This window comes from Equus asinus, chromosome 21, assembly GCF_041296235.1.
Source record: "Equus asinus isolate D_3611 breed Donkey chromosome 21, EquAss-T2T_v2, whole genome shotgun sequence".
In the NCBI taxonomy this organism is placed as follows: domain Eukaryota; kingdom Metazoa; phylum Chordata; class Mammalia; order Perissodactyla; family Equidae; genus Equus; species Equus asinus.
Genome location: NC_091810.1, coordinates 47416738 through 47488826, shown reverse-complemented (window position 1 = coordinate 47488826; position 72089 = coordinate 47416738). Strand labels below are relative to the sequence as shown.

The 72089-nt window shown below is 40.6% G+C and overlaps 4 protein-coding genes and 1 pseudogene across 4 annotated transcripts; all 5 read left to right on the top strand.

Annotated features, from left to right (window-relative positions):
- Positions 1 to 5685: 5685 nt before the first annotated feature.
- Positions 5686 to 6694, top strand: LOC123279523 (IQ domain-containing protein F5-like). The gene is made up of 2 exons (XM_070493586.1): positions 5686 to 5721; positions 6242 to 6694. The coding sequence occupies exons 1-2, from the start codon at positions 5686 to 5688 to the stop codon at positions 6692 to 6694; spliced, it is 489 nt and encodes a 162-aa protein (XP_070349687.1).
- Positions 6695 to 18051: 11357 nt separating this feature from the next.
- Positions 18052 to 19473, top strand: LOC106830750 (IQ domain-containing protein F2-like; annotated as a pseudogene).
- Positions 19474 to 38577: 19104 nt separating this feature from the next.
- Positions 38578 to 40774, top strand: IQCF3 (IQ motif containing F3). Its single transcript, XM_044754928.2, has 3 exons — positions 38578 to 38643; positions 39586 to 39630; positions 40376 to 40774. Exons 1-3 carry the CDS (start codon positions 38578 to 38580, stop codon positions 40772 to 40774), a joined length of 510 nt encoding a protein of 169 aa, XP_044610863.2.
- A 1472-nt stretch (positions 40775 to 42246) lies between these two features.
- Positions 42247 to 46648, top strand: LOC139039750 (IQ domain-containing protein F5-like). Its single transcript, XM_070493585.1, has 3 exons — positions 42247 to 42258; positions 45008 to 45121; positions 46196 to 46648. Exons 1-3 carry the CDS (start codon positions 42247 to 42249, stop codon positions 46646 to 46648), a joined length of 579 nt encoding a protein of 192 aa, XP_070349686.1.
- A 22349-nt stretch (positions 46649 to 68997) lies between these two features.
- On the top strand, positions 68998 to 70425 carry IQCF2 (IQ motif containing F2). Its single transcript, XM_070492294.1, has 3 exons — positions 68998 to 69015; positions 69191 to 69274; positions 70045 to 70425. Exons 1-3 carry the CDS (start codon positions 68998 to 69000, stop codon positions 70423 to 70425), a joined length of 483 nt encoding a protein of 160 aa, XP_070348395.1.
- Positions 70426 to 72089: the final 1664 nt, after the last annotated feature.

Below are 72089 nucleotides of genomic sequence, written 5' to 3'. Positions count from 1 at the left end.
TAAAAAGAAAACCACACAAAGGCACATAATTGTAAAACTGGTGAAAACCAAAGACAACAAAGAGAAAACTCTCAAAAATATAAAGAACAAGATTACGTCAAAGAAGCAACAATTAGACTAATAGCTGACTCCTTAGCAGAAGGAATGGAAGCAAGAAAACAGCGAAATTACGTTGTTAAAGTATTGCCACCACAGTAGCCTGGATAAAATTTCCACTGCTCTGCTGCCTCCACCTGTGTTCCTTCTCACAAGAGTGTCTGCATCATCACACCAGCACAGCTCATCGACCCCTTTTCTCTACTCTTATTTATTTATTTTTTTTTTGAGGAAGATTAGCCCTGAGCTAACATCTGCTGCCAATCCTCCTCTTTTTGCTGAGGAAGACTGGCCCTGAGCTAACATCGTGCCCATCTTCCTCTACTTTATATGTGGGACGCCTACCACAGCATGGTGTGCCAAGCGGTTCCATGTCCGCACCCTGGATGCGAACCGGCAAACCCCAGGCCGCTGAGAAGTGGAACCTGCACACTTAACTGCTGCACCACCTGCCGGCCCCCTCTCTACTCTTAAAGTTCCCATCTTCTCTCCTCCATTGATGCCCATAGAACACTCCATTTTTCTGCTCCTCTATCTTCTCTTTAACTACTAAATCAGGACTCTTTGAGTTCCAAATGACAGAAAACTGACCGAGCTTTAAAAAAGAGAGAATTTACTGGTTTACCTAAAAGTTAAGAGATGTAATAGTTTATGTACCTGCTGTAACAAATTACCACAAACTTGGTAGGTTAAAACAACAGAAATTTGTTCTCTCATAGTTCTGTAGGCTAGAGTCTGAAAACAAGGTGTCAGGAGAGCCACACTCCCTCCAGAAGTTCTAGAGGAGATTTCCTCCCTTGCCCCTTCCAGCTTCTGGTGGCTGCCAGCATTCCTTGGCTTGAGGTTGAATCACTCCAATCTCTGCCTCCATCTTCACATTGCCTTCTCTTCTGTGTCTCTCTCAAAACTCCCTCTGCCTCACTCTTACAAGGACACACATGGGTCGCATTTAGGTCTTACACAGATAACCCAGGATAAGCTCCCTGTCACAACATCTTTCACTTAATTATATCTTTTGTCATATGAGGTAACATTCACAGGTTCCAGGGATCTGGTGTGGATATCTTTTGGAAGCCCATTTTTCAAAGGGGTAAATGTCTCTTTAGATGTAGCTAGATTCAGGACCTCAGACAATGCTACCAGGTCCCTCCATACTTCCTATCATATCTGTATGGTCTGCAAAGCCAGATGGAACTTGAAATAGGAGGTCTTGAAAAGCCAGAGATGGTCTGGACCTCTGGGTGTTGGGCATCAGAGAGCCCCAGGCAGAGGAAGTGAATGAGGCATAGGATGTGATTCAGGAAAGAGGCTCCCCTTTAATAGTGAGGTCTGTGGCTTGCCTAGTATTGCCTAAATCAGTAGAGCCACCTTCCCCTCCTCAGCGGAGGTGAGGCTATAGGTGGGGCTTTCAGAGGTAGACATCTCAGACCCTTGCAGAACCTCACAGACCCTGGAAGACCCTGGAAGAAGCAGAAGAACTTACAATTATACACAACTATGCACCAGGGCTTTGGGGGGTGGGAAAGGAAGGAAAAAGGAGGAAGATTGACAACAGATGTTAGCTTAGGGTGAATCTTCTCCTGCAAAAAAAGCCCCGCAAAAAACTCTACAACTGTAAAACATATATATATATATATATATATATATATATATATATATATATATATATATGGCTACCAGAGTGCCAGCCATCATGTGTACATTTCAGGAAAGAAGAAGGGTAAAGGCAAAGGACAAGAAGGCCATCCTAGTTTGAGGCAGCCTCTTTACAAGCTTTCCCAGAAGACCCACCCAGTGACTTCTGCTTACATATCATTGGCCCGTGAGTGCCACATGACCATCCTTAGCTGCAAGGGAGCCCGATGAAGGTCGTCTTTTTTGTTCCCCCTCTCTAATCTGGACATATTGCTACTCCAAATTATCATGGTTCTATTAGTTAAGAAAATGAATAATAGCTAGGCAACTAGCAGTCTCTTGTTTCAACTTCTAAAATAGTAAAAGGAATAAAATTCCAAAGAAAACTCAATCAATCCAACAAAGATAGGGAAAAATGAAAAAAAAAATGGTGATAGATGGAAACTATGAAACAATATGGCAATAAGTCCAGTCATATTAGAAATCACAATAAATGTGAACTTGCAGTATCCATCTATTAAAAGTACAGAGACATTCTTGCTGGATCAAAACAGACACACCTGTATTTTATTAACAAAAGGAGAACTTAAAGCAATGGATAAAAATATAACAGGATAGAGACTCCCACTTCTGATAATGGTGTGCTAAGCAATTAAGATTAATTCTTTTGCTGAGTATAACTGGAAAAGCTGATCAAAATATTTTTAAAATTTCTAATTGAATGAACTGAAAAGTAATATAGTAACATATAGTAAAAAATTTCTGGGCTGTGATCTAAACTAATCCAGAGATGCAAGCCTGGCATTTGGGGATGGCTAACACCTTCATCTTCAAACAGATGCTTCCTGTCCCATGTATTGCACTTACCACTTCCCCCATCTTCCAACTTGCTCCTGTCTTCCCCCGCCCTCATCGCATTAACTTCACACTGATGCCTCCCAGCCTTAAATGACCTCTTCTTCTTCTCTACATCTCCCCCATAGCCCCAACTGGTCTCCCCAACACTCACCCTCCACACTCTAAATGTGCTCCTCCGTGACCCCTGGGGCTGTGAATCTGAGGGGGAACCAGGTCCTCACAATAACCCCAAGGCTTTAGCCAGGAGCCCTTCTGCTCGGCATTGACCTTGTGGCTCCAGGGGTGTCTTCAGACGCCAGGAGCAGGCAGCGATGGGGGCCTGCTTGTGCAGAGGCTGACCCTCACCCATCTCCTGACTGTGCCCTTGAGGCTCTCAGGAAAAGAGGAAGACAGGAGAGTGCTTGTGGCCACTTGAGCCTGAGATAGGGACCCTGGCTGGTCCTGGGGGCTTCATGAGTTTTCTGGCCTGCGTGGGTCCTGATCTCCCAGGAGGCTGAAGACTGGGAACCTGACAGATGGACCAGACACAGGGTATGGTCCAGACAGAGCAGATTCAGCCACAGTGAGCTGACCCCACCAATTCCACTATCCTCATCAAAGATGATTATTGTTAAATTTTTATAGTTTATCTCCCTAATCACCTCCTTTTAAAAATAATGCCTGTATGACTCATACCTATAAATATATACCTAGATAGGAACCATAATGTTCTTCAATTAAATTTGTTTTACTTGTACCTTCCATGTCAGTACGTAGAGAACAAACTCATTCTTTGTGGTTTTATTAAGTACTTCTTGATAGATGAGTTAGATGAGTTTTCACAATTCCGTATCTCCCAGTAACCACCACCCAAAACAAGATATAGCACATTTCTTTTTGTTTCTTTGTGCTGTTTGCAGGCAGTACCTCTTATACCCCTACACTAGATATAACTCTGTTCAGAATTATTTTATCTACCGTTTAGTTTTGCCTGTTTTAGAATTTTGCATAAATGAAATCGTTCTCTAATTACTCTTGTATGTCTGTCTTCTTTCATTTAGCCTAATATTTTTGAGATTCATCTATATTATTGAGTGCATCAATATTATTACTGCATATTATTTCATCATATGAACATATCACAATTTCTTTGTCTAGTCACCTGTTGATGAACATTTGAGTTGTTTCCAATTTTGACCTATGTGAATAAAGGTGCTATGAGCATTCATGCACATGTTTTGTAGACGTGTTTTCATTTTTTTGTGTGTAAATGCCTAGGAGTAGAACTGCTGAGTTATAGTGTGGATATATGCTTAACTTTATTAGAAACTGCTAAACCATTTTCCAAAGTGCTTCTCCTGTTTCATACCTTCCCATGAGCAGTGTATAAGAGATCCACCTGCTGTAGATCTTTGCCACTATCTGGTGTTGGCAGTATTTTTTATTTTAGCAATTCTCTAGGGAGTCTTGGGGTATCTCATTGTGGTTCTAATTTTCATTTCCCCCATGACTAATGATGTTGGGCATCTTTTTTGTGATTATTAGCCATTCATAAATCTCTGTTTGTGAAACACTTATTCAATAATTTTTTTTAATTCTTTCTAATAATTATTTGGTTCCATTGTTTGATTGAACTGAAATCCATGTAATTGAATTCTCTATTGATGGTTTAAATTGTCTCAAATTTGTTTTTATCAACCATCCTGAAATGACTAAATCTATACACTTTTCTCCCAGTGAGCCAATATTTCCAGTATCCTGCTTTGTTAACCAAATTTGGGGCATTTATGGCAGGAAAGAATGGACAAGAGTTCCACATTTTCACCAAAAAGGGCTCAACTGTTGGGAACCATCCTGATGCCTGAGTCATAAGTGCCCTTATGACATCACAGCTCTCTCCCCTCTTCCTGTCAGAGCAGTGGCTGAAGGAGTATAGACCTGACAGCAATGGAACCATCATGCTCCTAACTATGGGAAATTTAGGGGATTGCAGACCTGAGGGGATTTGAACCATCTATTTCCAAGTCATGGGCATTCAATGCTGTGTAAGAGAGAGCCAGTCTACCTAAAGTGCAGGCAGGGGAAGGTGGATTTCCATATTAACTCAGGAAGAAAGTCCTATATCTAGGGTCTCTGGGCAAGCCAGGAGGTTGAGCATGTGGTGGACCTGGCATAGAGTAGTGCAGAGAACAACCTACCCATACATTTCCCCTCTAAACTCTAATTACAGAAGAATGGACAGTTTTGTGAAATCGTAGTAAAAGACGTTGATGAAACCACATTGCTGAAAGAGAGAGAGAAACAGAAGAGAAAGGAAAAGAAAAAAGAACCTCCACCATCTCCACCCCCTCCACCAAAGGTAGGTCAATGGAGGCCACAGGAGGTCAAAGCTGAGGGTGACCCCAACCTGCAACATCTCTGACGAAAGTCACCCCGGAGTGATGGATTTTCTTCTTTGTGGCTCATACCATGGGATGATCATGAAATTTGTCATCTAAAACAGAATATGTTTGTGAGTGAAAGATAGTGCTATGAATTATTACTCAGGAACAATAATCATAAACCAAGAATGTCCCAGCCCAACCAGAATGAACGGCTGCCCTAGCCAGAGCCGGAATGAATAGGGATTGACTCATCCCTGGCTCTCCTTTTCACCTTTCTTCTTGGTCTGAGAAAGGTGGATGACTGAGACATGAACACTTGGTTGTAGGGAGGAGAAACCTGACAAGTGGGAGTCAGACTATGCAGAATTAGGCGTGGGGGCTGTGTTTGGGGAGTGCATCACCAAGTACAGAGAAACCCAAGTCTAGAATTATGTGGGAGTGTGTGCACAACGTGTGCATTTTCGTGTACTAACTGAAGTTTAAGGTGTGAGAACCAAAGGAAATAAAATAAAATAAATGAGAAAGACTCCAAACTGTGTGGAGCAGAAAAACTTCTAATACTGTGACGACAGAGGGAGACAGCGGGTTGTGGATTGGAGCTGGAGCCAGGCGTGAAAGGCAAGCAAGGGATGTCACTTCTCCAGCCTGCGGGTGGGGTCTGAAAGGAAAGGATATGCATCCCAGGTAGGTGGTCAGGCCCAGTGGAACATGATAACCCTTGGATCCATAGACCATGGTGTTCTTGACCAAGCCTGGCAACCAGGCCCTTGTAACCAGGTGAAAGCTAGGTCAGTTGTGCTCCATGTGGCAGATGAGGCCCCTGAGACTGAGAGAGCAACATGATCCATGTCCATTAAGGAGAGAGTGGGGGTCAGCCTGGTAGCACAGCGGTTAAGTCCACAACCTTCCACTTTGGCGGCCTGGGGTTCACCGACCCGGATCCCGGGTGCGGACATGGCACCGCTTGGCAAGCCATGCTGTGGTAGGCGTCCCACATATAAAATAGAGGAAGATGAGCACGAATGTTAGCTCAGGGCCAGTCTTCCTCAGCAAAAAGAGGAGGATTGGCAGCAGTTAGCTCAGGGCTAATCTTCTTCTTCAAAAAAAAGGGAGAGAGTGGGAGATTCAGGATTCTTACCTGTTCTTCTGACTCCAGCCGGTGCCCTACCCTGTGCTCCTGATGGCTGAAGAAGGGGCCATTGTTGATAATGGATCAGGATGCCTACTTGACACACCCTAGGGCTGAGGTGGGTGGGGAACGTTTCCTGAGCGTCCCTTCTTTTTCCTAGAAACCCCGCCCCCCAGAGATAAAGAAGCCTCCTGACAATGAGCCAATAGCCATAAAGATCCAGGCCTGGTGGCGGGGCACCCTGGTGCGCCGGACCCTGCTGCACGCGGTGCTCAGAGCTTCGATCATTCAGCGGTGGTGGAGGCAGACGATAGCGAAAGTGCTGGAAAAGAGGCGGCGGGCGGCCCTACTGTGCCATGCGCTGCAAGCACAGGCAGCAGTCAAGTTGCAGTCCTGGGTCCGCATGTGGCGCATCCACCATCGTTACTGCCGTTTGCTTCACGCTGCCCGCATCATCCAGATTTACTGGCGTTGCCATAGTTGCCATACTCGTGGCTTTTTCCATGGTAGCTACGAACTCACTGCAAGCCAGCTGGAACTCGAGCTTGAGATCTTTCTAGGGTCACAGATTTGTCGCATTACAGACTGCATCCCCTTCCCAATAAAGAACTGATCAGGTCTGCTCCAGCCCTGTGTCAGCATGATCTCAGACAAGTTCCGTGAGGTCCTTGTCTCAGCGAAGGGTCAGGGAAAATGACAGATACTGAGCATCTCACAGGTCAGGTCTGAGGAAGCAGCAGGGGTAGTCTGGGGTCCGGTGTGGAGAAGCATTCTGAGATCCCCGGGCTGAATGAGCAGGGCCTGTGATTGATTAGCCATGTCTGCCCTGGGTAAGAGAGTTGGGGATGCCAACTCTCTCAACTCTTGGGGTTGCAAGGCCGCCAAGTCAGCCAACTTCAGGGAGAAGCCTTCAAGCATGGTCAATGTAAATGGTGCCCCCTGTAGTTGGGCAACATGGAGGCCTGTGTCATAGATGCTCTTAATGCTTCAGTGACTTCCCATTTAATTAGAAGATTTGAAAAGCCCTCCCCAGGTCTACATAAGTCTGGGTGGTCTGGCCCTGGCGATCTCATCCTCCCAGTCCTCCATGACTGCTCTGCTGTTATCAGACATCCCCAGCACGCTCCCTTCTCAGCACTTTGCACCTGCTGCCTCCTCGCCTTGGATTGTCTTCTTCCAGATGGAGCTCCCACTCCATTCAGGTTTGTCTCTGCTCCAGGCTCCCTTCTCAGGGAGGCCTTCTTTGACCGTCTCATTGAAATAGCTTTCCCTCCCCACTACTGCATGCTCTGGCTCCTGACTCTGCTGTTTTCAAAGTCTTCATCCCTGCCCGGTTGTCTGCCCTCAATTTCTATTTTCTGCTCCCCTTACTGGAGGGTGAGCTCCAGGAGAGCAGGGACTCTGGGTTCAGTGCTGTGTTCCCAGGACCCAGAACAGTAGATTCTCTCTTTCTCTTTTTCAACATGTTATTGTGTACAGTTTTTATTTTCTGTGTATTATGATGTTTTGACATCTTAAAAACAAAATCCCTTTCTGGCTTGGGAGAGGCTGTCCTTTCCCATAAAGACTAAGCCAATTCTTAGTCCTGAATCAAAGGACGCAGCCTGGTGCATGCCATGGATTTGAAGACTAACCGATCTGGAGCCACACCCCCTCTCTCGGGCCTGTACACCTCAGGAGGCAATACTCGGCTGCCCTAATCGTTCCAGGACCAGGTGCCTGGCATCTGGGGACCACCCCTCTAGCTTAGAGCTCACCGAAATTACTCAAACTAGCCAATCCTAAACTGTTCACCCTGCCCTGCCTTGCCTTTCCCACTCCAGTAATGGCCATGGCAAAAGCTCTTTTCTCACTCCTGTCTTCTGCCAACTGACCAAAACCTGATGCTTCCCCTGTGACCCTGCGTGACACGCGGTGACCTCCTCTCTAGGACCTATGAGTGTAATAAACTTTGTTTTCTTGTGTCTCTCCTATTCTCTTGTGGCCACACCTGACTGACCATCACATAAAAGAACACGAGACATATATATGGTAAGTGAAATTCACATAACCGTGTTTAGATTTACCACATACTGGTAAGCATTAACATAAGGGTATCAATTCAGTAGCATTTAGTACATTCACGGTGTTAAGCAACCACTATCATTTATATCAAGTTCTAAAACATTTTTATCATCCTAAAAGACAGCTCCATTCCCATTACCCAATCACTCTCAGTAACCACTCCTCCAGCCATTGGCTACCACCAATCTGCATTCTGTCTCCATGAATTTGCCTAGTGTGGACTTTTCTTATCAATGGAATCATACAGTATTTTGTGTCTGGTTTCTTTCACTTCTCATGATGGTTTCAAGGGTCATCCACATCGCAGCATGCATCAGTACTTCGTTGCTTTTTATACCTGAATAATATATCCTTGTACGGAAATGCCACTTTTTGTTTATCAATTCATATGTTGATAGACATTTGGATTGTTGGTACCTTTTTGGCTATTGTGAATAATGCTGTTTTGAATATTCAGCTGTTACACCATTTTACATTCCCATCAGCAATGTACAAGGGTTCCAAGTTTTCTACATCCTTGCCAACACTTGTTATGTTTCATTTTTTAAAAATTCTAGCCTTCCTTGTGGATGTTAAGTGGTATCTCACTGTGGTTTGATCTGCATTTCCCTCAAGACAGATGATGTTGGGTATCTTTTATGTACTTGTTAGTCATTTGTACATCTGCTTTGGACAAAAGTCTATTCAAAGTTTTTTGAGTTGTGGTTGTCTTCTTGTTGTTTCAATGGATATTTATGTAATGAATAAATACACGATTCCATCCCACCCTTGGATTTGTGGCTTCACTATGCTTCAAATCTTACTCCCTAGAATGACTGTCCCACTATCCCTGAATGAATCTCCCAGACAACCGACCCAGATCACTTATATCCAATAGACATGTTGTTCTCAGCCTCTTTGAATCATTATTTTTCCCTGACAATGCCTCTGTGCATGTGTGCCAGTGCGCATGTCTGTATGTTTGTGTGTATGTGTGTATCCTGGGCAGTAAAAGGAGGATCCATTTTTGTCTCTCCATTTCACCTGTGCAGACTGCTCCCTCTCTTTTTTGGTCTTTATCTCTGACTCTCTTTCTCTAATTTCTCGTAATTTTGCCTTTCACTATATCTATAATTATCTCTTTATGCTCCTCAGTGTCTTTCTCCCTCAGACTCTGCTTCCCTCTATCTACACAACTTACAATGTCATGTCTCCCTGTATCTATTTCTCTGACTCACTGGGTTTTCTGGATCTGTAAACTGCTGGCAGAGATCATTAATATTTAGCCTGCCAATCCTCAGATATAGCTCTGCTCTTCTAAGCCCTGATTACCCCTTATCCCTAATAGCTCTACGATGATGAGATGGAGAAGCCCCATGGAAGGCACCAACGTGGTTGCTCTTGAGTAATGAAGACACTTACTTAACCCAGGCTCAACCTAGGATGTACAAGTACTTAGAGGAATATCAGAATCTTTATACATATGGACAAAGTAATTGGTTCAGGGGTGAGCACATGACACAAGCTAGGTGAATGAGACCCAGTTCTGGTGCTGTGTGGAAACTACTGGGAAGGCTAACTATAAGGATTATGAAACCAGATTTTCTGGGAAACACCAAATGGAAATACCTTGCTGAGAATGGAGCCAAAACAATAAAGTAGAGCCAAAAGATGGAAAGAGAGAGACTAAGTTTTAAGAATTCCTTTGGGCCTCTGGATCCAGCCATGCCTTAAGCTACCACCAGATATACTATGGGAATTCATAGTTTTGAGAGCCAACAAACCCGTTTTCACTAAGTCAGTTTGCTAAGATAGATAGCAAAAGAGTAGGAGACTTCAATAAATTAATGAGCACTTAAAAAAGATTGAATTTAATGTGATTTCCTGGGGGTATTCCCCATCGTTGTTAGTAGCTGGCAAAGCCAGATATTGTGAGTCCAAAAGCTGCTTATAACAGTTAAGCCTTCCCCATTCAGATTCCCCACTCCTTCAGGCAAAGCTTTGTACGTTAGGATTGCTCCTGGCCAGTTGTGAATTGTCATGGCTCACCAAAGTGGGTTTTTTTTCTCTCCAGAATGGAATTTCTGCCTCTTCCACCTCAGTCAGCACTGTCCCTTGTTGTGGGGATTCTTTTTATCCAGTTTTCAGTGTTCTCTCTCTCTCTTTTTATCCAGTTTTCTAGTTGTTCCAAGAGTAGTTGTAAATTTGTTGTGTCCAAGGGAGGAGATGAGTTCAGAGTCTGCCTGCACCACCATCTTGACACTGTCCCCCACATTGTGTCATTTTAAATGCCCAGTTTTCAACAACAAAAAATCACATGATGTGCAAAGAAATAAGAAAGTACAGTCCATATTTAGGAATGAAAAAGCAAACAATAGAAATCATTCTTTCAGACGCCCAGATGGTGGACTTCCTAAACAAAAACTTTAAGTCAGATATTTTAATCATGTTCAAAGCAAAGGAAACCACGTCTAAGGAAAAATTAAACTATGAGAACCAAATTCTCACCAAACAGAGAGTATCAATAAAGAGGTAGAAATTACTAAAAAGGAACAAATATAGGTTCTGGAGTTGAAAAATACAATAAGTACAATGAAATACTGCAATGAAAAAAGAGACAAAAATATTTGAAGAAATAAAGACGTAAAACTCCTCAAATTCTCTGAAAAAGATCTACACAAGAAGTTCAACAAACTCCAAGTAGAATAAACTCAAAGATATTCAAACGTAGACATGTAATAAAACAGGCTAAAGACAAAGAGAGTTTCTTAAAAGCAGCAAGAGAGAAGCAACTCATTACATAAAAGAGATTCACAAAAAGATTATGAGCTCATTTCTTATGAGACACTATGAAGGCCAGATGGCAGTGGCATGACTCATTCAAAGTACTGAAAGAAAAACCTATCAGAGAGAGATGTCATCAAAATGGAAGAATAGGAATTTTCTATCATCTTTCCCCCAAAGAACACTGATTTTGACAATCATCTCTGGACAAGAGAGGTGGAAGCCCAGAAGTCAGCAGAGAAGTTCCCGCACACCACTGGAGCAAAAATAATCAAACTTGGTGCATTGAAGGGGATAAGAGGAATGGTTTAGCTTTCCCTGCATCACTCCCACCCCAAGGCAGCACAGCTCAGTGCTAACAGAGGTTTTCTCAACCCATGATTTCTCCTGTAGGAGAAAGTGAGAGCATATGAATGAGCATCTGGCTTTCCCAGCTGTGCAGGATGCTGCCAGAGAGGCCCATTTCATACTCACCCCATCCAGTGTACTGAGACATGAACTGCATGACTGGGGAGCCATGAGCAGCTGGGAAGATAGCAGCCAGGGCTTGGAATGGAGCATATCAAAGGGACATGGATCCTACTAACCACATCGTGAACTCCAATGGGAGGCCTGCACACAAGTCACTGGGGCCACCTCAGGTGTGGGTCCCCTGAACTGGCCAACAGGCACCCTCAGCATTCTGCGTACCCATGCACACCCTAACCCCATGGTCGGTTCCTTATGTGTGCTCCTGATAGCAGTGAGAGTGAGCTTTTGAAGAAAGCTACTGGACCACATGGATAAAGCCAGCCTGAATATTCAGGCCGGAGAGAAATCACAAATTTGAGCATTCAGCTTCACCCCAGGGAAAAGGAAAGGGAAGCTGTCATCACCTGGCCTGGTTTTGCAGAATCAAGAGAAGGCATACAAGCTTAAGAATTCTTCCACAAGAGGAAGCCAGAATTTTGGGGCAGGTGTAACCATAGAAAAGGTTTGAAAGTCTCAGAATGCCTAGCAGGGATAAAAGAAGTTTCTACCCCAAAACCAGAGAATAAAGACTGGAGGAGGTGACTCCTTCTTCAAATGTGAAAATACAAATGCAAGACTTCAAGGAACATGAAAAATTAAAGAAATATGACACCACTAAAGCAACACAAAAATTTTCCATTAACTGACCCCAAATAAAGGGAGATCTGAGATTTACCCAATAAAGAATTCAAAATAGCTATTTTAGAGACATTCAGAGAGCTAAGAAGTACAATGAACAATTGTACATCAACAAGCTGGATAACCTAGATGAAATGTATAAAGTGCTAGAACCACAAAAGCCATCAAGACTAAATCATGAAAAAAGAGAAATCTGAATAAATCTATAACTAGAGATGAGACTGAATCAGTAATCAAATTTCCCTCAAAAGAAAAGCCATGACCACATGGCTCTCCCGGTGAATTCTACCAAATGTTCAAAGAAAGTTAATACAAATCCTTTTCAAACTTCTCAAAAAACTTAAGGAAGATGGAACTCTTCCTAACTCATTCTATAAGGCCAGCATTACATTGATCTAAAGCCAGACAAGGACACTACAAGAAATCTACAGATCAATATCCCTTATGAACATTGATGCAAAAGCCCTCAACAAAATACTAGCAAACAAATTCTACAGCACATTAAAAGGATCACACACCATGACCAAGTGGGATTTATGCCTGGAATGCAAGGATGGTTCAGCATACTCAAATCAATCAATGTAATACATCACACTGACAAAATGTATTAAAATCATATGATCATCTTAATAAATGCACAAAAAGCATTTGACAATACTCAACATCCTTTCATGATAAAAACTCCCAAGAAATAGGGTATGGAAAAAACGTATCTCAAGATAACAAAGGTCAGGTATGACAAGCTCACAGCTGACATCCTACTCAGTGGTGGAAAGTTGAAGCTTTTCCTCAAAAATCAGGAATAAGTCTAGGGTGCCTACTCTTACTACTTCTATTCAACATACTACTGGAGCAATGAGTACTGGAGCTATTCAACACAGCCAGAGCATGAGACACTTATACTTGCACACGCAAAAATCAAAGGCATCCAAATCAGAAAGGAAGAAATAAAATTCTCTCTGTATGCATGACTTGATCTTATATATAGAAAACCCTCAAGACTCCACCAATAAACTATTAGAACTAATAAACAAATTCAGTAAAGTTGCAGGATACAAAATCAACATACAAAAGTCAGTTGCATTTCTATACACTAACTACAACCTACCTGAAAAGGAAATTAAGAAAACAATCCCATTTACAATAGCATCAAAAGCAATAAAACACTTAGGAATAAATTTAACCAAGGAGGTAAAAGATCTATATACTGAAAACTACAAGGCTTGGATGAAAGAAATTGGAGAAGACAAATAAATGGAAAGATATTTTGTGTTTTTAGATCAGAAGAGTTAATATTATTAAAATGTTCATACTAACCAAAGTCATCTACAGACACAACGCAATCTCTGTCATAATTTTAATGGCATTTTTCACAGAAATAGAAAAAACAATCCAAAAATTCATCTCAAACCACAAAAGTTCCCAAATAGCTAAAGCAATCTTGACCAAGTAGAGAAAGCTGGAGGCATCACACTTTCTGTTTCACATTATATTACAAAGCTATAATAATCAAAATAGTATAACACTGGCATAAAAATAGACACATAGACTATGGAACAGAACAGAAAACCCAAAAATAAACCTTCACATATATGGTCAACTAATCTATGACAACGGAATCAAGAATACACCATGGAGAAGGATAATCTCTTCAGTAAGTGGTGTTGGGAAAAGTGGATATCCACATTCAAAAGAATGAAACTGAATCTTTATCTTACACAATACACAGAAGTCAACTTAAAATGGATTATATACTTAAATGATGTAATACCTGAAACTGTAAAACTCCTAGGAGAAAACATATTTGCTCGACAGTGGTCTTGGCAATGATTTTTTGGATATGAACCAAAACTTGGTGACAAAAGCAAAAAATAAACAAGTGGGACTATAACAAGGTACGGATCCTCTGCACAGAAAAGGAAAAAGCTCAACAAAATTCAAAGGCAACCTATAGAATTGGAGAAAATAATTGCAAACCATACATCTGATAATGGATTAATATCGAAAATACATAAGGAAATCATACAACTCAACAGCAAAAAAAGAGAAACACACACATACAAAAATAATCCAATTTAAGAATGGTCAGTGACAGACATTTTTCCAAAGAAGACATACAAATGGCCAGTAGGTAGATGAAAATGTACTCAACATCACTAATCCTCAGGGAAATGCAAATAAAGCCGCAATGAGTTATCATTTCATACATGTTAGAATGGCTATGATCAAAAAGACAAGAGATAAATGTTGGCGAGGTTGTGGAGAAAAGGGAAGACTTGTGTACTGCTGATTTCAATGTAAATTGGCACAGACTCTACGGAAAACAGTATGAACGTTCCTCAACATATTCAGAATAGAACTACCATGTGATTCAGTGATCCAGCAATCTCACTTCTGGGTATATATCCAAAGGAAATAAAATCAATATCTTGAAATATCTGCATCCCCATGTTCATTGTAGCATTATTCACAATAGCCAAGATATGAAAACAACTTAAGTGTCCACCATCAGATGAAGGTATAAATAAAATGTGAGATTACACATATATATCACACTTCCCAATTTCAAAACTTACTTCAAAGCTACAGTAATCAAAACAGCGTGGTAGTGGCATAAAGACAGAAATATAGATCAATGAAACAGAGTTGAGAGTGCAGAAATAAATCCATGTATCTATAGTCAATTGATTTTTGACAAGGGTGCCAAACTCATTCAATGGGGAGAAGATAAACTTTTCAACAAATAGTGCTGGAACAACTGGATATCTACATGCAAACAATTAATTTGAACCCTAACTCACAACATATAAAAAACTTCAAATACATCAAAGACCTAAATGTAAGAGCTAAGACTATTCAACTCTTAGAAGTGTAAATCTTCATGTCCTTAAATTAGGTAACAGTTTCTTACCTATGACACTTAAAACACAAGCAACCAAAAGGGAAAAACAGATAAATCAGAATTCATCAAAATTAAAAATTTATGTTCTTTAAAGAACACTTCAAGGAAGTGAAAAGACAACCCACAGAATAGGTGAAAATATTTGCAAATCTTATATCTGATAAGGCACTTGCATCTAGAATACAAGAACTCTAGGTTATAAAGGACTGTTAACAACTCAGTAATAAAAGTACAAATGACCCAATTACAAGTAGGAAAAGGATCTGGAGACATTTTCCAAAAATGTACAAATGACCAATAGTCAGAAGAAAATATGCTCAACATCATTATTCATCAGAGAAATGAAAATAAAAACCACAGTGAGATATTTCTCCACACTCAGTAAGGTAACTGCAATTTTAAAAAGTTGGATAATAACAGATGTTGGCAAAGATGAGGAGAAATCAGAACCTACATACACAGCAGGTAGAAATGTAACATGGTATACTCACTTTGGAAAACAGTGCATCTGTTCCTCAAATGGTGAAATAGAAAATTGCCATATGGCAAAGCAATTCCACTCCTAGATATGTACCCAAGGAAAATGAAAACATATGTCCACCCAAAAACTTGTACACCAACATTTATGGCAGCATTATTCATAATAGTGAAAAAGTGGAAACAACCCAAATGTCCATCACTGGTTGGATGAATAAACAGAATGTGATATGTCCATACATTTATATTATTTGGCCATAAAAGGTATGAAGTACTGATTAAAATTACAACATGGTTGATCCTTGAAAGCCTTATGCCAAGTGAAGCAAGCCAGTCATAAAAGACTGCATTTATGTGAAAAGTCCAAATAGGCAAGTCTGCAGAGGCAGAAGAAGATTAGTGCTTCGGGCTGAGGGATAGAGGCAGGTAGGTGGTGAAAGCTAAAGGGTACATGATTTCTTTCTGAGGTGATAAAAATGTTCTAAAATTGTTCTAAAAGTGGTGATGGTTACACATATCTGTGAATATACTAAAATTCATTGAATTTTACACTTTAAATAGGTGAATTGTAAGTTAAGTGAATTATATCTCAATTTTTAAAAAGTAAAAGAACAACTCATAGAATGAAAGAAAATATTTGCAAGTCATATACCTGATGATAGTACAGTATCCAAAATATAAAAAGAACTCTCACAACTCAACAGTCAGAAAAACAACCTAGTTAATAAATGGGTAAAGAATTTGAATAAACATTTCTCCAAAGAAGATATACACATGGCCAATAAGCCCACAAAAAGTTGCTCAACATCATTAGTCATTACGGTAATGCAAATGGGAACCACAATGAGATACCACTTCCCATCCACTTTGATGGCTATAATTTTTTCAAAAAAGGAAAATAACAAGCGTTGGTAAGTATGTGGAAAAACGGCCCAACTGCCATGGAAGGCTGTTTGGCAGTTCCTCAAAAAGTTAAAATTAGATTTACCATATGACCTAGCAATTCCACTCCCAGGTATATACCCAAGAGAATTGAAAACATATGCCATACAAAAACTTGTACATAATATTCATAGTAGTATTATTCATGAGTCAAAAGTGGAACTAACTCAAATGTCTATTAACTAATGAGTCGATTAAAAGGTGTAGTACATACATGCAGTGGAATATTATTCAGTCATAGAAAAGTATGAAGCATTGACACATGCTACAGGCGTGAAGGTATCTTGAAAACACTCTGCTGAGCAAAAGAAGCCAGACACGAAAAGTTACTTTTTGTGTTATTTCAATCATATGAAATATCCAAAATAGGCAAATCTATAAGATTTAAAGCCAATCAGTGGTGGCCAGAGATTAGGGAAGGGGAGGAGAATGGAGGTTGACTGCTAATGGGTATGGGGTTTATTTTGGGGGTGATGAAAATGTTCTAGAATCAGGTAGTGGTGAGAGTTGCACAACTTTGTGAATACTCTAAAAAAACCTACGGAATTGCACAGCTTTAAATGGTGAGTTTTATAGAATGTGAATTAATCTCAAAAAAAGAGGGCTTTACAAACAAAATTTTAAAAACTTTATAGAAAGACATAAAAGAATTCCTAAGCAAATGGAGGGATAGTCCATGTTCTTAGAATGGACTCAGTATCACAAAAGCTTTTCTCCCCAAGATTACAGCACTTTCAGTCAAAATCTCAGCAGGACTTTTCAGGAAACTCACACGGACACCATGAAATGCTTGATAGAAATTTCTGTCTTTAATAACAGCTTTGAAGAGCTTGTCACATTGTGAATATCTGAATTTGTAATTTTTAAATATTTGAGTATGAATCTACCAGGTCTTGGTGTCTTATTTATGGTGGATCTTTAATAGCTGTCTCAATTTATCAGTTTTACATATTTCCTTCAGTTAATTCTAGTAATTTACATATTATTAGGAGATCATTTCCTCTTAGTTTTCAAATTTGCTAACATACTATTCTCTTATATTTATTTAAATCTCCCTGTGATTATTTCCCCTTTCTCATTCCATTTTTGTTCTGTTTCCTGATCACTCAAATTCATGGGGTGTTCATCTGTAATAATGGTTTTTCAAAATACCACCCTTTAAGTTTATTTTCCACCACCCATTTTTGTTTCCATTAAAGTGTTTATCTTTATTCTACTGCTTTCAAGATTCATCTGGTCTTTCTCTTTCTGATTTCCTACAGTGTGCTGAGGGACTGAAATGTGAGTCAAGGGGAGACAGGAAACGCTAAGTCTGAGAAGACACCAGAGAGCTGTGTGGAGATATGCTGCCATGGTATCTCCTGCTCTCCTGTGTGACTTATCATGAGAAGGGGTGTGGACAGGCCTCACTGGAGGAGAGCCCTGGCATGGAATGGACTCAATTGCCCTGTCTCTCCACTCTGAGCTCTGAGACGTCTCTGACAGGAGGGACGTAGGCAGGCAGAACAAGGCCCCATGGAGCTTGTTTCTGAGGAAGACTCAACTGTGCGGCAGAGATCTTAATGCCTACGTCATAATGGAATTGTGAACTCACAGCTCTCCTCCTCATATTACTCATGCCAGACACCGGGAAACAGAGAAATCAGGGCTGGTGAACCATCTAGTGACACGCCATGGGGGTTCGATTTTGTGTAAGAGATATAGCCAGATCTACTGGGCAGGCTAGGGGTGGGTGGGAATCACTCTGGACTTCACAGGCCTTGGGAAAAGAGCAGATGCTGAGGCAGTGGGTATACTTCTGCAGAGCCATAGAGAGAAACAGCAGTCTAACTCATCCATTCGTTTTCAATTTCATTCTGTTGACAGAAAGATGGCCACTTCATTGTAATTATAAAGATGTTGAAGAAACAACTGAATGGAAGATAAAGAAGCGGCAGAAAAGCCAAGTAAGTAAAACCTCCGTGTAGTTAAGTGATGTCCAGAAAATTTATGTCTGTGTCATGAGGTGTGGAATTGTGCCTCTTATGGATCCAGAATATAAAATAATCAAGAGTCAGCTCATTATTGGCTCATTTCCCCTCCACTTACTTCTCAGCATGGGCTCTCTCGGCCTAGGTCTAACAGTGACCTAAAGACTAAGTGGAGAGAATGAAAGCCATCAAGAAATGCATGGGACTGGAAGGTGAGAATGTGAGGACTCTGAATTACAGTCAAATATTCAAAATATAGGAAGGCTAGGAATAGAATATGTGATGAGGGTGCTGAAAACCCACCACAGTATTGAAATACTACATAGTTGTGGCAGAGAAAAATCAGCTAATGGTGGTTTGGGACTAGGATTAGCAGAGAATGCCAAGCAAAAGCCTTATGAGGCCAAACTTCCCAGACCCAATAAGCACTGAAGAGGTAGAATGTCACTAACAAAGTCCCTCTCATCCCTAATACCCCCTTCTAGTTACTAATGGTTTTTCTTGATCCGCGCACCCATGAGGTAGTCAAGAGGATGATGCTGTGACTCTGAGGGCAAGGTGATGTGTCCATAATGGCAGAGGAGGGCTCGTAGTCAGGTGTCCTGGCTCTTAGTCAGCATCCTGCTAACTCCCCTGAACTCTCTAAAGAAGAGCTGATTGTTAAGTGAATCCAGACCTCTTCCAGGAAGACCCTGGAAGTTAGTGGCAGGAAGTTCTCTGAGTGGGCTGTCTTATCTCTGCCTAGAAAGATTCAAAAAAAGAGCAGCAGCCACGAAGATCCAGGCCTGGTGGCATGGCACTCTGGCACGCCGGACCTTGCTGCACGCCGCCCTCAGGAACTGGATCATTCAATGCTGGTGGAGGCACACAGTGGTGAGGCTGCTGCAGAGGAAGCGGAGGGCTGCCCTGATTACCTACGCAGACAGAGAGAGGGCAGTGGTCAAGCTCCAGTCTTTGGTCCGTATGTGGCGCATCCACTGGCGATACTGCCAGGTGCTCAATGCCATCTGCATCATCCAGTGCCACTGGAAATGCCAAAACTGCCAGACCTGTGCTCTCCTCCGGGGCCACTGCATAGTCACAGCTGATCACCTGCAGTTCCACATTGAGATCATCAACCCCTAAGAGATGGCAAGAAGGGGCACTGTGTCTCTTGTACCCAGTAAAGGTCTAACCTGGTCTGTCTCATGGTCTCCCCCAGCTAATGGAAATTTTGAGACTTAGGCCATGCTGCCTCCTCTTCTCCCTGGGAAAGAACTTCAGTGAGGTTTCCCTCATGCCTATGGACCGTGTTCTGGACTGACAATGACCATCTGCTACTTTGTTGTCAAAACAGAAATTGAGGTCCTAGTCTTTCTTGGTACAGGACAAAGCTAGAAGTCCCGGTTCCCGCCCCAGCCCCATTCCTTTCTTCTCATCCGAGGATCTGAGAGACAGCTGGGCTGCATCTTCCTGATGACTCTAGGCACATCCGCACATGAAAATGGACTCTGAGGCTCTTCTCTGTCAGCCTGGAGTCAGAGATTGGCTGGGTCTGGGATACCTCAGACAAGGTATCCTTGACAAGCACCTAGAGACAACGCCAGCATTTGGCTGACTCTTCTGAGAGCAGCGCAATGCAGCCCCAAGTGGAGGATAGGAGATTGGCTTTGTGATAGGTGGGACTGGGGATGCTGATGAGCAGGTTATGACTCCAGGGCCTAGTAGAATGCAGGAGTTCCCGGCACTTCAACTCGTGTCTACACAATTCCCTCGCCAGAACTTCTCTCCCCGAAGGCTGTGCAACAAACAGACTTCCCTCTGATATTACCCCCATCCCTACCCTTGTCTCCATTCTTGGTGATTTTATCATTGGCCGAGATGATCCTCTCAATCTCCTTAATTCTTACCCTTATAAATCTTTTTTTGTTCTCCTCCTCAGCCATTCACTCCCATGGTCATACTAAAGCAGTGCTATTCAACAGAAGTTTCTGTGATGATGGAAATGTTCTGTATCTGTGCTGTCCAATGTGGTAGCCACTAGCCACACATGGTTGTGGAGTGCTTGTAATGTGCCTAATGCAACTAAAGAATTGAATTTTATTTTTATTTAACTTAAGTTTAAACAGCCTCATGTGGCTGGTGGCTATTCCATTGGACAGTGTGGCTCTAGACCTCACACCTCACCATTACCAATAATTGTTTGTTGTTGCTAGTGCCATCAAGTTCTGACTCCTAGCAACCCTGTGTAAAGCAGAGCGAAAACCTGCCCTGTCTTTTTTGGGCCATCTTCTCATCTTCCGGTGCTATATCAGACAATGCTCTGCTGCTATTCATAAGGTTTTCATGGCCAGTTTTTCCAGAAGCGGGTGGCCAGGACCACCTTCCTACTCTGTCTTAGTCTGGAAGCTCCACTGACACCTGTCCACGATGGGTGACCCTGCTGGTGTTTGAAATATCAGTGGCATAGCTTTCAGCATCACAGCAACACGCAGCCACCACAGTACGACAACCAATAGATGGGTGTTATTGTTCCCTGACCTGGAAATGAATCCGGGCTGGGGCATTGAGAGCACTGCATCTTAACCACCAGACGACAAAATACATAAAGCAGAATTCTCCTGTGCCCCTTTGCAGTCAACCACTACCCCATCACCAGACCCTAGTAAACACTGATCTGTACTCTGTGCCTATTGTTTCACCTTTCCCAGAATGTCATATAAAAGGAATGATAGTTTGTAGCCTTTTGAGTCTGACTTCTTTCACTTAGCATAACGTGTTTGAAATTTCTCTGTGGTGTCATCAGTACCCACTTGTTTTTATTGCTGAGAACTATTTCATCTTAAGGATGTTACCAGAGGCTTTCACCAGTTGAAGGATCTTGGAGTTGTTTCCAATTTTTGATGATTACAGATGAATCTGCAGTGTATATTTGCGTAGTTTTGTGTGAACCTAAGTTTTGCACTTTATTTGGTTAAGAACCTAGGAACAGGAGCTTCCAATTCCGGTACAAGATCATGTTGATTCACTTTTCCCTTCTCCTCCTCTTTAAAAACTAAATACGCTAAAACCAATTCAACAGACAATCACAAAAGGACTGTGAAATGTAGAAAGAAGAACGTGGATCAGCTAGGAACCTCAAGATCTTAACAGATACACCATGATGAATTCCCTGGGTTTTCTTTTTATCTATCGTATATCTCAGAATGAACACCAGACATGTCTGCAGCCCAGAACCACCAACATGCATAGGGAAAACATAAAAAAAACAAAGAAAATCCTACACTCTCTGGCCAAAGGAAGGGGAAGCCCAGCAGTGACTAAGCAGGGAGACCCATACCTAGTGGCAATGATAGACTGAACTGCTTGTAGCAGCAGCACAAGTACCCAGATGAACCAACCCATCCCACACCTGACACCTGCTGGTAGCAGCAGCCATTAACTGCCCACAGCAACTGTAACAGTGGAAGCCAGGCTTATCCACCCACTCTGCACTGCACATCTGCTGGCAGCAGTGGCCCACTTTGTCCTCAGCAGCGGTAACAGCAGCATCTAGGTGGGTCAACCCACTGCATTTTTCATCTACTGGCAGCGCAAGGCCAGATCCACCTACAACAGCAAGAGCAGAACTTGGGCAGATCAAATCATCTCTCACACCAAACTAGATGGGAGGAGGGAGAAAAGGGACCATCCCCCGCTTCTGTACCTCAGCTCTAGCAGGCCTAGTGTCTTTTGGCCTTCCAACCTACCACAGAGGGCAATCCAGATGCAGCAGCTCCTGGTTGTCCATCCAACCACAAAAGGAGATCCAGGAAATGAGTCTCCTGGCCCTCTAGCCAACAGCAAAATGCAGTCCAAGTAGGCCCTTTCCTCCTCTGATGGCACCAGCAGAGACAGAATGGGAAACCCACTGGCACCAGGTGGCCAGAGAATAGGTAAGGGTTCTTCTCTCCAGTCCATAGGTCCAACATGCCTAACCCTCCATCTAATTATGACAGGAGACCCAGAGAAACACCTTGCAAATACGATCTTGCACGTGGCACCAGAAGAAATCCAGTGGAAGCCCAAGAGGAACCAAAAGAATGAAGCACACCATGATTGCACTGAAGGAACTCGGAAAAGTAAATTCTCATTAGAAATAGAGCCCACAAAAATAGGACAGAATCTACATGCTAAACCTCGACAGGATGCTTCCCTCTAAAATAGAACATTTAAATAGCATCGAGAGTTTCCTAACATAATATCCAAAAGGTCTAGCACACAACAGAAAATCACTCATCATACCAAGAATCAATAAAATCACAACTTGAATGAGAACAGACAATCAACTGATGCCGAAATGAACTAGATGTTGGAGGTATCTGACAAAAATTTTAATCCAACCTCCACAAAATTACTTCAACAGGTATATACAAGTTCCCTCAAAGCAAACAAAAAAAGAGAAAACCTCACTAAAGAAATACAAGTTACAAAAAAGAACAAAATGGAAATTATAGGAGTGAAAAGCACAATGACTGAAATTTAAAAAAAGACATGTTAGATGGGCTCTATTAGTAAAGTGGAAAGAACATAAGATAATATCAAAAAACTCAAGGGCAGATCAATAGAAATTGATATAATTTATATAGTGTTATAAACTAATGTTATAATAATAAAAAAATCAACTATAAAAAAGGGATATTACGTAATGATAAAAGGATCAATGTGCCAGGAAGATGTAGCAATCCTAATTGTGTATGCCCCAGACAACCGAGCTCCCAAATATATAAAATCCAAATTGATAGAGCTGAAAGGAAAATAGATAAATTCACAATTACAGCTGGGACTTCAACACCAGACCCTCAGCAACTGATGGAACAATTAGACAGAAAATTAGAGAATATGTAAAAGAATGAACAATAGCATCAAGCAAAAGGAGTTAATTGACATTAGGAACATCCCATCCAGGAGCAGAATACACATTCTTTTCAAGCATGGAAGGAACCACCATCAAGATAGACTTATCCTGCTTCATAAAACAAACGTCAACAAACTTAAAAGAATTGAAACAATGCATAGTATGTTCTCTAACATAATGAAATAAAACTAAGATTCACTAATAGGAACATCTTCAGACACTTAGATATTAAACAACACACTCCTTTAAGAAAAAACATAGATCAAAGAAGTATCCAAAGAAAGTTTCAAATACATAGAACTGAATTAAAAATGAAAACATGACATATCAAAGTTTGTGGAATGCGTGTGAGAGGGAAATTTATAGCATTAAATGATAATATCAGGGAAAAAATGTTCTCAAAAAGTAGTCTAAATTCCTACTTCAAGAACCTAGAAGAAGGGTAAAATAAATCCAAAGAAAGAAGCCCAAGATAGAAGAGAAATAATAAAAATAAGAGCAAAAATCAATGAAATACAAAACAGAAAACAATAGAGAGAAAATAAATGAAACCAAAAGCTGACTCTGAAAAAAATCAATAAAATTGATAAATCTCAAGCAATATAGACAAAAATTAAGAGAGAGAAGATACAGGTGGATATCACTACAGATCTGGCAGCCATTAAAAGCATAATAAAGGAATACTGTGAGCAACTTTACTCTCATAAATTCAACAACTCAGAAGAAATTCATCAATTGCTTGAAAATCACACAATACCAACTCAATCAGATGCAACATATGACCTAAATAGTCCTATAACCATTAAAGAAATTGAATTTGTAGCTTAAAAGCTCCCTAAAAAGAAATCTCCAGGCCCAGATGACTTCACTGGAGAACTTTTACCACATATGTAAAGAAGAATTTTTACACCAATTTTACAGAATTTCTTGCAGAAAATAGAAAAGTAGAGACCACCCCCAACTTTCATCAGGCCAGTATTACCTTGATACCAAAATCAGACAAAGGGAACAAAAAAAATTGTAGATCAATATTTCTCAGGAAATTAGATGTAAAAACCCACAGAAAATATTAGCATATCAAACCTAACAATGTACAAAAGGAATTATACACCATGACCAAGTAGAAATTTATTCAAGGTACACAAGGCTACTTAAACATTCCAAAATTAATCAATCAACCATATCAACAGGCTAAAGAAGAAAAATCATATGACATAAATATAGTCAGGAACAGAAAAATCATTTGACAAAATCTAACACCCGTCACGATAAAAAGGAATCTCTCAGCAAGTTAGGAATAGAGGGGAACTACCTCCACTTGATAAAGAGAATCTACAAAATGCCTACATTTAACATGATACTTAATAATGAAAGACTGAATATTTTCCCCCCTCATATCAGGAACAAGACAAGGATGTCCACTCTCACCAATTCTCTTCGATTGTATTGGGATCCTAACCAAGGCAACTAGGCAGGAAAAAGAAATTTAAAAAGGCATACAGATAGGAAAAGAAGAAATAAAACTTGTCTCTATTTGCAGATGACATGATTATCTACATGGAAAATTCAAACGTATGTCAAAAAAAATCAATCCAAAGAAAATGAAATACTTAGATATACACTTAACAAAAAATGTATAGGATATGTATGCTAAGTATTACAAAATGCTGATAAAAAAATTTAAAAAGACCCAAGTCAATGGAGACACATATCACGTTCTTGAACTGTAGGACTCAACAGAGTAAAAACAACAATTCTCCCCAAATTGATATACAGTTTTAATGCAATTACTATCAAGAGCCTAGAAAGGTGTTTGTAGACATAGACTAGCTTATTCTAAAATTTATATGGAAAGGCACAAGCCCTAAATTAGCTAAAACAATCTTGAAAGGGAAGAATCAAATGGGAGGAATCACTCTCCCAGTACTGAGGCTTAGTGTACAGCTACAGTAGTCAGGACAGTGTGGTATCGGTATAGGCTTTTGATTAATACTGGCCCTGATATCAGTTCCCCTACATTAAGCCCAGCATATACAGGGTTAAAACAAAAAGCATGCATCCCCTTTCCCTGCTTCTTTAGTTACCCTTCTGTGTAAATCTCTGTTTCTTTAGCCTTTGTCTCCCTGGGCTTCACAACCAAATAGAAGCTACAAATTGTCAAAGCCCGGATGACCTCATGCTGGGATCACACTAAAGTTTTGGCTAATCTTGGGTCCTTGAAGTTTATTACAGGGAAACTGATGTCCAGAGAATATCAAGAAACTGAAGCTTCCCAGGCCCCAGCTCCTTGGCTTCCTGGCACCAGAAACCACCACCCACTATAGAGTCAGACACCCAGGAATATCCACCTGCAGATTCCCTTATCTCACCATCCCCCTTCCTGAAAGCAGCCTCACAAGCCCAAACACAGGCTGGTAGGAAAGTGCCAACCAGCAAAGCCATATGCTCCCTCTCCTTACAAGCAACCACATTCCTTACAACCTTTAAAACCTCTTACCCACTTCTTAACAGGGAGCCAGCAGTTTGTCAGGTGTGAGCCTCCTGCTACTCCCTTTGCTTGCCAAAGAAAATAAAACCTGATGTTGCTTTTCACCAAGAGCTCTGTTCTTGTTACTTGGGTTCGCACCGAGCTCAGAGTCCAAACTTTCAGTTAACAGTATTGGTGGAGGGGTAGACATGTAAATCAATGGAACTGAACAGAGAACACAGAAATAGACCTACACAAACATGGTCAACTGATTTTTAACAAAGGAGCAAAACCAATTAAATGGAAGAAGGATGACCTTTTCAACAAATGATACTGTAGCAACTGGACATCCACAGGCAAAAAAAAAAAAAAAAAGCTTTGACCTAAGTCTCACATTTTATGCAAAAATTAACTCAAAATGGATCATCATTGGGCCAAACCCAGTGACCTAGTGGTTAAGTTTGGAGTGTTCTGCTTCCATGGGCTGGTTTCAGTTCCCAGGCATGAACATAGACCGCTCTGTTAGGAACCATGCTGTGCTGGTGGACTGCATCCTAAAAACTAGAAGATTGGTACAGATGTTAGCTCAGGGTGAATCTTTCTCAGCAAGAAAAAAAAAGTAAAAATATAAACCTTTGGGAAAAAATGAGAGAAAGTCAAGACAAAAAGTTCTTAGACTTGACAGCAAAAGTACAATTCATAAAAGGAAAATTGATACATTAGACAATCAAATTTTAAAACTTTTGTTCTATGAAAGACCCTTTTAAGAGGATGAAGACAAGTTACATGATGGGAAGAAATATTTGCAAACCACGTATCCAATGAAGGACTTGTATCTAGAATACATTTTTGTCTTTTTATTCAGCTTTATTGAGGTGTAATTAAAAATAAAAATTGCATACTTTTAAGATGTACAACATGATGGTGTGGTATACATAGACATTTTGAAATGATTACCACCATCGAGTTGGCATATCCATCACCTCACATAGTTAATTTTCTTTTGTATGAGAACACTTAAAGACTACTCTCTTAGCAAATTTCAAATATACAGTGTGTAATTATTAATTATATTCACCGTGCTGTACTTTAGATCCCCAAGCTTATTCATTATATAACTGAAATTTTGTGCACTTTGACCAACATTTCCCCACTTTCCCTACCTCCCAGCCCCTTGTACCCATGGTTCAACTTTATTAAACTCCACATATAAGCGAGATCATACTGTATTCATCTTTCTCTGGTTTATTTTGCTTAGTATAATGTCCTGCTTGTTCATCAATGTTGTCACGAATATAAGGATTTCCTTCTCTTTTTATGGCTCAATAATATTCCATTGTATATATATATCCATTCATCCTTTGATAGAAACTTAGAGTATTTCCATATCTTGGCTGTTACGAATAATGCTGCAGTGAACATGGGAATGCAGATAACGCTTTGATATAGTGATTTTATTTCCTTTGGATATATATCCAGAAGTAGGATTGCTAGATCATATAGTAGTTCTATTTTGAATATGCTGAGGAACTTCCATAATGTCCAATATAATACTTGTACCAATTTACATTCTTACTAGCAGTTTACGAGGATTCCCTTATCTCCACATCCTTGTCAATACTTGTAAGCTCGGCTTTTTGATAATAGCCTTTCCAACAGGCGCGAGGTTATATCTCACTGTGGTTTTGATTTGAATTCTTATGATGATTAATGATGTTGAGTACCTTTTCATCTACCTGTTATCCATGTATGTCTTTGAAAAAATGTCTATTCGTGTCCTTTGCCCATTTTTTAATTGGCTTATTTGGTTTTTTTTGCTATTGAGTTGTATGAGTTCCTTTTATATTTTGGTTATTAACCCATTATCAGATACAAAATTTGCAAATATTTTCTCCCATTCAGTAGGTGCCTTTTAATTTTGCTGATTGTTTCCTTTGCTATGTGGAAGCTTTTTAGTTTGATACAGTCCCACTTGTTTATTTTCACTTTTTTCCCTGTGCTTTTGGTGTCAAATCCAAAAAATCATTGCAAGACCAATGTCAAGCTGTTTATCCTCTATGTTTTTTTCTAGGAGTTTTACAGTTTCAGGTCTTACATTTAAGTCTTCAATCCATTTTTGAGTTGGTTTTCATATATGATATAAGGGTCCAATTTCATTCTTTTGCACATGGATATCCAGTTTTCCCACCACTTATTGAAGAGACCATCCTTTGTCCATTGTGTATTCTTGGCTCTCTTGTCTAATATTACTTGACCATGCATCCATGGGTTTATTACTGGGCTTTCAGTTCTGTCCCATTGGTCTATGTGTCTTAAGCTTTGTAATATAATTTGAAATCAGGAAGTGTGATGCCTCCAGCTTTGTTCTTTTTTCTCAAGATAACTTTAACTGTTCAGGGTCTTCTGTGGTTAGATACGAATTTTAGGATTGTTTTTTCTTATTTCCGTGAAAAATGGTGTTGGAATTATGACAGAGATCACATTCAATCCATGGATCAAAGCATGGACATTTTAACAATATTAAATTTTCTGAACCATGAACATGGGATATCTTTCCATTTATTTGTATCTCCTTCAGTTTCTTTCATCAATGTTTTATAGTTTTCAGTGTATAGAACTTTCACCTCCTTGGTTACATTTAATCCTAAGTATTCTATTATGTTTGGTACTATTGTAAATGTGATTGTTTTCTTAATTTTTTTTCAGATAGGTTATTGTTTATGTGTAGAAACACAACTGATTTTTGTATGTTGATTCTGTAACTTTACTGAATTTGTTTATTAGTTCTAACAGTTTGTTGGTGGAGTCTTTAGGGTTTTCTATGTATAAGATCATGTAATGCAAACAGAGAGAATTTTACTTCTTCCTTTCTGATTTGGATGTCTTTTGTTTCTTTTTCTTGCCTAATTACTCTGACTATGAATTCCAGTACTATGTTGAATAGAAGTGGTGAGAGTGGGCACCCTTGGCTTGTTCCTGATCTTAGAGGAACAGCCTTCAACATTTCACCATTGAGTATGATGTTAGCTATGGGTTGTCATATATGGCCTTTATTAGATTGAAATGGGTTCCCTCTATATCCAATTTGTTGGGAGTTGTATCATGAAAAGATATTGAATATTGTCAAAATTTTTTTGCATTTATTAATGTGATCATATGATTTTGATCCTTAATTATGTTAATACGGTGTTTTACATTATGGATTTGAGTATGTTGAACCATCCTTGCATCCTAGGGATAAATCTAACTTGATCATGGTACATAATTCTTTTAATATGTTGTTGAATTCAGTTTGCTGATATTTTGTTGAGGATTTTTGCATCTATGTTTATAAGAGATATTAGCCTGTAATTTCCTTTTCTCGTAGTGCTCTTTTCTGACCTTGGTATCAGGGTAATTATGGCCTTATAAGTCGGTTTGGGAATGTTTTCTCTCTTCTATTTTTCGTTAAAGTTTTAAGAATTGGCTTTAAATGATTGCTGGAATTCACTGTCCAGCATGTGGTCTTAGTGTTTCTTTACTGGGAGGTTTTTTGCTTACTGCTTTAATCTTCTTACTCATTAGTGTGTTCAGATTTTCTATTTCTTCATGATTCAGTTGGTAGGTTGTATATTTCTAGGAATTTATTCATTTATTCTAGGTTATCCAATTTGTTGGCATATAGCTCTTTGTAGTAGTCTCTTATGACCCTCCATATTTCTGTGGTATCAGTTGTAATACCCATTCTTTCATTTATAATTTTATTTATTTGAGTCTTCTCTCTTTTTTCTTGACTAGTCTAGCTGAAGGTGTTTCAAAATTGTTTATCTTTTCAAAACAACCAACTCAGTTTTTTTTTCCCGTTATCATACTGTTCTCTATTTAATTTATTTCTGCTCTAATCTTTATTATTTTCTTCCTTTTGCTCACTTGGGTCTAGTTTGTTCTTCTTTTTCTAATTCCTTAAGGTGTAAAGTTAGGTTGTTTATTTGAGATCTTTTTTTTTCTATTGTTGCAAGTGGGGTTATAAATCCCCTAGCATTATTGTATTGTTGCCTATTTCTCCCATCACTTCTGTTAAGATTTACTTTAAATATTTAGGTGTTACAATGTTGGGTGCATATATATTTATAATTGTATACAGCATTACACTTCTAGAAGAAAGTTGAGCAAAGACCTCAAAGTTCTGAGGAAAATTATTTTCAATGTAGAAATAGATTTGAGAGTATAATAAAGTCATCTTTAGACATGCAAGTCTCTACAAATGTATATCTATGGATCTCTCCTTAGGAAACTATCATAGGATGTGCTCTATCAAAATGAGGGACTAAATCCAAGAAAGAGGGAGACATGGTGTGCAGGATCATGTTCCTTTCTCTTGCTGAAGACCTCAATGTAAAACATAAACCAGAATCTAATAGAAAAAACATGTGAACCGGGATGGGAAGGTACTAGTTTAAAAAATTTCAAAAGCACAATTATAAAGTGGGAAATGAATGGAAAGATATCTGTGAAATGAAAGATATCATGAAAAAGTTAACAGGCAGATGACAGTCTGGGAAAGGATATTTGTAACATTTCTATCCCACAAAGAGTTATCCAAGGAAGTTGGACAAGAGAATGATGGGAATCCAATAGAAAAATAGGCCAAGGACAAGAACAGGCAATTACACAGAGATCCCAAATGGCAAAGATGCAACAATAAATAAGAGCTAAAAAACATGGAACAGTACTAGGACCAAATGCCCTTCCAAAGATTTCACCTGTATGAATCCTCACAACAGCTCGATGAAGGAGGAATGATGTTTCTATCTCCATTTTACCCAGCAAGTAACAGACACAATGAGGCTGAAAGACTTGCCCAAGTTCACACAGCCAGAAGGGGTCTGTGTCAAGATTGGAGCCCAGGTACTCACCGCTAAGAATCACACTCAGGGGGCTGGCTCAGTGACATAGTGATTAAGTTCATGCACTCTGCTTCAGCAGCGCAGGGTTTGTGATTCGTATCCTGGGCACAGACCTACACACTGCTCATCAAGTCATGCTGCGGCAGCATCCCATATACAAAACAGAGGAAAATTGGATGTTAGTTCAGGGACAATCTTCCTCACCAAAAAAAAAAAAAAGAAAAGAAAAAGAAAAAGAATCACACTCAGCAACATGGTGGAGTGAGCTGTTCCCTTTATCTCTACCCCTGTGAATTACAACTGAATGGTCACTCATTGATCAATGGAGGATATCCACACAGCACAACAGAATGCCTGAGAGACCTATGCAGCTATACATCTGAAGGTGGGTGGACTGTCCCCAGGGAGGTGGTGGAGATAGGTGAGCACTCCCTTGGCTCCCAGCAGCCCTGTGCACGCATGCAAACACTCTCCCAGCTGGCATGAGCACCCATAGTACCAATGTGGCCCTGAGGGTGGGAGTGCACCTCTGTGAAACTGAGAGAACAGGCAGCAGCACGTCTAAGCCCCTGTGTGATTCCTTTCCTATCCAGTGGGAGAGCCCACACTGCCACTGTGGTCCCAAGGAATGGCCCAGGCTTGGACCCTGTGAGGAAACACCACCCACCAGGCACAGCAGCCGGTGTGAACATAAGAAGAGGCAGCAGCGGATCTATGTGCCCAGGAGAATGATTTCCTGGCTAGGAAAGCACCCATAGTACCCTACAACTTCCATCAGATGGGATGGGATCAAAAGCACAGATCCTGCTTCCCTCCAGGAGTAGCATGTGGAATCTGTGACCTGATACTGCCACAAATGCCATGGCAAAAAAACATCAAACACTATGCAAAACTATAGCAACGATTCAGAGCAGGAAGGAGAATGACAATTCTCTACAAACCAACCCTGAAGTCACAGAAATTTACAATCTAAATGAGATATAATTGAAAACAGCTGTCATAAACAAACTCAATGAGCTACAAGAAAATTCATAAAGACAGTTCAATGAGCTCAGGAATAAAATTAATGAACAGAAGGAATACTTCACCACAGAGATTGAAACTATAAAAAAAAAGCAGAAATTCTGGATATGAAGAACACCATTAATGAAATAAAAAAAATAATCTAGAATGCTTAAAAAATAGAGCTGACATTATGGAGGAAAGAATTAGTGATTTAGAAGACAGAAATATAGAAATGTTTCAGGTGAAGGAGGAGAGAGCGCTAAGACTTTTTTTTAAAGAAGGAATTCTTCGAGAAATAGCCAACTCAATTAGGAAAAGCAACATAAGGATTACAGGTATTCCAAAGGGCAAAGTGAGGGAGAAAGGAGCAGAGAGTTTGTTCAAAGAAATAATAGCTGAGAATTTGCCACACCTGGGGAAGGAATCTGACTTATAAATACATGAAGCCAATAGAACTCCTAATTGCATCAATGCTAAAAGGCATATAATAGTAAAACTAGCAAAAGTCAATGACAAAGAAACAATATTAAGGGCAGCAAGGCAGAAGAAAATAATCTACAAAGGAGCCCCTATCAGGCTTTCAGTGGATTTCTAAGCGGAAACACAACAGGCTAGGAGATAATGGAATGATATGATCAAAATATTGAAAGACAAAAACTTTCAGCCAAGAATACTCTATCCAGCAAAACTATTCTTCAGATATGATGGAGAAATAAAAGCTTTTCCAGATCAACAAAAACTGAGGGAGTTCTTCGCCATTAGACCTCTCATACAAGAAACAAAAAGACAAAGGTCTACAAAGCTTTGAGCAAGGAGATAAATAGACAAAATCAGAAAATTGCAGCTCCCTTTCAGAACAGGTAAGAAAATACTTAATTATAACTTAAAGAAAGGAAATCATCAAAAGTAACTATAAACACTTCAACTTAGTCACAAACTCACAATACTAAACAGAGTAATTTGTAATAACAATAACTCAGAAGAGGAAGAGGAAAGAGATGGAACGTGCTTAGGCTGAAGGAGATAAGAGGCTATCAGAAAATGGACTATCTCATCCATGATATCTTTTATACAAACTTCAAGGTAACCACTAAACAAAAAACCAGAGCAGAGCCAGAATTTATTAAAAAAAAAAAAAGAGCGAGAAAACCTCCACAGAAAACCACAAAAATGAAATGGCAATCAGAAATATGAAGGAAGAGAAACAGTGGAAACATAAAACAACTGGAAAACAAGAGATAAAATGGCAGTATTAGGCCCTCATATATCAATACTCACTCAATGTAAATGGAATGAATTCTCCAATCAAAACACAGAGTAGCTGAATGGGTTAAAAACCAAGACCCAACAATATGCTGCCTCCAGGAAATACATCTCAGCTCTAAAGGCAAACATAGGCTCACAGTGAAGGGATAGAAATGATGCTCCAAGCAAATGGCAAACAAAAGAAAGCAGGTGTTGTTGTACTTATATCAGAAAAAGCAGACTTCAAGATAAAAAAGACAATGAGAGACAAATATGGGCAGTATACAGTGATAAAAAGGACTTCCTACCAAGATGATATAACACTTATATATGCACCTAACACAGGAGCACCAATGTTTATAAAACAACTATTAACAGACCTCAAGGGAGAGATTAACAGCCACACAGTAATAGTAGGAGATCTCAACACCCCACTTACATCATTGGGAAGATCAACCAGACAAAAAGTCAACAAGGAAATACTGGATTTAAATGAAACACTTGATCAGGTGGACTTAATGGAAATATAGAAAGCATCCCATCCAAAATCAGCAGAATACACATGCTTCTCAAGTGCATGTGGAATGTTCTAGAAGATAGACAACATGTTGGGAAACAAAGCAAGCCTCAATAAATGTAAGAAGATTGAAATCATATCAAACATCTTTTCCAACAATAAGCCTATGAAACTAGAACTCAACTACAAGAAAAAAGCTGTGAAAGTCAAAAATACGTGAGTACTAAACAACATGCTACTGAAAAACCATTGGATCAGTGAATAAATAAAAGGAGAAGTTAAAAAATATCTGGAGACAAATGAAAATGAAAATATAACATACCAACTGTTACGGGATGCAGCAAAAGCAGTATAAGAGGGAAATTGACACCAATACAGGCCCACCTCAAAAAACAAGAAAAATTTCAAATAAGTAATCTTAAGCCACACCTAACAGAATTAGACAAAGAAGAGCAAACAAAGCCAAAGTCAGCAGAAAGAGGGAAATAGTAAAAATTAGAACAGAAATAAATGAAATAAAGACTGAAAAAACAGTAGAAAGGATCAATGAAACTAAGAGCTGGTTCTTTGAGAAGATAAACAAAATTGAAAAACCCTTAGCCAGACTCACCAAGAAAAAAAAGAGAGAAGTGTCAATTAATAAAATTAGAAATGAAAGAGGAAAAATTACCATGGACACTGCAGAAATACAAAGGACTATGAGAGAATACTATGAAAAACTATATGCATGCAAATTGGATAACCTGGAAGAAATGGATAAATTCTTATACAACCTCCCAAAACTAAATCAAGAAGAAATAGAGAATCTGAATAGACCAATCACAAATAAAGATATCAAAACAGTAATCAAAAATCTCCCAAAAAACAAAAGTCCAGGACCAGATGGCTTCTCTGGAGAATTCTACCAAACATTCAAAGAAAGAAGATTTAATACCCATGGTTCTAAAACTATCCCAAAAAGTGGAAGAAGAAAGGATGTTTCCTAACTCATTCTATGAGGCCAATGTTACCCTGATACCAACACCAGACAAGGACAACAGAAAGAAGGAAAATTACAGGCCAATATTGCTGATGAACATAGATGCAAAAATCCTCACAAAATACTGGCAAACTGAATACAGCATTACATCAAAAGGATCATACACCATGATCAAGTGGGATTTATACCAGGGACATGAGGCATTCAACATCTGCAAATCAATCAATGTGATGCATCACATTAACAGAATGAGGAATAAAGATCACAAGATCATCTCAATAGATGCAGAGAAAGCATTTGACAAGATCCAATATTCATTTATGATAAAAACTTTTAATAAAATGGGTATAGAAAGAAAGTACCTCAACATAGTAAAGGCCATATATGACAAACCCACAGCCAACATCATACTTAACGGTGAAAAATGAAAAGTCATCCCTCTGAGAACAGGAATAAGACAAGGGTGCCAGTATCAACATAGCACTGGAGATTTTGGCCAGAACAATTAGACAAGAAAAAGAAATAAAAAGGATCCAAATTGGAAGGAAGAAATGAAACACTCACTGTTTGCAGACTATATGATCCTATATATAGAAGGCCTAAAGCATCCATCAGAAAACTATTTGAAATAGTCAACAACTACATAAAAGTTGCAGGGTAAAATCAACTTAAAAAATCAGTTGCATTTCTATACACTAACAATGAACTAGCAGAAATAGAAGTCAAGAATGTAATCCCATTTACAATCACAACAAAAAGAATAAAATATCTAGGAATAAATTTAACCAAGGAGGTGAAAGACCTATACACTCAAAACTATAAGACCTTACTGAAAAGAAATTGAAGAAGATATAAAGAAATAGAATGATATTCCATGCTCATGGATTGGAAGAATAAACATAGTTAAAATGTCTGTACTGCCTAAAGCAATCTACAGATTAAATGCAATCTCAATCAGAATCCCAATGACATTCTTCACAGAAATAGAACAAAGAATCCCAAAATTCACATGGAACAAAAATGACCCCAAATAGCCAAAGCAATCCTGAGAAAAAAGAACAAAGCTGGAGGCATCACAATACTTGACTTCAAAATATACTACAAGCCTAACGTAACCAAAACAGCATGGTACTAGCACAAAAACAGACACACAGATCAATGGAGCAGAATTGAAAGCCCAGAAATAAAACCACACATCTATGGAGAGTTAATCTTCGACAAAGGAGCCAAGAACATACAATGGAGAAAGGAAAGTCTCTTTGATAAATGGTGTTGGGAAAACTGGACAGCCACATGCAAAAGAATAAAAGTAGACCAGTATCTTGCACTATACACAAAAATTAACCAAAAATGGATTAAAGACTTGAATGTAAGGCCTGAAACCATAAAACTCCTAGAAGAAAATATAGGCGGTACACTCTTTGACAGTAGTCTTAGCAACATCTTTTCAAATACCACATCTACTAAGGCAAGGGAAACAAAAGAAAAAATTAACAAATGTGACTACTTCATACTAAAAAGCTTCTGCAAGGCAAGGGAAACCAGGAACAAAACGAAAAGACAACCCACCAACTGGGAGAAAATATTTGCAAATCATATATCGGACAAGGGGTTAATTTCCAAAACATATGAAGAATTCACACAACTGAACAACAAAAAACATGATCAAAAAATGGGCAGAGGACATGAACAGGCGTTTTTCCAAAGAAGATATACAGATGGCCAACAGGCACAAGAAAATATGTTTAATATCACTTATTATTAGAGAAATGCAAATCAAAACTACTGAGACATCACCTTACACCAGTCAGAATGGCTATAGTCACCAAAAGAAAAAAAATTTTAAATGTTGGAGACAATGTGGAGAAAAGGGAACCCTTGAACACTGCTGTGGGAATGCAAACTGGTACAGCCACAATGGAAAACAGTATGGGGATTTCTCAAAAAATTAAAAATAGAAATACTGTATGACTCAGTTATCCCACTACTGGGTATTTATCCAAAGAACTTGAAATCAATAATCCAAAGGGATTTATGCACCCCTATGTTCATTGTAGCATTATTCACAATAGCCAAGACGTGGAAGCAAACCAAGTGCCCATCAACTGATGAATGGATAAAGATGTGGTATATATGTAAATAGAATACTACTCAGCCATAAAAAAGAATAAAATCGTCCCATTTGCAACAACATGGATGGACCTTGAAGGTATTATGTTAAGTGAAATAAACCAGACAGAGAAAGACAAACACCACATGATTTTATTCAAATATGGAAGATAAACAAACACATGGACAAAGACAACAGATTAGTGGTTACCAGAGGGAAAGGAGGCTAGGGGGTGGGCAAAAGGAGTAAAGGGGCTGACAAATAGAAATGGCAAGCAATAGGATATATTGGAGTATATGAGGAAGCCATTTGGTGTAGACCTAATTTGGCCTGACTTGGTTTTTCCAAAAGGGGCTGACGTGACCCTTCAGCATGCATTGTATATCTGCTTTAAACAGTTCCTATGGCAAGAACAAATGCCCTTAAGATAAAGGTGCAACTTCCTCTCACACTGGCATTTCCTTAAGCATAAGCATCTTTCCCTAGGCTAGGAACTGATAGCTGTGCTCACCTGTGACCACCCAGCTTGAGACAACAGACCTGCCACCCTGCTGTGTCCACCAAGACAGCAAGCCTACTACCTGTTGTGTCCATCAATTGCTGTGCCGACAGAGAGTCTCATGAATATTATAAAAGCGACATTTCAATCATACGTGAAACACGCTGTTTGAGGGCATATAACCACTCTGTACATCCCACTGCTCCGGTGCCCTTCCTTCCTTGGGGAAGGAAGACCCCAGGCTATGGCTCTCACACTTTGGCTCAGAATTAACCCAAATTTTCATTTATAGATTGGTTATGGATTATTGGAATCAAGGCACATATATATGGTGACGGGTAAAAATTAGACTATTGGTGATGAGTATGATGCAGTTTATACAGAAACTGATGAATAATAATGTGCACCTGAAACTTCACAATGTTATAAGCCATTATGACTTCAATTTAAAAAAATCACACTCGGCTCAAGTCTATAGTCAGAAATGCAAATTAAAACAGCAAAGTGACACCACTTTACATCTTTCAGTTCAGGAAAAATTAGGAAGTGATTGACAGAGGTTAGACTGGTGCTGCCACTGTGGAGAGCAATCTTTCAGGATTTAGGGGCATAGAGGAGCCACCTGTCCTATGATTCAGCTAGCCACCCCAGCATGTATCCCCTGGAGAACGCCTCCCGTGGCTGCACAGAGACACACAGGAGGATGCTTCTCACAGTACTGTCTGCTGTAGAGAATCACTGGAGGTGACTTAGAAATCAATTCATCGGTGGAGAAGAGAGGAGAAAAACAGATTCTGTTGGGTCATGAGTACATATGGAGCCATTATCTATTATCAAGTTTTGTATACATTTAAACATTTTCATAATAATAAGCTTTTATGAAGTTGTGTGGAAAAAGCAAGGAAATCCGAGTGTGCTCCATGGCACGGCTATCAGCAGCACTTGCACAGTCATGATAATGGAAAGCCTGAATTATTGTCAGACCTAAATTGCAAATAACCCCATGGGAAGATGAAGGGAGAAAAAGCAGGGTCGTTTGGGATGACGAATAAATGAAAAGCAATAAGATGTCTTGGAGTATATGAGGAAGCCATTTGTTTTAAAACTCACTTGGCCTGACCTTATTTTTCCAGAAAGGCCTAACATAGCCTGTTGAGTATGCATTGTACATCTGCTTTAAACCTTCACAATGTCCCAAAGTGGGGAATGATGCCCTTAAAGAAAGGGGTTTTGCCTCCCCACGTATCAGCATTTCTTTATAGATAAGCATTTCTTCCCAGAAACTAAGGATTAATTACTGGCCTGCTGTGTTTATCTTGTGACCACTGACCTGCTGTGATAGCAAAGCATGTTGTGACCGTAGTGAAAGGGATATTCCTGTCATATTTGATGTATGTTCCTTGTTCCAAGACAGTATATAACCACTCTGTACACCCCACTTCTTAGAGTGCTTCCTGGGGAAGGAAGCTCCTGGGCTATAGTCCTCATAACTGGCTCATATAATAAACTCACCCAAATTTTGATTTATAGATTGATTATGGATTATTTGTGTCAACAGGGTTGAGGCAGAAAGCTAAACATTCATATTCCTTGGTAGGAAATTGATAGATAATGCCTTGAAATGAAGAGCCCACATCAGCGTGTCATGGAGATCTGCAGGGAGCCATACACAGCATTCATTAAGAGAAGTGAAGGTGGCTGGGAAATGGAGGTGAGGACAGCCAGAAGCTGGCTGGTTTGGGAAGCAAGCCTGAATAACTAGCTGATTCCTTAAAATATGGACACTGTCGCCACCAGAGGAGTCTACCACTGCAAGGACACTATCTGCTACATAATGACTTACGTTTAGAAAATTCCTCCAGCCCTAAGTTTCAGACACAGGATGGAAGGGCTTGTTTTGTTTTAAGGAACATATATTGTCTTGCTAAGCACCACCAAAACAGCTACAGAAGGACAGGGAGTTACAGCAGCTGAGGGGAGAGAGTAGAAACTGCCTGATGTACCCCCACCCTGACCCTTACTTGGCCCCTTCTGCTTAACCTTCATACTCCCACTGATCCGCATTAGAAGAAGGACTTTCCCACCCACTGAAGAAGAGGCAAGAGGGCCCAGGCAGCAGCCTGAGCCCATGCTACTTCCTCTGTACCGTATGAGCTGCTCTTCTCAGTGGCTGATCACAGGATAGTCCTGTGGGTGGGCCAAACTGGAGATCACCCATGAGACAGGACATACTCACAGGGACTGTGGTTCCACTGAGGACTCTGGTCCATCCCTGGCAGGAGGGAAATGAGCAGATGTTTCCTCCTTCTGCACTTACTTTGAGCATGGAGAAGGGAACCTGGTCCCTGGGTCATAGTTGCCCTTGTGACATCACGGCTATCTCTTCCTCCACTGCCCTTCCTGCCTCTGCTAGGCCAATGGAGCTAGGACCAGGAGGGGTGTGAACACCTAAACCACTGCCCTGAAACCATGGGCAGTAATTGCAGTGTAAGACTTAGACACCTCCTCCCCAGGGGTGGGTTGTTGCCCCATGGAAGAGGGAAGCACCAGACAACTTCAAAGGACCCAGGGAAAGAATGCGAGGCTGGGGCTGTGGGGACTTTACACAGAGGCTGGTCCTCACTCATGGTTTCTCTCTACATTCTGATTGCAGAAGTCTGATCCAGATTATGATGCACTAGAGAAAGAAAGGCAAAAGGTAGGTGGGGCCCAGGAGCATGAGAGAACCACAAAGCATTGACCCTCTGACCCCATAGTCCTTCGAAATGGGGGATCTATCTCTAGTCTCTCAGGAGTCAGTTCAGTGTTGCTTTCCTCTCCCCATAAATTCCCTCCCTATTCTGGGTGATCTGTGTTAAGTAAGGAGAGAATAATAGAGAGATGAGGAGTCAGGATGCAAACAGGCCACATGGAAGTTGGAGCACAGCAGAGTGGGAATTGGAAAGCTGGAGAAGGGGCAGCTGGACCTAGAAGAATATAGGGGCGATTGAGAAATAGTAGTGAAAGTCAAACAAGTGAGGTGAGGGGAAAACCCCAAGGGGCTATGGCACAACGTGAGGCATCAGAAGGCAGCATCACAGGCTTTTGGGCTGAGATGCAAGCCATAAATGCAGAGGTTCGTCCTCATCCTTCTCACACACATGCCACATCTTCTGGATCAGGAAGTGTTTCCACTGGTCCCATGAGCCTGTGAAGACCACAGGGCAAGCACATCCCCATTTTATAGACAAGGGCACTGTAATTCAGAGGGTAGGGAAATGTGTCCATGGCCACAGACAGGACAGAAGTGGAGGCAAAACCCAACCCAGGTCTCCTGGGTTCTCAGAACCATCAGGGGAAAGGCTGATTGTTAAGAGAGAAGATCAGAGCTCTTTTGTGGCAGACACCAGAGCTGTGGTTGATGGTGACAAATTCACTGAGAGTTTTCTGCTTTGCTTGGTTAGCTGCTTCTTGCAAAACAACGCCAGAGAGCAAGAGCCAATGCAGCTGGGAAGATCCAGGCCTGGTGGCGTGGCACCCTGGTGCGTAGAACGCTACTGGTAGCTGCCCTCAGGGCCTGGATGATTCAGATCTGGTGGAGAACGCTCACATGGAGGTGTGTGCGTAAGCATCATCAGGCCCTGTTGAAGACCTATATAATCCAGGAGCAGGCGGCGGTCAAGCTCCAGTCCTGGGTTCGCATGTGGCAGTGCCATCAACGTTACTGCCAAATGTCCAACGCTGTCTGCATACTCCAGGCTCCAAATTGCTGCTTCGACTTCCAGACCAATGATGTTTTACAACCACAATACAAAGGCACTTCCAACCAGTTGGAGTTCCACATTGAAATCCTATCAGTCTAAAAGCACTACGGGGTGGAGAACTGGCTCCACTGCCCCAATAAATGCCTGACCAGGTCTTATGTGTCTCAGTAACTCATGGGGACCCCAAGGATTCAGGCCCTGCCCCTCCTCTTCCACTTGGGGAGAAACTTCAATACAGGTGCCTCCCCTGCACCGCTCCGTGCTATGGCCCCTGTTCTGGACTGACAGTGGCCATATGTCGCTGACTCTATCCAAATCAGAAACTGCAGCCTGAGGCTGTCCTCATATATGCAAAGCCAGGTGTCCCATTCCCCAGCCCCAGCACCATTCTTGTCTCCTGAACTTGCAATTGGGAGGGGCTGGGCTTTATATTCCTGAAGACTGTGGGCACCTCCTCTTATGAGAGTTGCCTCTGAGGCCAAGCTCTGTCAGCTTGCCATCAGGGGCCAGCTGGGGCTTCCACCCATTTGCTTCCTATTTGGCAAGCCCCAAACAGAAGTCAGGCACTTGTCTGGCTCTCCTGGGAGCAGTGCAGCCCAGAGAAAGCACAGGAGGCTGGCCTTAGTGATGACTGGACACAAAGTTCTGCAAGCTCCATGCTAACTAGGATGCTATTTTCTTTAGGAAATAGCAGATATTATGATTTTAAGGAACCTCAGCCCTGCCTCTGTCCTTCCTCCTCAGGAGCAGCTTCTCCAAGGTGCTGAACACAAATAGGGCTCCCATTGATATCACCTCCTCCTTATGAATGACACAATTTTTAGTGACTTCAACATTGAGTGGTTGATGCCCCCAAGTGCCTTGTCTCTCACTTCCAGAGGTTTTGACTTCCATCCTATCTTAGTAACCCTCTCCTATGGTAGAACTATAGACCATTGCTTCTTGAGCTGTCTGTGGGGAATACTTTTTTTTCCAGGGACCAGCCTATTATAGAGCAATTCTTTTGTAAAACAATAAAAATAAGTTATGAGAAAAATAAATGGAAAAAGCATACAGAATTTAAAGTTTGTTTTTAATTATTAGATTGAGCATACATAAAATTACTATTTCATTTTTCTTCTTTGAGGAAGATTAGCCTTGAGCTAACATCTGCTGCCAATCTTCCTCTTTTTGCTGAGGAAGACTGGCCCTGAGCTAACATCCGTGCCCACCTTCCTCTACTTTATATGTGGGACGCCTACCACAGAATGGCTTGCCAAGCGGTGTCATGTCCACACCTGGGATCTGGACCAGCGAACCCCAGGCCACCAAAGTGGAACGTGCACACTTAGCCGCTGTGCCACCGGGCCGGCCCTACTATTTCAACTTGCTATAAAAGTTTCTAATTGCTCACTCTCAACCTCTGTACTTATCTCAGAGGCCAATGCACTTTGGGTGGCATTGCCCTAGTCCTTGTCATCACTCATAACTGACCATAGCAACAATATTAATTTCAATCATCCTAGTCTCTGACTTTGCCTTCTATCCTTTAGGGCAGAGGTCAGAAAACTATGGCCTGCGGTTGAGTAGTCATGACAGAGACTGTAGGGATATCAAGCCTAAGATACTATGGCCATTTACAGAAAAACTTTGTCAACCCTTGTGTTAGAGTCACTGATTCTTATGCATCAATCCAATGTTTTTTCAGTCCTAATTAGGACCTCCCGAGGACTGACCTTACCAATGGTTTAATGTCCTTCATGCCATCATGTTGTCATCCCTTGTCCTCAGCTGAGATTCATTGTCTGTTGAGCATTCTCTTACAGTTTTACCCCCACTGGACCTCTCTCTCTCCACCTTTGGATGAACCCAATCCTTCACCTACTTCATCCTGCACCAGAAAAGCTGAGCTTCCCTGAAGAAAAAAAAATCTACATTGCATGGCTTTGGTTTATATTGAGGATGTGCTGGAAAAACTTCTCAAAACTCTTTTCTGTAAGTTTGCTTTTTGACCTGAAGATTTCACGTTATTTCCTCTCTTTTCAAATGGGCAATTCTCCCTCTTTTCCTCTTGACCTCAAATGATGATGTCACCACGCACTTAACCAAGGAAATGGCAGCAGACTGGACCCCCGTCTTCCTACCATCTCATCCTCCATCTCAGCATCATTTGCACCACATTTGTTGCCTTACTCAAGTTAAAATAAATTGTCTTTGCCCTATTTGAGGCCACCCCTTCCACTTTGCTCATCTTGTACTCTTCTTTTTCTTTTGCCCGCTATCACCTCTTGCCTTTATAATGACATCATCCTGTAATTTCATTTGTTTCTCTAAATCAGTTTCTATCTTTTCACCAAATCATTCCCATTGGCATACAAAGTGTCCCCCATCATTAAAAAGTCCATCCTTGACTACCTCCTATTCCAGTTCTTTGAATCTCCTCATAGCAAAACATGTTGTCACTGTCTCGCTTCCACTCCTCCCATTCTCTCCTAAACTCACTCCAGTTGGGCCTCCCTTCCCCCCAATTCCACAGAAACTATACTGGTCAAGGGTATTGATTGAGAGAGATTGTTTGAAAAAATGACCAAAATTTCTTCCTTTTTTGTATCCATGCTACTTTGCAATGTGACTTTGTAGCTCCATTGATCAAGTGATGAAGGCTACTTAACCTCTTCCTGCATCTAGACTTCCTGTGACTTTCTTTGGCCAATAGTATACAGTGGAAGTGATATTGTGCCAGTTGCAAAGCTAGACTTTAAGAGATCTTGCACAGCCATCTACCATGTGAAGAAGGAGACTATTGCTGTAGAGTGAGAGACTACATGGAGCAGAGATGTGCCATCTCTGATGAGACCATCTTACACAACTAGCCCCCAGCTCACCTGCTAGCTAACCACGTATATTTGAGTGGGCCTAGCTAAGAACAGAAGAATCACCCAGATAAGCCTAGCCCAAATTGTCACTCCACAAAACTGTGAGCTCAATAAATGGTTGTTTTTTTAAGCCTGTATGTTTTGGGTGGTTTGTTAAACAACAAATGCTAATACCATATAAAATCACCAACTAACTTGCATAGTCCAATGGTCAATTCTCTGTCCTCTGCCCTATCATTTGTCATCTTCTCTGCATCAAACTACAGAGTTAACCACTCTCTCCTATTTGAACACTCTCCCTTTGGCTTCAGGAACACCACACTCTCCTGTTTTCCCTCTTTCTTCACTGGCTGCTCTTAATCTTATCAATGGCTTCTCCATTGATCAGCCTCTAATCTATGAGGTGCTCAATCCTAAAACTTCTTTTAGTCTCTTTCTATGTTTACTCTCAGATAGTATCATCCAGTCACATGGTTTTAAATACCTGCTGCATCTTGATGCCACTCAACTCTATATCTCCATCCCTGATGCCTCCTCTGAATTTCATACCTCAAAGTACAACTTCCCACTTGATATCTCACTTGGATGCCCAGCAGGTTTTTCAAACATCATGTGACAAAAACTGGACTTCTCATTCCCCAAGCCTCATGCTTCTGTCCAAAACTTGCTTTTCCTTGTGCCTTGACCATTCACCCAATCTGTTTGCTTCAAATTTTTCTCAGAATCCTCCCTTTTACTTAGCTCTACACATTCCCTCCCACATCAATCCAACAGCAAACAATGTTGGCTTCATCTCTGCAATACAGCAATATCTGCAATATAGCATATAGTGAGGATTGGAGAAACTGGATGTCTCACATATTGCTGGTAGGAATGTAAAATGGAGTAGTTGTTATGGAAAACAGTTTGGTGATCTCTCAAAAAGTTAAATATAGAATTACCACATGACTCAGCAATTCTAGTCCTAGGTATATACCCAAGAGAGTTGAAAGCATATGTTCAAACTAAAACTTGTACAAAGATTTCATAGTAGAATAATAGCCAAAACTGTGGAAATAACCCAGATAGGTGAATGGCTGAACAAATTGCAGTACATCCATACCATGGACTACTTCAGCAGTAAAAAGGAATGAATTAATGATACATGCAACAATTTGTGTGGATCTCAAGGAAGAGTAAAGACTCAAAAAGCAACGGAACTATCTAGATCCTAGCTATGGGAAATTTAGGGGGTTGAAGACCTGAGGGGATTCAAATCATCTATTTCCAAGTCATGGGCATTCAATGCTGTGTAAGAGAGAGCAAGTCCGCTCAAAGTTGCAGGCAAGGAAGATGAATTTCCATAGTTAATTCAGGATGTGAGTTCTACATCTAGGGTCTCTGGGAAAGCCAGGAGATTGAGTATGTGGCAGATTTGGCACAGAGTTGTACAGAGAACAACCTACCCATACCTTTCCCCTCTAAACTCTGATTACAGAAGCATGGCCAGTTGGATGAAATCAAAAAGAAAGGTGTTGATGAAGCCAAATTGATGAAAAAGAAAGTGAAGGAGAAAAAAATAGAGAAAGAGGAGCCTCCACCTCCACCAAAGGTAGGTTTATGGAGGCCCTCAAAGTTGAGAGAGATCCCAACCTGCAACGTCTGTGACCCAAGTCACGCAGGAGTGATGGGTCGTCTTCTCTGCGGCCCATAGCATGGGATGATCATGGAATTTGTCATCCAAGACAGGATACATTTGTGAGTGAAAGACAGTGCAATGAATCATTACTTGGGAACAATAATCATAAACCGAGAATGTCCCAGGGCAATCAGAATGAATGACTGCCCTATCTAGAACTGGAATGAATGGGGATTGACTCATCTCTGGCTCTCCTTTTCTCCTAGTTCCTTCTTCGTCTGAGAAAGGTGGGTGACTGAGACATGGAGACTTGGTTGTAGGGAGAAATCTGACTAGTAGGAGTCAGAATATGCCAAGTTGGGGAGAGGGGTGGTGAGGGTTGTGTTTGGCGAACGCATTGCCAAGTATATAGGGAAACCCAAGTCTAGAATTGTGTGGGAGTGTGTGTGCACAATGCATGCATGAATGTGTGCTAACTGAAGTTTAAGGGGAAAGAACCAAAAGAAGGGAAAGTGAGAAATAAATGAGAAAGATTCTGAACTGTGTGGAGCAGAGAAACATCCAATACCAGAATCTACAGAGGGAGACAGTAGGTTGTGGATTGGAGCTGGAGTCAGGCATGAAAGGCAAGCAAAGGATGCCACTTCTCCAGCCTGTATGAGGGGTTTGAAGGGAAAGGATATGCATCCCAGGTAGGTGGTCAGGCCCAGGTGGAACATTACAACCCTTTGACCCACAGATCATGGTGTTCTTGTTCTAGACTGGTCAACCAGGTCCATGTAACCTGACGATAGCTAAGACAGGTGTGCCCCATGTTTCAGATGAGGACCCCGAGACTCAGACAGCAACATGAACCAAGTCCATTAAGCAGAGAGTGGCAGAGACAGGATGCTTATCTGGTCTTCTGATCCACTCAATGCCCCTGCCCAGTGCTCCTGAACTTCTGAAAAGGGGCCATTGTTGATAATGGATCAGGATGCCTACTTGACACACCCTAGGGCTGAGGTGGGTGGGGAACGTTTCCTGAGCGTCCCTTCTTTTTCCTAGAAACCCCGCCCCCCAGAGATAAAGAAGCCTCCTGACAATGAGCCAATAGCCATAAAGATCCAGGCCTGGTGGCGGGGCACCCTGGTGCGCCGGACCCTGCTGCACGCGGTGCTCAGAGCTTCGATCATTCAGCGGTGGTGGAGGCAGACGATAGCGAAATTGCTGGAAAAGAGGCGGCGGGCGGCCCTACTGTGCCATGCGCTGCAAGCACAGGCAGCAGTCAAGTTGCAGTCCTGGGTCCGCATGTGGCGCATCCACCTTCGTTACTGCCGTTTGCTTCACGCTGCCCGCATCATCCAGATTTACTGGCGTTGCCATAGTTGCCATACTCGTGGCTTTTTCCATGGTAGCTATGAACTCACTGCAAGCCAGCTGGAACTCGAGCTTGAGATCTTTCTAGGGTCACAGATTTGTCGCATTACAGACTGCATCCCCTTCCCAATAAAGAACTGATCAGGTCTGCTCCAGCCCTGTGTCAGCATGATCTCAGACAAGTTCCGTGAGGTCCTTGTCTCAGCGAAGGGTCAGGGAAAATGACAGATACTGAGCATCTCACAGGTCAGGTCTGAGGAAGCAGCAGGGGTAGTCTGGGGTCCGGTGTGGAGAAGCATTCTGAGATCCCCGGGCTGAATGAGCAGGGCCTGTGATTGATTAGCCATGTCTGCCCTGGGTAAGAGAGTTGGGGATGCCAACTCTCTCAACTCTTGGGGTTGCAAGGCCGCCAAGTCAGCCAACTTCAGGGAGAAGCCTTCAAGCATGGTCAATGTAAATGGTGCCCCCTGTAGTTGGGCAACATGGAGGCCTGTGTCATAGATGCTCTTAATGCTTCAGTGACTTCCCATTTAATTAGAAGATTTGAAAAGCCCTCCCCAGGTCTACATAAGTCTGGGTGGTCTGGCCCTGGCGATCTCATCCTCCCAGTCCTCCATGACTGCTCTGCTGTTATCAGACATCCCCAGCACGCTCCCTTCTCAGCACTTTGCACCTGCTGCCTCCTCGCCTTGGATTGTCTTCTTCCAGATGGAGCTCTCACTCCATTCAGGTTTGTCTCTGCTCCAGGCTCCCTTCTCAGGGAGGCCTTCTTTGACCGTCTCATTGAAATAGCTTTCCCTCCCCACTACTGCATGCTCTGGCTCCTGACTCTGCTGTTTTCAAAGTCTTCATCCCTGCCCAGTTGTCTGCCCTCAATTTCCATTTTCTGCTCCCCTTACTGGAGGGTGAGCTCCAGGAGAGCAGGGACTCTGGGTTCAGTGCTGTGTTCCCAGGACCCAGAACAGTAGATTCTCTCTTTCTCTTTTTCAACATGTTATTGTGTACAGTTTTTATTTTCTGTGTATTATGATGTTTTGACATCTTAAAAACAAAATCCCTTTCTGGCTTGGGAGAGGCTGTCCTTTCCCATAAAGACTAAGCCAATTCTTAGTCCTGAATCAAAGGACGCAGCCTGGTGCATGCCGTGGATTTGAAGACTAACCGATCTGGAGCCACACCCCCTCTCTCGGGCCTGTACACCTCAGGAGGCAATACTCAGCTGCCCTAATCGTTCCAGGACCAGGTGCCTGGCATCTGGGGACCACCCCTCTAGCTTAGAGCTCACCGAAATTACTCAAACTAGCCAATCCTAAACTGTTCACCCTGCCCTGCCTTGCCTTTCCTACTCCAGTAATGGCCATGGCAAAAGCTCTTTTCTCACTCCTGTCTTCTGCCAACTGACCAAAACCTGATGCTTCCCCTGTGACCCTGCGTGACACGCGGTGACCTCCTCTCTAGGACCTATGAGTGTAATAAACTTTGTTTTCTTGTGTCTCTCCTATTCTCTTGTGGCCACACCTGACTGACCATCACATAAAAGAACATGAGACATATATATGGTAAGTGAAATTCACATAACCGTGTTTAGATTTACCACATACTGGTAAGCATTAACATAAGGGTATCAATTCAGTAGCATTTAGTACATTCACGGTGTTAAGCAACCACTATCATTTATATCAAGTTCTAAAACATTTTTATCATCCTAAAAGACAACTCCATTCCCATTACCCAATCACTCTCAGTAACCACTCCTCCAGCCATTGGCTACCACCAATCTGCATTCTGTCTCCATGAATTTGCCTAGTGTGGACTTTTCTTATCAATGGAATCATACAGTATTTTGTGTCTGGTTTCTTTCACTTCTCATGATGGTTTCAAGGGTCATCCGCATCGCAGCATGCATCAGTACTTCCTTGCTGTTTATACCTGAATAATATATCCTTGTATGGATATGCCAGCTTTTGTTTATCCACTCATATGTTGATAGACATTTGGATTGTTGGCACCTTTTGGCTGTTGTGAATAATGATGCTATGAATATTTAGCGGTTACACCGTTTTACATTCTCACCAACAAGGTACAAGTGTTCAAACTTTTATATATCCTTGCCAACATTTGTTATTTACTATTTTTAAAAATTCTAGCCAACTTAGTAGGTGGGAAGGGGTATCTCAATTGCAGTTTTATGTGCATTTCCCTGAAGACAAATAATGTGGGCATCTTTATGTTCTTGTTAGTCATTTGTATATCTCTTTGGAGAAAAGTCTATATAAGTTTTCAAAAATTTTAAAATTGAGTTGTCATCTTTTTATTGTTTCAACAAATAGTTATGTAGTGAATATACACAATTCTATCCAGGCCTTGGATTTCTGATTTCACTGTGGTTCAAATCCTACTCCTTAGAAACAGCTGTCCCACTATCCCTGAACGAATCTCTCATACAACCATCCCAGATCCCTCATACCCAATAGATATGCTGTTCTCAGCCTCTTTGAATTATTATTTCTCTCTGGCAATGCTTCCATGTGCGTGTGTGTATGTGCATGTACTGGGTAGTGGAAGGAAGCTCTATTTTTGTCTCTCCATTTCGTCTTTGTGGACTGCTATCCATGGCTTTTGGTCTTTATCTCTGTCTCTCTGTCACTGTTTCTGTCTATCTCTCATAATTTTGCCTTTCACCATGTCTATAACTATCTCTTTATGTTCCTCAGTGTGTTTCTCCCTCAGTTTCTGCTCCCCTCTATCTATACATCTTATAATGTCATGTCTCCTTCTATCTCTTTCTCTGATTCACTGGGTTATGGGAGCTGTAAATTGCTGGCAGAGATCATTAAAATTTAACCTGCCAATCCTCAGACACAGCTCTGCTCTTCTAAACCCTGATTACCCCTTATCCCTAATAGCTCCACAAAGATGGGCTGGAGAAGCCCCACAGAAGGCCCACATGAATGTTCCTGGGTAAGGGAGGCGCTTAATTAACCCAAGCTCAGCCTAGGATGTGCAACTGCTTAGAGGAATATCAGAATCTTTATACATATGGCCAAAGTGATTGGTTCAGGGATGAGCACAAGATACAAGCCAGGTCAGTGAGACTCAGTTCTGGCACTGTGTTGGAACTACTGGGATTTCTAACTATAAGGATTATGAAAACAGAGCTGCTGGGGGACATGACACGGAAATAGCTTTCAGAGAATGGAAACAACACAGAAGAAAATAGAGCCAAAAGAGAGAAAGAGAGAGACTAAGTCTTAAGGATTCTTTTGGGCCTCTGGATCCAGCCATACCTGAAGCTACCACTAGCTATACAATGGGAATTCCTAGTTTTAAAAGCCAATAAACCCCCATTTTCACTTAAGTCAGTTTGCTAAGACAGATAGCAAAAAAGTAGGAGACTTCAACAAATTAATAAACACTTTAAAGAGATTGACTTTAACATGAGCTGCTTTTCAGGAAGTGATTTTCAAAAATGGGTTTTGAATTGGAAACTTGACAGAAAGGGTGCCTATGGAATTCTTGACAATAAATATGGACGTGTCTCTCATTTAATGCACCCAGGAGACCAGAACATTCTTGTAATCCTGTGTAGTGTGGTGAAAAGGGAAAATCCTGTGGATTAATGAGTAAATCAGCTAATTGCCTAGATTCAGAATGGCCTGAGTGTGAACCTAATCGTGGATTGGTCATCTATGAGCCAAATGTGGAATTTTATAATTTGCCTAGTTCAACAAGTCAGCAGGAAGGAGCCATGGGCAATCATCAGCCATTCATGAAACCACTGCATTAGGAATAGGTGAACTGGTCGGGTCTTCTCTTGCCCTCTACTCCACTTATACAAAGCATATGTGTGGCAGCCTTCACTTCAAAGATAACCTCTGAGCTCTGCCTCCTAAGGAAAGTGGGCAATTTTCCCATGGAGAGATTCTATTGTGCATGTTGGAAGTAAGAGAGAAATAGTTAGAGCAAAGCTTTTCAAGCTTTAGCATACATCACAATCATGTGGAGGGCTCATTAAAGCAGATTACTGGGCCCCATCCAGCATTTCTGCTTCAGTACATCAGGGTCCCAAGAATGTGTATTTCTAACAAGTGTCCAGGTGATGCTGTGGCAACTGTTCTTGGGCACCCTACTGAGTTAGAAAAACCTACATTTCTTTCCCTCTTGAGGAGGGAAAAGCCCAGTTTCTCCTTCTTATGAATTTTTCTCTCAGGTATCTCCTTTACTACTCCTAGAAAACACTTCATTTCTGACACTTCTGGAAAACTCCATTTTCAGTCCTTTTTCCTTCTCAGGAGAATGGAGGATGGGGCTGAAAATTCCAAGCTTCTAACATGGCTTTGTCTTTCTGGTGACCAGTCCTCATCCAAGATCCATCCAGGAGTCCACAGAGAGTCACTTCATTATAACAAAAGAGACTCCAGATAATTACAAGGATTTCAGGAGCCCTTTGTCAGGATCCGGGATCAAAGACCAAATATTAGGACAAAAGATGCTTTTAGTGCTTTAATCATGTAGGAACTTACAAGAGTAGGGTATTGGAATTGGCCACCCCAAGATATGTCTCTTTGACAGGAGGATTATTTTGGGCTGATTACTTCTAAAAACTGCAGACATGAGAGAAACTCTGAAAAGTAGAAGTTACCCTTTGTAAGAGACATTTACATTTGTAAGCGAAATCTCCATCTGTAAAGGTGTCTCCCTCTCTGTGCCAGAAAGAATGGGAGATGACCTCATCTCTAGAAACTCTTATCAGTGCAGAAGGCAAGGACTCAAATCTGCATAATACCCTTACTCTTGCTTACTCTACTTGTCTGGTAATCTCCCATAACTGACTTCTCCCACCCCTAATATCCTCCTTTGTCTTTAGCTCAAGATGGTATTTAAGATGAGAACCTCCACCATTTTGGAGAGTTACTCAGTTTTCCTGAGTCTCTCCCATGTATACATGTTGTAAAGCTTGGTTTAATTTTCTCCTGTTACTCTATCTCACGTGAATTTAATTGATAGCCTGGCCAGAAGGACCTAGAGTGGGTAGAGGAAATGTCTTCCTCCCCTACACAAGGGTTTCAGGAGCTCTGTGCCAGGAACTGGGGGCAGAGAACAATATACATTTTTTGTTATCTCACAAGTCTGGATTATCTTGGTGGTTAAGAAACAAGTAAAATAATAAACATGAAGGGGACATGTCAAAAGTACACATTGAAGTGACATCAGCAACATCGCAGAGTGAGCTCACCCAGGACTCTCTCCACTCCAAATTGCAACCAAAAAGAGCAACTGCTTTCCAACCAAAAAAAAAAATCCTAATAACAGAAATCATCAGAGACCCACAGCAGGCAAATGACTGAGGGTGGAGAGGCTGGAGCTGCCCTCGGAGGAGCTGGAATGGGGTAAGAGAGAACTTTTCTCCCTCCCCTAGAGAGTGGGATCACTGCTGCGGGTGAGGGAAGGAGTGGGGGAGGGGCCATGCATCTGCGGGATCGTCCAGGACTCCCACCACCCAGGCAACAGAAACCCTTTAATGGGGGAAAGCTTTCATGTGGGGGGACCCCATCAAGCCAGGGCCCCGGGAAACCAGAGAGTGAGAGCTGATTGGAATCCAGGTCTGCATGCAAGAGAAAGTGCTCCTCCTCCCCCAAACACACCGTGCAATGGTAGCTGAAGGTGGAGGGCTCAGAACACACGGCTCTCGACCCCCATCTAGCGGTGACAGTCTGTAACTGCAACTGAATAACAGCATCATGCGCAAAAACCACTCCTCTACCATCCAGCAATTTATAAAAGCTCCAGTCCAAAAGGAAAACAATGAAAACACAGAACTATGTCCTGAGGACTTGGAAATAGGTATACTAAGTGAAAATGAGTTCAGAATAGCTATCATCAAAAAACTCAATGAGGTAAAGGGAAATATAGAGAAACAAGTCAACGAGTTCTGGAGTTACTTCACAAAAGAGATTGAAACTATAAAGAAGAATCAATCAGAAATACTAGAGATGAAAAATACAGTGGATCAGATAAAACAGAATACGGATTCCCTGAATGCCTGTGTAGACACCACAGAGGAGCAAATTAGCATAATCAAACAGACAGGTTGAATGGCTCCAGATAGAGGAAGAAAGAGAACTAAGAATTTAAAAAACTGAAGAAAATCTCTGAGAAATAGCTGACTCAATGAGAAATGCAACTTAAAAATAATTGGAATTCCTGAGGGCATGGAAAAGGAAAATGGAGCAGAAAGTGTGCTCAATGAAATAATAGAAGAGAACTTCCCAAGTCTAGGGATTGAGAGAGAAATGTGTGTGGAGGAAGCTCTCAGGTATCCTAGATTTGTCAATGTAAAAAGACCTACTGCAAGGCATATTGTAGTAAAAATGGCAATAATGAATGACAAAGAAAGAATAGTCAGGGCAGCAAGGCAAAAGAAAATAACCTACAAAGGAACCCTATCAGACTTCCAGCAGATTTCTCTACAGAAACCTTACAAGCTAGGAGAGATTGGAATGATATATTCAAAACTTTGAAGGATAAAAATCTTCAGCCAAGAATACTCTATCCAGCAAAAATATCCTTCAGATATGAGGGAGAAATTAAATCTTTTCCAGACAAACAAAAGCTAAGGCACTTCGTAGCCACAAGATGTCCACTACAAGAAATCCTCAAGAAGGATCTCATACCTGAAAAAAGAAAAAAAGGGAGAAAGGGGTCACAAAACACAGAGTAGGGAGACAAATAGATAGAATCAGAATAGGATAGCAAATATTCAACTGTAGCATTAGGATAAAGGGAAGGAAATCACCAAAGCAAAGACAATCTTATCGTTCTAACCACAAACTTACAACACAAGTTGTAATAAGAGATGAAAATAATAATTTAGGAGGGGAGGAGTAAAGGGTCTGAATCAGTCTAGGCTAAGGAAGTAAGAGACCACCAGAAAACACGCAATGTTATACACGAGATTCTGAATACAAACTTCAGGGTAGCCACTAAACTAAAAAACAGAACATAGACACAAAACATAAATAAGGGAAAATCTAAGAAACCCAGCATAAGAAATTGTAGAAGTCAATGGGTAGGCTAAAACACACAGGATGAGAAACAAAGGAAATACAGGAAAACTGGAAAACGAGTGACAGAATGACAGCATTAAGCCCTCAGGCATCAATACTCACCCTCAATGTAAACGGATTGAACTCTCCAATAAAAAGACAGAGAGTGGCAAAATGGATTAAAGAACAAGATCCAACAATTTGTTGCCGCCAGGAAACACACCTCAGCTCCAAGAATAACCACAGGCTCAGAGTGAAGGGGTGGAAGACAATATTCCAAGCTAATAGCAAACAAAAGAAAGCAGGTGTCTCAATACTTATATCAGACAAAACAGACTTCAAGATAAGGAAGGTAAAGAGAGACATAAAGGGTCAATATATAATGATCAAAGAGACATTTCATCAAGAAGAAATAACGCTTATAAATATCTATGCACCCAACACAGGAGCACCAAAGTTCATAGTGAAACTATTAACAAACCTAAAAGAAGATATCAAAAATAACACAATAATAGGGGACCTCAACACCCCACTCACATCAGTGGACAGATCATCCAGACAGAAAATCAACAAAGAAACAGTGGAGCTAAATGAAAAGCTAAAACAGTTGGACTTAATAGACATATATAGAACACTCCATCCAAAAACAGCAGAATACACATTCTTCTCAAGTGCACATGGAGCATTCTCAAGGATAGACCATATGTTGGGAAACAAGGCAAGCCTCTAAAAATTTTTAAAAAATGAAATAATAATAACAAGCATCTTCTCCAATCATAATGCTATAAAGCTAGAAATTAATTACAAGAAAAAAGCTGAGAAAGGCACAAGGATGTGGAGACTAAACAATATGCTATTGAACAAGCAATGGATCATTGAAGAAATTAAAGAAGAAATCAAAAAGTACCTGGAGACAAATGAAAATGATACCATACCATACCAACTCATATGGGATACAGCAAAAGCTGTATTAAGAGGAAAATTCATCGCAATACAGGCACATCTTAACAAAGAAGAAAAATCACAAATAAGCAATCTTAAATTACACCTAACTGAATTAGAGAAAGAAGAACAGACAAAACCCAAAGTCAGCAGAAGGAGAGAAATAATAAAAATCAGAGCATAAATAAATGCTATTGAAACGACAAGGCAGTAGAAAGGATCAATGAAACAAAGAGCTGGTTCCTTGAGAAGATAAATAAAATTGAAAAACCCCTAGCCAGACTTACAAAGAAAAAAAGAGAGAAAGCTCAAATAAACAAAGTCAGAAATGAAAGAGAAGTAACAACAGACTTTGCAGAAATACAACGGATTATAAGAGAATACTACGAAAAAGTATACGCCAGCAAAATGGATAACCTAGAGGACATGGATAAATTCTTGGACTCCTACAATCTCCCAAAGCTTAGCCAAGAAGAAGCAGACAATTTGAACAGACCAATCACAAGGAAAGAAATTGAAACAGCAATCAAAAGCATCCCAAAGAATAAAACCCCAGGACCAGATGGCTTTCCTGGGGAATTCTACCAAACTTTCAGAAAAGATTTAATACCTATCCTCTTCAAGCTATTCCAAAAAATTAGGGAGGATGGAACACTACCTAACACATTCTATGAGGCCAACATCATACTGATACCAAAGTCTGACAAGAACAGCACAAAAAAGGAGAACTACAGGACAATATCACTGATGAACATAGATGCAAAAATTCTCAACAAAATATTGGCAACCCAAATTCAGCAATTAATCAAAAGGGTCATACATCATGATCAAGTGGGATTCGTACCAGGGACACAGGGATGGTTCAACATCTGCAAATCAATCAACATGATACACCACATCAACAAACTGAGGAATAAAAACAACACGATCATCTCAATAGATGCAGAGAAAGCATTTGACAAGATCCAACAGCATTTATGATAAAAACTCTGAACAAAATGGGCATAGAAGGAAACTACCTCAACATAATAAAGGCCATATATGACAAACCCACAGCCAACATCATACTCAATGGGCAAAAACTGAGCGCCATCCCCCTGAAAACAGATGAGACAAGGATGCCCTCTATCACCACTCTTATTTAACATAGTATGGAGGTTTTGGCCAGAGTAATTAGGCAAGAAAAAGGAATAAAAGAATCCAAATAGGGAGGGAAGAAGTGACACTCTTGCTGCTTGCAGACATGATCTTATATATAGAAAACCCCAAAGAATCTATTGGAAAACTTTTAGAAGTAATCAACAACTACAGCAAAATTGTAGGGTATAAAATCAATTTACATAAATCAGTAGCATTTCTATACTCTAATAATGAACTAACAGAAAAAGAACTCAAGAACACAATACCATTCACAATTGCAATGAAAAGAATAAAATACTTTGGGGTGAATTTAACTAAGGAATTGAAAGACCTATACAATGAAAATTACAAGGCTTTTCTGAAAGAAATGGATGACAACATAAAGAGATGGAAAGACATTCCATGTACATGGATTGGAAGAATAAACATAGTTAAAATGTCCATACTACCTAAAGCAATCTACAGATTCAACACCATCCCAATCAGAATCCCAATGACATTCTTTACAGAAATTGAACAAAGAATCCTAAAATTCATATGGGGCAATAAAAGACCCCGAATTGCTAAAGCAATCCTGAGAAAAAAAGAACAAAACTGGAGGCATCACAATCCCTGACTTCAAAACATACTACAAAGCTACAGTAATCAAAACAGCATGGTACTGGTACAAAAACAGACACACAGATCAACGGAACAGAATTGAAAGCCCAGAAATAAAAACACCCATCTATGGACAGCTAATCTTTGACAAAGGAGCTGAGGGCCTACAATGGAGAAAAGAAAGTCTTTTCAACAAATGGTGCTGGGAAAACTGGAAAGCCACATGTAAAAGAATGAAAATTGACCCTTATTTTCCACCATTCACAAAAATAAACTCAAAATGGATCAAAGACCTAAAGGTGAGACCTGAAACCATAAGGCTTCTAGAAGAAAATGTAGGCAGTACACTCTTTGACATCAGTATTAAAAGGATCTTTTCAGACACCATGTCTTCTCAGAGAAGGGAAACAATAGAAAGAATAAACAAATGAGACTTCATCAGACTAAAGAGCTTCTTCAAGGCAAGGAAAACAGGATTGAAACAAAAAAACAACCCACTGACTGGGAAAAAATATTTGCAAGTCATACATCTGACAAAGGCCTAATATCCATAATATATAAAGAACTCACACAACTCAACAACAAAAATCAAACAACCCGATCAAAAAATGGGCAGGAGATATGAACAGACTTTTCTCCAAAGAAGATATATGGATGGCCAATAGGCACATGAGAAGATGTTTATCATCGCTGATCATCAGGGAAATGCAAATCAAAACTACACTAAGATATCACCTTACATCCATTAGAATGGCAAAAATAACCAAAACAAAAAGTAACAAATGTTGGAGAGGTTGTGGAGAAAAAGGAACCCTCATACACTGCTGGTGGGAATGCAAACTGGTGCAGCTACTATGGAAAACAGTATGGAGATTTCTCAAAAAATTAAAAATAGAACTACCGTACGATCCAGCTATCCCACTACTGGGTATCTATCCAAAGAGCTTGAAGTCAGCAATTCCAAAAGTCCCATGCACCCCAATGTTCATTGTAGCAGTATTTACAATAGCCAAGATGTGGAAGCAAACTAAGTGCCCATCAACAGATGATTGGATAAAGAAGATGTGGTATATATATATACAATGGAATACTACTCAGCCATAAAAAAAGAACAAAATCGTCCCATTTGCAACAACATGGATGGACCTTGAGGGAATTATGTTAAGTGAAATAAGCCAGATAGAGAAGGACAATCTCTGTATGACTCTACTCATATGAGGAATTTAAAAATGTAGACAAGAGAACAGATTAGTGACTACCAGGGGAAAAGGGGTGTGGGGGGTGGGCACAAAGGGTAAAGGGGTGCACCTACAACATGACTGACAGACAATAACGTACAGCTGAAATTTCACAAGATTGTAACCTATCATTAACTCAATAACAAATAAATTAAAAATAAATTTTAAAAAAGTACACACTGATGCAGGTCAAGGCTGCCCTGGGGAGAGAAGCCCAAGGCGTCCTGGCCTACCTAATGATCTATATTATCCTCTGGGAACTATAGGAAGTCCTGACCTGATTCAACCTGATTCATATCCAAAGTTATACAACCACCTGCTAACCAGACCCCACCTGTACTGATACCATTTTAACAACTTTTTTACATGACCTTTCCTTTGTCTTTTAAAGAAATAACTAACATACCTATGCCTTGTAAATTTAGCCCTACCCTCAACCCATTACGACTCTTCACTGCCCATGGGTCCTGTCCCCATGCCTGCAGCAATTCACTGCCCATGAGCCCTGGCCCCATGCTATTCTCTGAATAAAAGAACACTACTACTAGACTTTGAGAGTCCAAGAAATCTTTCTTTTGAATCCAGCTCTCCAAGCCTGCGTCACACAGGAGCTAGACTGAAGGGCTCCCAGTGGCCAAATCTAAGGAAAATTGAGCACAAAAATTATGATAATAGCAGATTATAACCTATTTAATTAAATAGGAACCCATCAGTCCATACTGATATAAATTAATAAATGAAACATTTATGTGGAGAAGAGAAATCTCTTTCTTACAGTAGAAAGATAACTAACAAATGTAGAAAAATGATGATATTAGAAAGTCACTTGGAAACCATCATAGTAATAAGTAACTCAGGCAATAAACATTAAGAAATGCTAATGTGGTGGGTGAAATGGGTAGAAGGATGGAATTTTTCATGGTCTCAAAGCATCTCCTTATAAACTTATTTATTAATGATAAAGAGAAAAAATACTTTACAGTAATGTGGAAGACAACACATTGATCAATTGGCTAAAGTTAATATCATCACAAATGGGACAAACAGACAGTATGTGCCACCTAATAATTTGTAATGAAAAGAACACAGCCTCTGTTATTTTCCAGCCAAAAATATATAAGTAGAGCCTAATCATGAAAAAAAATCAGACAAACCCAAACTGAGAGACACTATGAAAAATGGCCTGTAAACTTCAAAAATATCAAGATCATAAAAATAAATTGAAAACTAGGCATTGTTCAAGATTGGAAGACTCTAAATAGACATGATAACTACATGTAGTACATGATCCTAGATTGAATTCTTTACTATAAAGGATGTTGATACCGGCCCTGATATCAATTTCCCTACATTAAACCCAGCATAAATGAGGTTAAAACCAAAACACTCATTCCCTGCTTACTCCCTAGTTTCCTAGCTCCAGAATCCACTATCCTCCATGAAAATAGACACCACCAAGGACAAGCACCTGGATTTGTTATCTCCTCCCCACAAGGAGATACAGGCTGGTGGGAAAGCTGCTGACCAGCAAGGTCACGGGCTCCCTCCTCTCTGCAAGTAGTCTCAAAGCCAAAGACAGGCTGATGGGGAAGATCTGACCAGCAAGCCCATATGTTCCCCCTCCCCTACCTAAAACCCCACATAAAAAGCCTTCCTTTTAGCTTTTCGGGGAGTTTGGGATTTCAGCATTAACTGCCCTCTCTCCTTGCTCAGTGCTGTGCAATAATAAAATTTCTACTTTCTTCCACTACACCTAGTGTCAGCGATTGGCTTGCTAGTGCAACATTTGACTTGATTTGATTTGCTCACCTAGTGCAACAGGTGAGCAAACTCACTTCAGGTTCGATATCAATGTTACTTGCACGGTGGGTGAAATCCAAATCTGGGGGGAAGGTTATGCAAGAGTCTTTTCAGTATACCTCTAAGTTTTAAATTATTTCCAAATAAACTATTTTTGAAAGTTGGAAGATTAGGGTGAGGATCTACAGACCCTAGAATGGTAGTTGACTCAGTGTAGGTGTTATTCTGTGAAGGGTGGGAAGAATTTCTTATAAAAGACCTTTACAAGTAAGGTAATGTCAGCAAAAATGGTAGAGTAAGAACCTTCAAAACTTCACTGCTCCGTAAAAGCAACAAAAAAGGTGTTAAATATTATCAAAATCAACTTTTTTTCCAAACTCTGGAAATTAACCAAAGACTTACTGCAACTCAAGAAGCATTTATTCAAGAAAATAACTGGTAAATAATATCGAAATCAACTTTTTTCAGAACTCTGGAAAGTAACCAAAAGCTTACAGCAAATCAAGAAACATTTATTCAAGATAAACAACTGAATCTCAAGAACAGCAATCTTGGGGGCATTTTAATTTGTTCTAGTTCTATCTCCCATTCGCCAGCTCAGTGGTAGCCTTGAAAACTAACAATCCACATTCCTAAAGTAGATTAGCAATCACTGAAAGGGAAATGGGAGAGAGAGCTCTTCCAAAGTTTCATTCCTCAAAAATTGTCATTATCTGACCTGGAAGACCTGACTTAGAAGACTGATTCAGACATTTCCCAGTAATAAAGGCCTTCTCTCCAGGGAGGAGCAAGGGTTGGAAGGGGAGAGTTGAAAACAATTACAGGCAAGGGTTTTACTTGCAGCTGCCTGAGGCGATGGATTATTGTTGGAGCAAACGATAGACTAATCAAAAAGCTGAAGAGGAAAAAATGGCTAATGACATGTCCATAGGGACCTTGGAAAGGTCCGACATATTCCTGGGAACCCAGAAGGCTATGTATAGTATTTTCCTATGCATGATCAGGAAAGCTCTGAGAAGGCCCTAGGCTCTCACCTCTGGCTGACCTTGAGGCTCTGTGAATCCAGGAAATGAAACCTAAGGCAGTTTGTAAACCACCTGGCTGAGTATTGAAGGCAACTCCTAACACACACACACACACACACACACACACACACACACACACACACACAGACCCTTGGCAAAGATTTATTGTTTCTGTGAATTTAAGGGCATTTCTGGCAAATTATTATCTGACTCTAAGTTAACCTCAGTTATCACACACACGCAAATACAGAATTTATAGATTTAATTCAGAAAATCACTAAACAAACAATAACTACAAAAAGCATAACAATAACAAAACCCAGGGAGAGAGGAGAATCTGATTTCTAGAGTTGCCACATTGTATTATTTTATTTTATTTTTGAGGAAGATTAGCCCTGAGTGAACATCCACCACCAATTCTCCTCTTTTTGCTGAGGAAGATTGGCCCTGAGATAATATTCATGCCCATCTTCCTCTACTTTATATGTGGGACAGCTGTCTCAGCAAAGCTTGATAAGCAGTGCATAGATTCATGCCTGGGATCCAAACCGGCAAACTCTGGGCTGCCAAAGTGGAGCACGGGAACTTAACCAATATGCCACCAGCTGGCCCCCACATTGTATAATTTTAAATGTCAATTTCAACAAAAAACTCACAAGACATATAAAAGCAAATAAACAAGAAAGTAGAAATCATTCTTTAAGAATCCCAGATGGCGGACTTACTAGACAAAAAGCTTAAGTCAGCTATTTTTAAATGCATTCAAAGAAGCAAAGGAAACCATGTCTAAGGAAAAATTAAAGTATGAGAACCAAATTCTCACCAAATAGAGAATATCAATAAAGAGGTAGAAATTACTAAAAGGAAACAAATATAGGGTCTGGAGTTGAAAAAGACAATAACTACAATGAAAAACTGCAATAAAAAAAGAAAGAGACAAATAATATTTGAAGAAATAAGGACATAAAACTCTGGAAATTTGCTGAAAAAGATCTACAAAAGAAGCTCAAAAAACTCCAAGTAGAATAAACTCAAAGATATTCAAACATAGACACGTAATAAAACAATCTAAAGACAAAGAGAGATTATTAAAAGCAGAAAGAGAGAAGCAACTCATTACATAACAGAGATTCACAAAAAGATTATAAGCTCATTTCTTATGAGACACTATGAAGGCCAGATGGCAGTGGCATGACACATTCAAAGTGCTGAAAGAAAAACCTGGCAGAGAGAGATGTCATCAAAATGGAAGAATAGGAATTTTCTATCATCTTTCCCCCAAAGAACACTGATTTTGACAATCATTTCTGGACAAGAGAGGAGGAAGCCCAGGAGTCAGCAGAGAAGTTCCCGCACACCACTGGAGCAAAAATAATCAGACTGGATGCAGTGAAGGGGATAAGAGGAATGGTTTAGCTTTACCTGCATCACTCCCACCCCAAGGCAGCACAGCTCAGTGCTAAGAGAGACCTTCTAAACCCATGATTTCTCCTGTAGGAGAAAGTGAGAGCATATGAACGAGCATCTGGCTTTCCCAGCTGTGCAGGATGCTTCCAGAGAGACCCATTTCATACTCGCCCCATCCAAGTGTACTAAGGCATGAACTGCATGACTGGGGAGCCATGAGCAGCTGGGAAGATAGCAGCCAGGGCTTGGAATTGAGCATATCAAAGGGACATGGATCCTACTAACCACATCGTGAACTCCAATGGGAGGCCTGCACACAAGTCACTGGGGACACCTCAGGTGTGAATCTCCTCATCTGGCCAACAGGCACCCTCAGCACTCTGCATACCCATGCACACCCTAACCCCATGGTCGGTTCCTTATGTGTGCTCCTGATAGCAGTGAGAGTGAGCTTTTGCAGATGGCTACTGACCACATGCAGAAAGCCAGCCCAAATATTCAGGCCTGAGAGAAATCACAAACTTGAGCATTCAACATCACCCTAGGGAAAGGAAAAGGGAGGCTGTCAGCACTGGGCCTGGCTTTGCAGAATCAAGAGAAGGCATACAAGCTTAAGAATTCTTCCACAAGAGGAAGCAAGAAGTGTGGAGCAGGCATAACCATAGAAAAGTTCTGAATGCCTCAGAATCCATCCTGGGCATGGACATGGCACTGCTCATTAAACCACGCTGAGGTAGCATCCCACATGCCACAACCAGAAGGACCCACAATGAAGAATATACAACTATGTACCGGGGGGCTTTGGGGAGAAAAAGGAAAAAAAATAAAATAAAATCTTTAGAGACATTCAGAGAGTGAAGAAGTACAACAAACAATTGTACATCAACAAGCTGGATAACCTAGATGAAATGGATAAATTGCTGGAAATACAAAACCCATCAAGAATGAATCATGAAGAAATAGAAAATCTGAATAGACCTATAACTAGAAAGGAGATTGAATCGTAATCAAATTTCCCTCAAAAGAAAAGCCAAGACCACATGGCTTCACTGGCAAACTCTTAACATTTGTATTGTAATATTTAAAGAAAAGTTAATACAAATACTTTTCAAACTTCCCAAAAAACTTAAAGAGGATGGAACACTTTCTAACTCATTCTATGAAGCCAGCATTACGTTGATACCAAATCCAGACAAGGACACTACAAGAAAAGAGATCTACAGACCAATATCCCTTATAAACATTGATGAAAAACTCTCAAGAAAATACCAGCAAACAGAATTCTACAACACATTAAAAGGATCATACACCATAACAAAGTAGGATTTATGCCTGGAATGCAAGGATGGTTCAACATACTCAAATCAATCAATGTAATACATCACATTGACAAAATGAAGGATAAAAATCACATGATCATCTTAATAAATGTACAAAAAGCATTTGACAATACTCAACATACTTTCATGATAAAAAGTCTCAACAAATTGGGTATGGAAGAAATGTACATCACCATAATAAAGGCCATGTATGACAAGCTCACGGCTAACATTCTATTCAACAGTGAAAAGCTGAAGCTTTTCCTTTAAAATCAGGAATAAGACAAAAGTACCGACTCTCACCACTTCTATTCAACATAGTACTAGAGCAATGAGTACTGGAGCTATTCAACATAGCCAAAGCAACCACATACACACACACACACACACACACACACACACACACACACACACAAATAAAAAATGTCCAAATCAGAAAGGAAGAAATAAAATTCTCTCTGACTGCATGACACGATCTTATATATAGAAAACCATAGATTCCAAAAATAAACTCTTGGAATTAATAAACAATTCAGTAAAGTTGCAGAATACAAAATCAGTTGCATTTCTATACACTAACTATAACCTAACAGAAAAAGAAATTAAGAAAACAATCCCATTTACAATAGCATCAAAAACAATAAAATACTTAGGAATAAATTTGACCAAGGAGGTGAAATATCTGTATGCTGAAAACTGGAAGATGTTGATGAAAGAAATTGAAGAAGACACAAAGAAATGGAAAGATATCTCAAGTTTATGGATTAGAAGAGTAAATATTGTTAAAATGCTCACACTAACCAAAATGATCTACAGACACAATGCAATCTCAGTCATAATTACAATAGCATTCTGCACAGAAATAGAAAAAATGATGCAAAAATGCATCTCACACCAGTGAAGACCTCAAATAGCTAAGGCAATCTTGACCAAGTAGGACAAAGCTGGGGCATCACACTTCCTGATTTCAAATTATATTACAAAGCTATAATAATCCAAACAGTATGGTACTGGCATAAAAATAGACACATAGACCAATAGAATCGAATAGAGAATCCAAAAATAAGCCCTCATATATATGACCAACTAATCTATGACAAGGGACCCAAGAATACACAATAGGGAAAGGATTGTCTCTTCAGCAAATGGTGTTGGGAAAACTGGACATCCACATGCAAAAGAATGAAATGAACACATCTTACAGCATACACAAAAATCAACTAAAAATGGACTAAAGAACCAAAGCAAAGATCTTAAACTGTAAAACCTCTAGAAGAGGGGCTGGCCCCATGGCCGAGTGGTTGTTTGCGCGCTCTGCTGCAGGCGGCCCAGTGTTTCGTTGGTTCGAATCCTGGGCGCGGACATGGCACTGCTCATCAAACCACGCTGAGGCAGCGTCCCACATACCACAACTAGAAGAACCCACAACGAAGAATATACAACTATGTACCGGGGGCTTTGGGGAGAAAAAGGAAAAAATAAAATCTTTAAAAAAAAAACCTCTAGAAGAAAACATAGGGGAAACTTGCTTGACATTGGCCTTGGCAATGATTTTTTGGATATGACACCAAAAGCACAGGCAACAAAAAAATAAACAAGTGGGACTATAATAAAGTACAAATCTTCTGCACAGCAAAGGAAACAAAATCAACAAAATGCAGAGGTAACCTGCAGAAGTGGAGAAAATATCTGCAAACCATACATCTGATAAGGGGTTAATATCTCAAATACATAAAGAACTCATACAACTCAACAGCCAAACACACCCACAGATAATCTCATTTAAAAATGGTCCCAAATAAACATTTTTCCAAAGAAGACATACAAATGACCAAGAGGTAGATGAAAAGGTACTCAACATCACTAACAATCAGGGAAATGCCAATCAAAACCACGAGTTACCACTTCGCACCTGTTAGAATGGTTATGACCAAAAAGACAAAACGTAAGTGTTGGCAAGGGTATGGAGAATAGGGAACACTTGTATGCTGTTGATGGCAATGTAAATTGGCACAGCCACTATGGAAAATAGTATGAAAGTTCCTCAGCATATTCAAAATAGAACTACCATGTTATCCAGCAATTGCACTTCTGGGTGTATATCCAAAGGAAATAAAATCACTATCTTGTAGACATACCTGCATTCCCATGTACATTGTAGCATTATTCACGATAACCAAGATAGGAAACAGCCTAAGTGTCCACCATCGGATGAAGGTATAAATAAAATGTGAGATTACATGTACATATCACATTTCCAAATTTCAAAACTTACTACAAATTTACGGTAATCAAAACAGTGCAGTAGTGACACAAAGACAGACATATAGATCAATGAAATAGAATTGAGAGTGCAGAAATAAACCTATGTGTCTATAGTCAATTGATTTTGACAAGGATGCCAAGGTCATTCAATGAGGAAAAGATAAACTTTTCAACAAATGGTGCTGGAACAACTGGATATCTACATGCAAAGAATTAATTTGAACCCATAACTCACAACATATAAAAACCTTAAAATAGATCAAAGACCTAAATGTAAGAGCTAGGACTATTCAACTCTTAGAAGTGTAAATCTTCATGTCCGAATTAGGCAACAGTTTCTTACCTATGACACTTAAAACACAAGCAACCGAAGGGGAAAAACAGATAAATCAGAATTCATCAAGATTAAAAATTTCTGTTCTTTAAAGTACATTTCAAGGAAGTGAGGGCCGGCCCGGTGGCGCAGCGGTTAAGTTCGCATGTTCCACTTCTCAGCAGCCTGGGGTTTGCCAGATCCTGGGTGCGGACATGGCACCGCTTGGCATGCCATGCTATGGTAGGCGTCCCACGTATAAAGTAGAGGAAGATGGGCACGATGTTAGCTCAGGGCCAGTCTTCCTCAGCAAAAAAGAGGAGGACTGGCAGTAGTTAGCTCAGGGCTAATCTTCCTCAAAAAAAAATAAATAAAATATTTTTAAAAAAAAAAAGGAAGTGAAAAGACAACCCACAGAATGGGAGAAAATATTTGCAAATTGTATATCTGATAAGGTACTTGTATCTAGAATACAAGAACTCTAGGCTATAAAGGACTCAGCAGCTCAGTAATAAAAAGACAAATGACCTAACTAAAAATAGGAAAAGGATCTGGATAGATATTTCTCCAAAGATATACAAATGACCCATAACCACGTGAAAATATGCTCAACATCATTATTCATCAGGGAAATGAAATTAAAAACCACAGTGAGATACTTCTCCACATTCAAAAGTAACTATAATTTTAAAAAGTCAGGTAATAACGGGTGTTGGCAAGGATGAGGAAAAATCAGAACCTACATACACAGCAGGTGGAAATTTAAAATGGCCATTTGGAAAAACAGTGCATCTGTTCCTCAAATGCTTAAACATAAGGTTGCCATATGACAAAGCAATTCTACTCCTAGATATGTACCCAAGAAAAATGAAAACATATGTCCACCCAAAAACTTGCACACCAGAGATGATGGCAGCACAAGCCAAAAACTGGAAACAACTCAAACGTCCATCATTGGGTGGATGAATAAACAGAACATGATACGTCCATACATTGGAATATTATTAGGCCGTAAAAAGGTGTGAAATACTGATTAATACTACAACATGGTTGTTCCTTGAAAGCATTATGCTAAGCGAATGAGGCCAGTCATAAGAGACTGCATATTATATGATTTCATTTATGTGAAAAGTCCAAATAAGCAAATCTATAGAGACAGAAGTAGATTAGTGATTGCTTAGTGCTAGGGGAGGAAGGAGTTGGGTAGTGATAGCTAAAGTCCACAAGATTTCTTTTTGAGGTGATAAAAATATTCTAAAATTGACTATGGTGATGGTTTCCCATATCTGTGAATATACTAAAATTCATTGAATTTTATACATTAAATAGATGAGTCGTAGGGTAAGTGAGTTGTACCTCAATAAAGCTCTTATTTTTAAAATGGAAAAACAACCCACAAAATGGGAGAAAATATTTGCAAATCATATACTGATGACAGTATAGTATCCAGAATGTATAAAGAACTCTTACAGCACAACAGCAGAAAAAAAAAAAAAACCCAACTAATAAATGGGAAAAGAATTTGAATAGGCATTTCTCCAAAGAAGATATACGTATGGCCAATAAGCCCATGAAAAATTCCTCAACATCATTAGCCATTATGGTAATGCAAATGGAAACCACAATAAGATATCACTTCGCACCCACTTTGATGGCTATAATTTTTTCCAAAAAAAAGGAAAATAACAAGTGTTGGTGAGTAGGTGATGAAATGACACAGCTGCCATGGAAAGCTGTTTGGCGGTTCCCCAAATAATTAAAAATAGGTTTACCATATGACCCAGCAATTCCACTCCTAGATAACTATGCAAGAGAATTGAAAACATATGCCATACAAAAACATGTGCATCAATATTCATAGCAGTATTATTCTTAACAGTCAAAAAGTAGAAAATGCTCAATTGCCCATTACTAATGAATGGATTAAAAAATACAGTACGTACATGCAGTGGAATATTATTCAGCCATAGAAAGGTATGAAGTACTGACACATGCTACAGCATGAATGCATCTTGAAAACACTCTGCTAAGCAAAAGAAGCCAGCTATAAAAAGTTACTTATTGTGTATTTCAATCATATGAAATATCCAAAATAGGCAAATCTGTAAAGATGTAAAGTAGATCAGTGGTGGCCAGAGATTAGGGGAGGGGAGAGTGGAGATTGACTGCTAACGGGTAGGAGGTTTATTTTTGGGATGACGAACATGTTCTGGAATCAGGGAGTCGTGAGAGGTGCACAACTCTGTCAATATACTAAAAACTACTGAACTGTACGGCTTCAGATGGTGAGTTTTATGAAATGTGAATTATATCTCAAGAAAAAGAGACCTTGAAAACAAAATTTTTTAAACTTTATACAAAGATATAAAAGAATTCAAAAGCAAAGAGAGGGAAAGTCCATGTTCTTAGAATGGACTCAGTATCACAAAAGCTTTTCTCCCCAAGATTACAGCACTTTCAGTCAAAATCTCAGCAGGACTTTTCAGGAAACTCACACGGACACCATGAAATGCTTGATAGAAATTTCTGTCTTTAATAATAGCTTTGAATAGTTTGTCACATTGTGAATACCTAAATTTGTAATTTTTAAATATTTGAGTATGAATCTACCAGGTCTTGGTGTCTTGTTTATGGTGGTTCTTTAATAGCTGTCTCAATTTATCAGTTTTACATATTTCCTTCAGTTAATTCTAGTAATTTACATATTGTTAGATCATTTCCTCTTAGTTTTCAAATTTGCTAACATCCTATTCTCTTATATTTATTGAAGTCTCCCTGTGATTATTTCCCCTTTCTCCTTCCATTTTTGTTCTGTTTCCTGATCACCCAAATTCATGGGGTGTTCATCTGTACCGATGGTTTTTCAAAATACCACCCTTTAAGTTTATTTTCCACCACCCATTTTTGTTTCCTAATTAAAGTGTTTATCTTTATTCTACTGCTTTCAAGATTCATCTGGTCTTTCTCTTTCTGATTTCCTACAGTGTGCTGAGGGACTGAAACGTGAGTCAAGGGGAGACAGGAAACGCTAAGTCTGAGAAGACACCAGAGAGCTGTGTGGAGATATGCTGCCATGGTATCTCCTGCTCTCCTGTGTGACTCATCATGAGAAGGGGTGTGGACAGGCCTCACTGGAGGAGAGCCCTGGCATGGAATGGACTCAATTGCCCTGTCTCTCCACTCTGAGCTCTGAGACGTCTCTGACAGGAGGGACGTAGGCAGGCAGAACAAGGCCCCATGGAGCTTGTTTCTGAGGAAGACTCAACTGTGCGGCAGAGATCTTAATGCCTACGTCATAATGGAATTGTGAACTCACAGCTCTCCTCCTCATATTACTCATGCCAGACACCGGGAAACAGAGAAATCAGGGCTGGTGAACCATCTAGTGACACGCCATGGGGGTTCGATTTTGTGTAAGAGATATAGCCAGATCTACTGGGCAGGCTAGGGGTGGGTGGGAATCACTCTGGACTTCACAGGCCTTGGGAAAAGAGCAGATGCTGAGGCAGTGGGTATACTTCTGCAGAGCCATAGAGAGAAACAGCAGTCTAACTCATCCATTCGTTTTCAATTTCACTCTGTTGACAGAAAGATGGCCACTTCATTGTAATTATAGTTAAAGATGTTGAAGAAACAACTGAATGGAAGATAAGGAAGAAGCAGAAAAGCGAGGTAGGTAAAACCTCCATGTAGTTCAGTGATATCCAGGAAATTTATGTCTGTGTCATGAGGTGTGGAGTTGTGCCTCCTATGGATCCAGAATATAAAATAATCAAGAGTCAGCTCATTATTGGCTCATTTTCCCTCCACTTACTTCTCAGCATGGGCTCTCTCGGCCTAGGTCTAACAGTGACCTAAAGACTAAGTGGAGAGAATGAAAGCCATCAAGAAATGCATGGGACTGGAAGGTGAGTATGTGAGGACTCTGAATTACAGAGTCAAATATTCAAAATATAGGAAGGCTAGGAGTAGAATATGTGATGAGGGTGCTGAAAACCCACCACAGTACTGAAATAGTACATAGTTGTGGCAGAGAAAAATCAGCTAATGGTGGTTTGGGACTAGGATTAGCAGAGAATGCCAAGCAAAAGCCTTATGAGGCCAAACTTCCCAGACCCAATAAGCACTGAAGAGGTAGAATGTCACTAACAAAGTCCCTCTCATCCTTATCCCCCCTTCTAGTTACTAATGGTTTTCCTTGATCCGCGCACCCATGAGGTAGTCAAGAGGATGATGCTGTGACTCTGAGGGCAAGGTGATGTGTCCATAATGGCAGAGGAGGGCTCGTAGTCAGGTGTCCTGGCTCTTAGTCAGCATCCTGCTAACTCCCCTGAACTCTCTAAAGAAGAGCTGATTGTTAAGTGAATCCAGACCTCTTCCAGGAAGACCCTGGAAGTTAGTGGCAGGAAGTTCTCTGAGTGGTCTCTCTTATCTCTGCCTAGAAAGATTCAAAAAAAAGAGCAGCAGCCACGAAGATCCAGGCCTGGTGGCGTGGCACTCTGGCACGCCGGACCTTGCTGCATGCCGCCCTCAGGTCCTGGATCATTCAACGCTGGTGGAGGCACACAGTGGTGAGGCTGCTGCAGAGGAAGCGGAGGGCTGCCCTGATTACCTACGCAGACAGAGAGAGGGCAGTGGTCAAGCTCCAGTCTTTGGTCCGTATGTGGCGCATCCACTGGCGATACTGCCAGGTGCTCAATGCCATCTACATCATCCAGTGCCACTGGAAATGCCAAAACTGCCAGACCTGTGCTCTCCTCCGGGGCCACTGCGTAGTCACAGCTGATCACCTGCAGTTCCACATTGAGATCATCAACCCCTAAGAGATGACAAGAAGGGGCACTGTGTCTCCTGTACTCAGTAAAGGTCAAACCAGATCTGATATGTCTATCATGGTCTCCCCCAGCTAATGGAAATTTTGAGACTTAGGCCATGCTGCCTCCTCTTCTCCCTGGGAAAGAACTTCAGTGAGGTTTCCCTCTGTGCCTATGGATGCTGTTCTAGACTAACAATGATCACATACCACTTACTCAGTTATCGAAACAGAAACTGAGGTCCTAGCCATCCCTGGTATATGACAAAGCCAGAAGTCCCGGTTCCCACCCCAGCCCCATTCCTTTCTTCTCACCCAGGGATCTGAGAGACAGCTGGGCTGCATCTTCCTGATGACTCTAGACACATCTACAAATGAAAATGGACTCTGAGGCTCTTCTCTGTCATCCTAGAATCAGAAATTGACTGGGGTCTGGGATACCTCAGACAAAGTATCCTTGGCAAGCACCTAGAGACAGTGTCAGCGTTTGGCTGACTCTTCTGAGAGCAGTGCAATGCGACGCCAAGTGAAGGTCATGAGGCTGGCTTTAGTGATGAGTGGGACTGGGCATACTGATGAGAAGGTGGTGACCCTGGGGTCTAGTAGAAGCAAGAGTTCATAGCACTTCAACTCATGTCTCCACAATTCCCTCACCAGTACTCCTATCCCTGAAGGCTGTGCAACAAACAGGCCTCCCTCTGATGTTACCCCCATCCCTACCCTTGTCTCCATTCTTGGTGATTTTATCATTGGCCAAGATGATCCCATCAATCTGCTTAATTCTTACTTTAATAAACCTTTTTTGTTCCCCCTCCTCAGCCACACACTCCATGGTCATACTAAAGCCGTGCTGTTCAATAGAAATTTCTGTGATGATGGAAATGTTCTGTATCTGTGCTGTCCAATGTGGTAGCCACTAGCCCCACATGGTTGTGGAGCACTTGCAATGTGCCTAGCAGACTAAAGAATTGAATTTTATTTTTATTTAATTTAATTTAATCTCAGTTTAAATAGTCTCATGTGGCTAGTGGCTATTCCATTGGACAGTGTGGCTCTATACCTCACAGCTCACCATTACCAATAATTGTTTGTTGTTGTTAGTGCCATCAAGTCGATTCTGACTCCTAGCAATGCTGTGTACTGCAGAGCAAAAACCTGCCTTGTCTTTTCTTTCCCATTTTCTCATCTCCCGGTGCTATATCAGACAATGCTCCTCTGCTATTCATAGAGTTTTCATGGTCAAGTTTTCCAGAAGCGGGCAGGCAGGTCCTCCTTCCTACTCTGTCTTAGCCTAGAAATTCCACTAAAACCTGTCCACCAGGGGTGACCCCGCTGATGTTTGAAATACTGGTGGCATAGCTTTCAGTATCACAGCAACATGCAGCCACCACAGTATGACAACCTATAGGTGGCTAGTGTGGTCCCCTGAAACATGCAGCCACCACAGTATGACAACTGACAGAACACAACCTGGTGTGGTTCCTTGACCAGGAAATGAAGCCAGACTGGGGCATTGACAGCACCAAATCTTAACCACCAGACCTAGCTACAAATAATTTTACTATTCCCCAAATTTCTTTTTCTAGTGTTCCATTCTCTGATTATTTTCTCCTTCCAGTTCACCTTTAAAATACTCCCAATAAAATATTTCTTCAGATGTGATAAAGTCTCTAA

Excerpts from the sequence above, each read along its gene's own strand:
- LOC123279523 (XM_070493586.1), top strand. The coding sequence starts at position 5,686 with ATGGTGTTCTTGACCAAGCCTGGCAACCAGGCCCTT. Across the intron at positions 5,722-6,241 it reads AGCCTGGCAACCAGGCCCTT|AAACCCCGCCCCCCAGAGAT; the intron begins GTAACCAGGTGA and ends TCTTTTTCCTAG.
- IQCF3 (XM_044754928.2), top strand. The coding sequence starts at position 38,578 with ATGGAGATCTGCAGGGAGCCATACACAGCATTCATTAAGAGAAGTGAA. Across the intron at positions 38,644-39,585 it reads AAGGTGGCTGGGAAATGGAG|AAGTCTGATCCAGATTATGA; the intron begins GTGAGGACAGCC and ends TTCTGATTGCAG. Across the intron at positions 39,631-40,375 it reads TAGAGAAAGAAAGGCAAAAG|CTGCTTCTTGCAAAACAACG; the intron begins GTAGGTGGGGCC and ends TTGCTTGGTTAG.
- LOC139039750 (XM_070493585.1), top strand. Across the intron at positions 45,122-46,195 it reads AGCCTCCACCTCCACCAAAG|AAACCCCGCCCCCCAGAGAT; the intron begins GTAGGTTTATGG and ends TCTTTTTCCTAG.
- IQCF2 (XM_070492294.1), top strand. Across the intron at positions 69,275-70,044 it reads GGAAGAAGCAGAAAAGCGAG|AAAGATTCAAAAAAAAGAGC; the intron begins GTAGGTAAAACC and ends ATCTCTGCCTAG.